Source organism: Rattus norvegicus, chromosome 17 (genome assembly GCF_036323735.1).
Source record: "Rattus norvegicus strain BN/NHsdMcwi chromosome 17, GRCr8, whole genome shotgun sequence".
In the NCBI taxonomy this organism is placed as follows: Eukaryota; Metazoa; Chordata; class Mammalia; order Rodentia; family Muridae; genus Rattus; species Rattus norvegicus.
The window spans coordinates 23,272,501-23,332,264 of NC_086035.1; the positions used below are offsets into that span (position 1 = coordinate 23,272,501).

At 44.8% G+C, this 59,764-nt stretch overlaps 1 long non-coding RNA gene across 2 annotated transcripts; it reads right to left on the reverse strand.

Annotated features, from left to right (window-relative positions):
• Window positions 1-14,398: 14,398 nt before the first annotated feature.
• LOC120097814 (uncharacterized) lies at window positions 14,399-33,119 on the reverse strand. Of its 2 annotated transcripts, none has more exons than XR_010059436.1 (5): window positions 32,796-33,119; window positions 25,497-25,532; window positions 18,905-22,389; window positions 15,411-15,572; window positions 14,399-15,011 (listed from the first exon to the last, which is right to left on the reverse strand). It is a non-coding gene; the product is annotated as an uncharacterized LOC120097814 (long non-coding RNA). The 2 variants fall into 2 exon arrangements; XR_005495593.2 differs by having other exon boundaries at window positions 22,274-22,389; window positions 32,796-33,117.
• Window positions 33,120-59,764: the final 26,645 nt, after the last annotated feature.

The window sequence follows — 59,764 nt, forward strand, 5'->3', positions numbered from 1 at the left end:
CATTGAGGCAGTGTTAATGGGGCTGTAAACGCAGCAATGGCAGCTCTAGAAATCTGAGTGGCCATTCCCAAACAGGTTAGAAAGAGGGTCACCACATAACCAACTATTCCTGCTGTTAGGTGTGTACTCTGGAGAAATGGAAATATATGCCCCCCACAAAACCTGCCCATGAATGTTCACAGCAGTACTATTCACCACACACTGATATTAAAAGCAGTGCCCATGACTGATAAATGGCTAATAAAATTATGCTATAGTCACTCAATACATTATTACCCAATAACAAAAGGAAATTAAGGAGTAATGCATGCATGCTACACCTGGGGCAGGCCTGGGATGTTTACTAAGGTAAAGAATCCAGTCATAAAGAATGATGTCATTCTACACAATGCTCAGAACTGGCAGACTATGGAGGCAGAAAGTAGGTTCACTGTTGCCTAGGGCTAAGAGAACAAGCATCCTGAATAGATGTGTCTGCAAAGAGGGGCATAAATGGCCAAGGGAGAGTGCAGGAGGCTGACAGCTAAGGGCTTCAGGCTTTCACGCTAGAATAATACACAACTCTGTATTAAATGCCACTATTCTCATGTACTGTGAATGAGCAAATTTTACATCATACAAACACTGAAACTGACCACTCATTGAATATACCCGATTTATATACACGCTGAGGCTAATTGAATTTGCTGGGAGATTTAATTGAAATAGTACTGGGATTCAAACCAAGACTCTCACAGTCTTGTCCTGACATTGACCCCACTCGAAACAGCTAAGGCAGGTCCCTTCAGACCAGCTGTTGTGTTCCCACTTGTCAAGGGATGAAGGTGGACAGATCCTCTCCGAGGACCTTCTCACCCTTCACTTCTTCAAAAAACCACTGACCTCTGAAACAATTGGGCTGATAAAATGTGCCTGACTGTTCTTTGAACCCTCCAGAAGTTATCATGGCCTTTTTCTTTGGTTTTCAAGATCCCACCAAAGGCTCTGCTGGGTGGCTAAAATAATCAGTTAATTGTGTTTGATTTCAATGAAAGCAATGTGTTTTAAATTAGCCTGATAATAACCTTTTCCGTGTGCAGAGGTGGGGGTGGGGTGGGGACTTTTGTCCACTTGGAAGTGGGGTTCTGTGGGGCCTGTGTTTGGCCTGCAAAGCCTCTTTGTACTCACACTAAGAAGAAGTCCCCTTTGGTCTCCTTTATCACCTGAATCCACGCCAAATCTTGTTCCTTGGTGCCCCTGAGGGCACAGTTGTGTGCCTGCTAACTACACATTATCTATGCCCTGTGAATGAATCTACTAGATTATCTTATATTTTCTGGAGGTTAGCTATATTGTTTCTGACTTTTGTAGGCTTGATGGTGGTGGGTGTAGGGTATTGTATCTCCCAAGTTGCCGTGTATACATAGGCATATGTAATATACAAATTAGCTAAGGTTGTATGGAAGATTACCAGAACTTGTCTACAAGCCTGCATGTTTATGAATGTGAGGAAATATTGTTTTCTCTCTTCTCTAGTGCCCTGCAGCCTTCTGGCTTTATACCAAAGATTCTCTTTTCCCATCAAAACAAATATCTATGACTTAAACTACAGTTTCATCCAAATGCTGTCTTTCCTCAAAAGCTTCATGCCTGCCTACGCCGATTCCCCTTTTTCTAAATCCCATTATAACAGTGACTATTTCAGTCTAATTTTTTGTTGTTGCTTCTATAACAAAGTACTTGAAGCCAAATAAAGAATGAAAATTCACTTGGATCATGGCCTGAAGTGTGGAAAGTCTAGAATAGGGTGCTAGTGTCTGGCCAATGCATCTGTGCAACATGGGGAAGTGAAACACATGACCAAGCCAATTGTACCAGTTGAAATCTCTGTTGTCATAAAGCCGCTAATGCTATCTGGAGAGACCCCCCCATGATGTCATCACATCCTAATTACTCCCCCAAACCCCACCTCCAAGCACCATCGGCAAATGAATTTGAGGATTGGGTGTCTGATACATGAGCATGGGGGATGGGAGTGGGAACATTCAAACTACAGCAATGATTGTAAACATAAGACACTACTGAAAGGAAAAAGCTTAAAATTGCCCCCTAGACAAAAGTTGAAGCCAAAAAGCAGGCCCTGGAGCTGCCTGTTCCAGAAACTAGCTGATCACAGAAAGAGTAATTGCACCAACTGGTTCAGGCACTTTGTTCCAGAAACTAGCTAACCATAATAGCAGCTGACCATAATAGCAGCTGGCTATAGTAGCAGGAACTGGTTAACCATAAAGTTAGATTAAAATCTTAAAGAACAATCATGAGAAACAGGAGGTTCTCTTCCTTGTGATTTGGTATGGTTTTTCCTTTAAATACCCCTTCTCGCAACCATTCGAGGTCGAAATCCTCTACCCCTGCGTGGGATATGAGTCTCGACCCCAGTGCACTGGTTTCTGTCGTCTCTATCAATAAACCTCTTGTTGATTGCATCAAGGTCGGTCTCTCGTGAGTTCTTGGGGGGGGTTTCGTCATTCCGAGACTTGAGTGAGGGTCTCCCCGATCCGGGGGGTCTTTCAACTACCAGTGGTGATTGGTTGTTTAACACTTGGTGCGATGGCTAATTTACACTGTCTGCAAAACTACATCTGTAACCAACTAAGACCTGAAGATTTTCTAGATTAGATCATTTGAGGTGAAAAGACCCACCCTAAGTCTGGGCCACATCTTCTGGTAGCAGCCACCATAGGAGGACAAGAGAGAAGGAAGCTTTCACGTTTTGACTGCTTATCTTTGTTCTCACTGGCAAGTTTGCATGCTCAGGTACGCTGAGGCCATGCTGCTGAGGTACTATGTCCCTGGTATTAAAACTTACTTCTTTGAGATTCCAATAAATACTGGAGACCAGAAACTCTATCTAGGATTTCCCTGAGACTATAGCATCAGACTAGACTACTGAGAAATCCTGTCTCTCCTAGCTTGAGTTCACAGATGGACTTCCCGGACCACAAGCTATATGCCACTTAAAAACAACAACAACAACAACAACAACAACAACAAAATCCATCTGTTTAGCCAGGTGACAGTGATGCAAGCCTTTAATCATAACACATGGGAAGCAGAGGCAGGTGGATCTCTGAGTTTGAGGCAGCCTGGTCTACAGAGTGAGTTCCAGGACAGCCAGGGTTACACAGAGAAACGTTGTCTTAGAAAAAAACCCATCTATCTACTGATGTAGATACATGTGAATATGTGTGAATATATATTCATTCTATCAATATGTTCATTGTCTATCAGTTCTGTTTGTTTGGAGAACCCTGCTTACACAGCTGAGAAACCTTCATCTTCCACTGGTTGCTGAAGTCAGACTGAGGCTCTTGACCCTCTGATATCTCCCTCCATTCCTAGCACAATGACCACAACAGGCATGGCATGAACTTAAGTCACTGGCTTCATCCAAAATGGAGCTTGGGGGGACACCTGCAAAGATGTCATCCACACTAGTGACCCAAGGCAATCCAAACACTGTGATCCTCCAACAGGTTTCTGAAACAGAAGTAGAATGTTCTCCTAAATGTTACGTTCCTCTTCTGCCTATAGTCCAGGCAGAAGATCACTCAGGGTGAGGAGGCATGTCCCAAATGAAGAAGTGACAGTGTCATCACCGTCTTTTTTTTTCAAGTTCTCCCATTGGGAGAAGGGACTTCTTTCCAGAGTTTTTGTTGCTTCCCAGCTGGGGTCTCTTCATCAAGAACTTTGACCAGACCTTCATGTATTGCCTGATCACATCTTGATTATGTTAATTGAAGTGGGAAGATCTACCCTAAGTGTGTGTGGTACCTTTCAGTGGTGGCCCAGACAAAAGGATGTCCAAGGGTACAGTTTTTGCCCTCTGCCTGCTTGTCTTCACACCTTACTGGTAAGCTGATGGTACTGTTCCTACCACCACAGCTGCTGTTGCCATGGCTACGTCAGAACCCAGCCTCTCCAGCCTTTCAACTTGACCTGGGAACCGGTTTCTCTCCAGGAGTCCTCCAGACCTTCAGCGCCTTATTGGGAATACTGAGACATCTGGCCTTACAGACTGAGCAGCTACCATTTCTCATCTTCCTGAATGTGAAGACAGCCATTGTTGACTTCCTATACCATAATGTGTGTAAGCCAATTAAACCACCCCCCTTTACTATCAGGTTACCCCAAGTATTGTGACAGGAGGGAAATCAGCTAAACTCTCGGAGCAGCGGGGACATATCTTCTATGGCTCTCCCTCTCCCTCCAACCCAACATGCCGGGTGATGGGGGACATCCATTAGGTATGCACTCTGGAGACTGTGGGCTCTTACATGAATGCACAGTGGTGCCATTTAATATAGAAATACAGCTCACAATGGCCTGTTGGACTTTTCCTAATTTCCAGCTCACTCATGTCCTTGTCTGTCTTATCAAAACCAGAGAAGTTACACAGTCGCCCAAGGCTGCCCTTCACCACGACAGGAAATCACTACATCTTGTCTTGAGCATTGTTCTCAAATGTTAGGCTTTTTATTCCATCTCCAGACTCATTTGGAGCTGTCCGATAGCCTAAAGTCCCCAGTTAATGAATTAATCCCCCCGGGAATCAGTAGTGATTTAATGTGTCCTTTATCGGCACCAGTATTTCTATTTTGAAAGAAGCCATCTGTGTGGGCTACGGTGGGTGCTTGGGGAATACTCCTCTATGATAGATTTCCAACATCAAGCTCTGTTTCCGGTCTTCTCAAGCAAGGAGTGTAGATGTCCTCAAGCTCCTCAGCATACCAAAGACAGAATTGAAACTTTGAAGGGTCATAGATGATCCTCTGATATCCAGACAATAGTATTTGAAGGAGGGTAGTAAAAATATCTGAAACTGGAAACTGGAGTCTACTTAATGTCTGGAATGTCAGAAGCTCCGTGTCACGTGACGGTGACGCTCATTCCAAGGGTTTCACCTCCGGTCAGTTTGGGATCAAACCCCTGTCCTCATCCTCGCTACTCCAGCTCATGGTACATTGCAGGGATGGACTAGGAGAATTTTCCCTTAAAGCACTACTACCCTGACAAGTTTTGGAAGACACAAAGTCAAGAGCACGACTTGCCTGCCTCGACGCCCCCCTTTTTCCCACTCATCCCCCCACCCCCAAGAGCACGCCAGAAGTGCACCAGCACCCAGGAGCCGCACCTCACCCTTTATTATACCGGACTAATGGCCTGGTTCTCACTGGCCTTGTTTCTTCGCTGCATCTTTCTCACTCACAGCCTCTGTCTAACCAAAATCCCACTTGCCCAACCAAGGCTCATCTGAATGCTAGTTAAGGAGCCAGACTCATGCACCCAGGCAATGCGGAGCCCACCAGAGTCCTTTAGGGAGGAGGCAGAATGTTTCCTGTTTCAGATTGTCCACTCCTTTAAGCATGTGGCCATCTCTGCCAATCCCTCCATCGTGAGCCTACAGTTCAAAGGCGGCATTAACGGGATTGTATGTGTTTTTAAAATTCAGCTGTCCTGGGGTGATAGCACAGAAACTTCATGATATTTAAAAACACCATCATCTGCATGAACCTCATTTTCCATGTAATCTATGGAAGAAAACTAGAGTCTAGGTTTCCTACCCTCTTTCTCTTTCCCACCCCTCCTTCCCTCCCCTCTTCTGTCCAAGTTTTAATGGCTCAGATGGAGTGGAGACCATATTTGCTGTTCGTGTTTGTTTGAACACTTAGGTTCTGTGAAAATATTTGCCTCCCAAATTCCCAATGACAGACAGATGTCCTAACTCGTTGCTGTGATTTAAAAAAAAAAAAAAAAAAAACAACTTTCTTGGCAAAGAGGAAACTGGCTTCACATTTCAAAGAATTCCTTCTTCCATGAGGCACCTTGGTGTCTCTCCCGCAAAGGCCCTTGTGATGTGCACCCAGAATGAAGCCATCAGGATGACCATAGAAAACAGAAGCCCACTCTTCTCTTCCTCTAGGCTCCGCTAATTAACTCAATGACCTTGAGGTTGACCTCTCCACTCTCAGGTTTCCTCATTTGTAAATGAGGGGCTTGTTGGCTTTCTAAGGTTTCTTCCAGCCCTGACCTTCCAGAATCCTATTAAGACAAGCCACAGAAAGGAAACCAGCCTTTTACCCCCAAGTCAGAGCTTTTCCAAGGAGTATTATACGTCTGCAGAGTGTGAGGTCTCCACCAAGCCCACCATCTTTCTTCAGTCCTGCTGTATCTTGACTAGAGAGGGGGGTTTTAGGGGAGATTTGAGCAGCCTCAGCGAGGAGAGCAGATGATCTCACTCTCCTCCCTTGGGACTCCAGTGTAAGCAGAAAAAACACTATGGAATCCGATTCCTTTCAGCAGCCCAGATTGGGTGGTGAGCAAATTGGTTGGTTTACCTTCTTGACATAAAAACAGCTTTCACCTCAAAAAGAATATGATAGTTTATCCTGGAGCCAAAATGAGTGACCACAGTCCGAGAACATGGATTCAAGTTGCTATAAATGCCATGTTCTGACATGGAGATAGTTTCACAAGCTTTTTATAGTTACAGAACAAAAAGAACTCATAAGTCAAGATATTTCTCAAATATATTGCTGGGAGCTGGGGATGTCACTCAGGATAAAGTGCTTGCCACGAAAGTCTGAAGACCTGAGTTCAACTCCAAGCATCCATGTCAAATACCAGGCATGTGGGCACATGCTTCTAACCCCGGTGCTGGGGAGGGGAGACAGGAGTTCCAGGTCCTAGCGAGATCCTGTCTCAAAAAATAAGGTGGGCAGCTCCTGAGGAACAACATCAAAGGGTCACTTCTGTCCTCTATAGGCACGTGTACCTGAATGTACTCAAACACACACACACACACACACACACACACACACACACACACCAGTGAGAACACACAATAGGGAGACGATACAAAACAGGGAACTCTCTTCTGTATTTTTATGATGACATTCTTAGTTATTTGGGGTAGAGGGGTGTTGGTTGGAAGCCAAGCAGTCTGTTCATATATTCCCAAAGGAAGACAGGTCGGTAATGAATGCCTATTGAAGGGGGTTAAAGATGGCCCAAGATAATTTGCATTCAGAGCTGCAACATTCCAACTCCCTGCACTTCCCGAAGTTGGAATCAGCTAACCAGCCTTGTAAAATCTTTCTCACAGGAGCAACTCCCCTCCACCCTTTGGGAACTTCAGTTCGGTTCATTCTGGATCTGAAAGGTAATGAATATAAATATGTTTTCATAGGTGGGATGCATGCAAATTAAGGGAGAGCTGTCTCAACAATTCGGGCCCCTGTTAAGCGTGCCCTGTAGAACCAGGAAATGTAGAAAACGGCCATGATCTACACAGCAGCTGCCCTTGGAAGGCATCTGTGTGGTGCCTCGTGTGTTATGTCAAGGCTCCCCTGGCTCCTTCTTTAAAGTCTTGTCTGTTTTTATTTTATGTGTCTTGTTGAGCAGGAATAAAGGCCACTACCACCATTTCTGGGGCAAATTTGAAGGAAGCTTTATAAAATACTACCCAGGGTGATAGCCGTTGGACAGGTCCATACCTGGAATTCCGTTAGTCAGGGGTTTCTAAAGCAAACCCCATAAGAGGGCTATGTACTTCCTGCCTTCATCGAATCACAAACAAGCATACATCCTGCTGTACGTCCTCCCTACGCACCTCCCACCTCCTTGTGATCAATCCCATCCTGTGCAATTGAGGCAACCAAGCTTGTTTACAGAGGTGAAAACAGGAGGCTTTTTAAATCTTGCATGAACAGCCTCCAGCATTGAAGGAAGTTAAAACATAACTTTAGCCATCATAGTATGTGTGGGGTTTTTTGCATGTATACCTGTGTATCGTGTGTGGATCGTGCTGGATGAGGCCAGGAGAGGGCATCAGATCCCCCTGGAACTGGAGTTAGAGATGGTTGTGAGCAGCAATGTGAGTGCTGGAAATGGAGCTCAGGTCTTCTAGAAAAGCAGCTAGGGCTGGCTCTTAACCCCTGGGCCTTCTCTCCAACCCTGCCCCTCCCTCTGCCTCTTTAACACTGGACTCCAGGAAGTCAGAGGAAGGACGGGGTTGCCAACCCCTGGAGACTGCTCCTGTGTCGGGCTGACAGTTGGTGAACAGAGTTACAGTCCTCACTTTGCTCCCACAGCCAATATGTCTGATCAAAGCCAAGGGAGCAGCTCTGGGGAGTTCGATGCAGAAACCTGGCCTCTGCCTTGGAGGCTGCTTGGCCTTTGCTGCCTGGATGCTGTCTCTGTCTCTTTACTGTCCCCTGGGATGCTTTCCTTATCAGACTTGTGACCAGTGCTTCACACACTGCTCTGCTGGGAGGCACAGCTGACCTTCACGTTGTCCTCTTCCAGAGCTATCACCACAGAGGAATCCAATAAAAACCTTGTTTTTTGGTGCACAATTCCACTCTTCACCCTCGGTCCTCTGCATGTCCATTTCCAGTGAAAAGCAAACCGGAGTGACAAAACCCACCACCTCCCCTCCCTCGTTTCCTGAGACCAAGGCACCATTTCTCATTTACACCTACTAAGTGGATGGCTGTGCCCAGAGAACCGGAGTGACAAAACCCACCACCTCCCCTCCCTCGTTTCCTGAGACCAAGGCACCATTTCTCATTTACACCTACTAAGTGGATGGCTGTGCCCAGAGGGAATGGTCTGAGCTGTGGAATGCTGGGGGCTGTGGTTCTTCTGCGATAACAAGCGCCGTGGTTTTGCTCCCCTAAATAAGTTTATTTGACCCAACTAAATAGGATGTGCGTGGTCACACGTCGGTGGGAGATACGTAGGCAAGAAATACATTAGGATGTAAGAAGCTGACCCCTGATCGGACCTGATTGGAAATTACATACAGTGGCTTTATGGGTTTGCCCTTTAAGCCTCTGCTAAGTGTGATTCATTCGTCACAGTTTTCTGGGAACCTTTAAATGGTGCTGGCCAGAGTCCCTCAGTCTGGCCAACATTTAATTAAAGCTTGCTTCAAATTTGGTTTAAAATTTGTAGCACTCCCCTCTCGTGTGTAATTTCCAGGGTTAACAGAGGACTCAAGAGTCCATATTTTAAAGTATGAGGGTGGAATTTAGAATTCTTTATACCCAGCTGTGAGTTCAAATTGGATAGGAAAATCTCACGAGCAATGACCTGGTTTATAATGGTTTGGAGGACAGTCCACGTGGGAAAGGGAAGGTCAATCCTCGAAGAAATAGAAGTTGCTTCTGCTGGGGACGGAGCTGGGAGGAGACAAGTTTTAATGCATTTTTTTTGAGAATTTCATACTCTTACACAATATATTATGACTACATTCATATCCAGCTCCATTTCCTTCCAGCTTCCCCCAAATACCCCCAAAATGCCCCCTCCAAACCACATGTACTATGAAGTTCTCTGCCTTTCCTCTCTCTTTCCACAGGCTCCTCTCCTTTCCTCCTCCTTTCTGTCTTTGTAAGCAAACAACATTGTCAACTGTGGGTGATAGGCTTGCTTTCTCCCACTTTTTGTGTGACTTTAGTCACAGTGATGAGATGGGGCTGGAGTCAAGGGAGGCAGAAAAGTCAATGAGGGGACTGGGGCCATCTTTCTTCTAGAAGCTGATGGAAAAAGCCCTGTCTTAGGTCATAACCATAGAAAGGAAAGGTTGCAGATTAAGGCCCAGTGAGCCAGTTGGTTGGGGCTGGTCTGGTGCTGCTATGTATTCAAATGCTAAACTCTGTACCCCAAGACCTGAATGCTCAACCCAAGATGAGTGAATTCTCGACTATACCAGCTTTAGTTGTGCAAACCTTGCTATCCAAGTTAATTGGTCAATAATAGGGTAAAGCCTGTGATTGGGCAGTAGAGAGAGAGAGGCGGGACTTGAGGATCAAGTGAGAGGTCTCAGGAGAGACAAGAGAGGGAGGAGAGAGGAGACAGGAAGGGGAGGAGACAACAGTGAGAGAAGACAGACCGTGAGCATGTGATCAGGAGAAATAACAAGAAACAAGGGACGTAGGGCTGGGGTTTAAGTTAGAATAGCTCAAAAGTTGCTCAATCTAAGCTTACAATTTGTGAATACAGTATCAGGATTGTGTGTCTTTTATATGGGCTAGATAGAATATGTAATTCCTACTACACCAGACCACCCTGATCCACGGACTACTAAATAATTCCTTTTGTGGTCATTTATCTCCTTCATGGCCCAGTGTGTTAGTTAAGGTTTTACTGCTGTGAACAGACACCATGACCAAGGCAACTCTTATAAAGACAATGTTTATTTGAGGCTGGCTTATAGGTTCAGAGATTCAGTCCATTATCATCAAGGCGGGAACATGGCAGTATCCAGGCAGGCATGGTGCAGGAGGAGCTGAGAATTCTACGTCTTCATCTGAAGGCTGCTAGCAGAATACTGGCTTCCAGGTAGTTAGAGTGAGGGTCTTAAGCCCAAGCCGATAGTGACACACCTACTCCAACAAGGCCACACCTTCTAATAGTGCCACTCCCTGGGCCAAGCATATAAAAACCATAACACCCCAGGGTCTGCAGCAAGTTCAGTGGACCCTTCTGGAAACATCTGTCACACTCCAATGACAGGCGCTCAAAGGACATCCAACTCTTCATTTCTCTCAGGCTCCTGCTTGGGGTCTCTGTACACTTAGCCATGAGAATTCATGACAGGCTCAGAGCCTAGGAAACCTGGAAGACCTTTCCAGAAACAGCATCTTTCTACTTGGCTCAGCTTGACAGAGAAGCAGGCTGCCTGACTCAGCTTAGAAACCAATCTAGAAAGCAGAGCTTCTGACGATAGGGGATGTCCAGTTATGAGCAGATGAGAAAATGCATAGAGTGTGATGGTAGTAAGGACTAGAGGCATGTGGGAATATGAGGTTCACAGTGCCTCTGGAGGCAGCAGCCATAGATATCAGCAAGTGGAGCTGTAAAGACAAACCACCTGCTTCTGCCTTCATCTACCAGGGGCCACCATCCGGCACCGCTGCCTTCAGACACGCTCTCACAGCTAAATGTGAATGAAGACAAAAGGAATGGCTGGTCCTCTATACTTAGTTTTCTTTTAGGTTCTAAATACAGCATGCTATCGGTGCTTGATACATGCTCTTGACTGAGAGTGTTGGACTACATGAGCAGTTTTCAAAATCAAACCTTATCAAAGCCAAATGTTTTCCAAGAGATGCAGTGGGCCTTGGTCTAGGGGAAATATATGCCAGGCAGGCTAATACAGCGGCTGCTTCTCTGTTCTTGTGGCCACACAAAACTTGTTTCATGAAAAAAATAAATTCAACGACTATGTAATTGTTCAAATCTTCTCATTCTTAAAATAGTTCCTTGGTTGGTGAGTCGGATCTGTTCAGTCTGGAAAGTGCTTGCCACATAGCCATGAGTCTAATCAGCACCCACATACAAATCTAGGCACAGCATCTCATACCTATGACCCCAGCATAAGGGAGGAAGGCAGAGAAGAATCACTGGGCTGGCTGGCCAGCTAGTGTAGCCAAGTTGGACAGCTCCAGGTTTAGTAAGAGACCATGCCTCAAAAGTAAGATGGAGGGAGATTGGGGAAGACATCGGAGGTCTGGCTTACACACACACACACACACACACACACACACACACACACACACAAACACACACACATACACACACATACACACACATACACACACACATACACACATACACACACATACACACACACATACACACACACAAACACACACACATACACACACATACACACACATACACACACACATACACACACACATACACACACACATACACACACACATACACACACATACACACACATACACACACAAACACACACACATACACACACATACACACACACATACACACACACACACACACACACACACACACACACACACACACCAAAATAAGTCTTTGAAAGAAGGACTTCAGCGAACTGATCATATTGATATGCTCCAGTAGGCCATATTGGATGTAATTTTAATTCACTTATGACTGGAATAAAACCCAGCTGCCTCGCTTACTCCATACAGCGGAGAACCCTACAAGTAGCCATGGTATAGGAGAAAAGAGGCACCATAATGGACTTTGCTTAGCTGGCTTTATAAATATTTTTCTACCATGGTCCTCCATCCTCCAAACAGTTGATAATTAGCCTTCTGCTCCCTGACCCCAACTTCCCTGGTCACCTCCCAACTTCTCTAGGGAACTTGGACTTTAAGCCAGGATGAACTTCACCCGTCAGGCAACGGGGGCTACATTTTTCTCCTCTTACTGTATCTTTCCAACTTCTTTCCATAATTAGCTTTAATTACTTTCTTCTTCCTCCTCTCTCTCTCTCTTTCCAAACAACACCCTATTTTTCATTCTTTGTGGGGGAGCAGACCTCCAAGTTTCTTGGCTACTCTCCCTTTCCCTGTGGTTTCAGGGAGGAATTTCAGGGGGGTCAATCGAGGGTGCAAGAAAACTCACTGGTGTGCAGAGGTGGACAAGAGGATGGGCAGGGGGAGGGGAACCTTGCAGGCCTCAGAGAAAAATTATTGCAAGCCTTACCACTTGACGAGAGAATTGATATGTAACAGGCTGAAACTCCACAGTGGCCACTGTAGCCTTCCTGGCTCTTGATGGGCTATGATACTTTCAAAGTTAGGAGTGGTAGTGGGATTGAGATTTAGCATCCACTGTGGGGAGCAGAGGATGCCTGAGTGGGTAATGTCCTGAATGAGTGTGTGCTGTTGTCATGGACAGCCACATCTAGGACCCCGGTGCCTCCGCCCCAAGGCAAAGCATTCATCTGGTCCAGGTGCAGGTGTTGACAGTGTATTCCGAAAATATTTACTGTAGCCCTCTCCTCAGCGCCCACAGGATCACAGCCTGAGGACTGTTCACCTACAGACTGCTCCTACCAAGGTTAACTAAACCTGCCTCCTTGTTTGGGTGCTTATCATAAGCCCTGCCTCCTTGTTCAGCTGTTGGCAGTGAGCCCACCTCCTTGCTCTGCTGTTTGAGGTGACAGTGACTCTGCCTCCCTGGTCAACTGTGTATAATAAACTTGCGGAGCTTCTAGGACGCTGAGGTTTCTCTATCAGAGAGCCCAGACCATGCAATCTCGGCTTTTCTGTGTGTTTACGTGTTTGTCTTTTCTTCATTCCTTTGCCATCTTGGTTAATTCAGTTCATGCACATTAGTTAAAAGCCACCATGCATGTCATGGTGGTAGCACATGCCTTTAATCCCAGATTCAGGAGGCAGAGATGTGGACATTAAGGCCTACAGAGGCCTACGGAGCAAGTTCTATTTCATCTGGAACTACACAGAAAAACCCTGAAAACCTTTTAAAAGAAAAAAAAAAGCCAACATACAAATACTTCTTGTCTTAGGGTTTTACTGCTGTGAACAGACAACATGACCAAGGCAACTCTTATAAGGACATTTAATTGGACCTGGCTTACAGGTTTATAGTTCAGTCCATCATCAAGGTGGGAGCATGGCAGTGACCAGGCAGGCAGACATGGTACAGGAGGAGCCGAGAGTTCTACATCTTCATCTGAAGGCTGCTGGAATAATACTGGCTTCCAGGCAGCAAAGATGAGTATTTTAAAGCCCACACCTACAGGACGCATCTACCCTCAAAAGGCTACAGCTTCTAATAGTACCCACTCCCTGGGACAAGCATACACAAACCACAACACATATGCATTCTCACATTCAAATGTGTGTGTGTGTGTGTGTGTGTGTGTGTGTGTGTGTGTGTGTATGTACAAAAGACTTAAATTGTTGTTTTGTGTACAAAGATTCAAATTTTCCTGAGCTATCCCAGCCACCAGGAAGAAACGGGGTCACTTTAATGATAGGAAATATAATTTCTGCCTGGATTTCCTGCTAATATGAGATCTGCATCTCTCTGGCGATCTCCAAATAGTCCTGGTGTGTTTGCAGACTCCTTCCATGTTGCTCTTCAGCAGAATACTGATTCTAATTGTTCCACTGAGGACCATCAGCGTGAAGCCAGTGGCTAAGAGGCAGGGAGTTACTGCAGCAGTGGAGGACCCTAGACCCAAAGCCGCCAGCCTCACCACAGCCAACAAGCCCTTGGCAGGCCAAATGCGAACTTGAATATGCCTTCTTTATTCAACATGAGTTCCCAGCATGGCTCTCTCTGTCCCTAGTACAATCAGGCTTCAGCCACCTCTGTCAGCTGAACATGGCTAAGTATGTCTGAGGCAGTGGAAGAACGCCTCGCCCCAAATGAGCACATAGGCTCTCAGGTCTAGATACAAACTTGCAAATGCAGGAATGGGTCACAGGAAAACAGTAGAGAGGGCATTTAATGTTTTTTCTGCTCAATGCCCATCTATCCTTCTGAAAAATTGACACAGTTAATTTGAATAGCTAATTCAACATGAATAAAAACAAGCATGTCATCTTGAAAAAAATTGTTACATTCACTTTTATTGGAGTATGAATGGGTGGAGGTCAGAGAACAATTTTCAGAAGTCGATTCTCATCTTTCACGTTTTGGGTCCTGGGGAATCTGTCAAAGGTCGTCATGCTTATCAACAAGAACCTTTACCTGCTGAGACACCTCACCTGCTGCATGTCATTTCCAAAGCTATGAAAAGTTAGTTACGCAGGCAGCAACCTTGCCTCTGAGTATACTTCATGCATTCACTGGACAGAAATATTGGTCCCTCATTTGTAGACACTACATTCAGTACTCAGCATATGAATAAGACTAGGGAGTTGTTTGCGTTTTGATCCCTCCCAATTCAAGAAAAAAAGAGAATACATTGAAGACAGTTCAATGAATTAAGTAGACTCCTGATGTTAAAAATATTACCACCATGTAAAGATGGCAAAAATGGATTGGCACCTGTCAAGAAGCAGCACATTACAGACTGACACATGGTCTCACAAAAGGATCCTGTGGCCCAGCAAAGGAACCTGTCAGACATGCAGGGACCTGGACTAAGCGTGCTTTCAGGTTGCTCATTCACAAAGACACTGGGATGCCTGTTTCCAGCAAAGGGCTTGCTACAAAGAGAAAAAAAAAAAAAGTCCACTCAGAAGTCTATAGGCTTAGATTGCTTTCAGAACTGTTCTTGGAGAAGTTTATTTGATTGGTTTTTCAATGTCTCACTGTATACCCCATGTTTGCCCCCAGATGCTCAATTCTCTTGCTTCAGCTTCCCAGCTACTAGGATATTGGCATGGTAAAAAACATACCCAGCTTTGGAGACATATCTTTGTGACTATCTTAACAACCACATAGGAAACCAATCCCTTATTTCATAGCATCTTCAAAATGGAGGTGTAAAAGAAGCAAGGATTAAGGTTCTGGTAGCATCTTTAGGACAGGGGGAACAACTGATCCCAGTCAGTGGACTCCCACTCTCCAAAAGGTCACAAGGCCCAGCACCGCCTGGTACCTACCTCAGTGCCTGGCACACAGTGGGCGATGAATAGGTGCTAGTAGGAAAAATAATGGAGGAACAGACAAAAGGAAGCAACAAGATGTTCTCATCATTAATCCGCATGCCCCACATGGCTGCCCAGAACAGTCAAGGATGCTTGGGTGGGGCTCAGCCGCCATTGCTGTAGTGAGAAAAATAATGTGATATCTTCTCTTTCTATCCTTGTTCCCTATGAAGAAGCAAGTTTAGGCTTTGCCCCACACAACTGCCCATGCCCAAATTCTAGGAAGCTGAATTGCCTTGTATAAAATGGCACCGTGTTTGCATATAACATACTCATAGCCTCTCATGTACTTTAAGTTGTCTCTAGACAGCTCATCGTAACATACTGTACGTGGTGTGCAAACTGTTGTCAGTGTTGTTTAGCAAGTAATGAATTATTGAAAAAAAATTCTGTATATGCTTATTCCAGAGGTGGCTGTTTTCCAAATACTTTTAATCCACAGTTGATTGGATTTGCATGGGTTAGGGAGAGGGTCAGGCCACACTTGACCTAAATCATTGGCATAGCCAAAGTCATGGCAGGTTCAAAAGCAATATCTTCGCCACACCAGCTTCAACACCTCCAGTCCAGACAGGTTCTCTTCTGGCTACAGATGTGCTTGCTCGGGGTCAGATCTGTGTGGGGGCATCAGCCATGAGAGACCCGGTCATCACTGATAGCTCTGCCCAAGGGCAGGTCAGCATCTGTTGACAGCATGACTCTGTTTGTACTTGTCTGAGCTGCCCTCAGATTCCTTTGGTCAAGGCTCCAGACATCCTGATACCCCATCAGCCGGGAGGCTGGAATTCCTATTCTCCAGACTAGAGGGTGGTTCTTAGCTTTTCTCTAAAAGAAAAGAGGCCTCAGAGGTCACCCCAACCCCAGGAGGTGCCAAAGGATGCGGGGGAGGGAGAAGAGCTCGAATTGTGTTCAACCCATTCTGCAGCCTAGTTTCCAGGAAAATGGGAAAGAGAGAAATGCTCCCTCTGGAGTTCAAATGGCAACACCCTAAGACAAAACAATAGGCAGCGAGATGCCTCAGGGTAAAGGCGCCGGCTGCCAAACCTGTCACCTGCAATTAGTCCTTGGAACCTCACGACAGAGGAGAAAACCAGTTCCTTCCAGTTGTCTTCTGACCTCCTCACATACATACGAACACATAAAGACATAGACTCGTAAACATAATGATAAACAAGCAAATGACACAGAGGCCTGCATGCATGTCCTTCTATAGCCAGCAACCTCTGAAATGGGCAAGCCAAGTCTGTGGCTCTGTCAGGAAAATCGCCCTCCATTCAGAAATTCCCCCAGGTGGCCTTCTGCTGCTTATCCCCTCCTTGGGCATGTTGAAGTTTGTATTGTAATGATACGAAACGGAACCCTTAATTCCATTATCAACAGTGTCACATCAAGAGCTAGCCATGGGCCAAACCCTCCACCAAAAGCCAACTGTTGCCTCAAATCCCTGCAAAAGTCCTGCAGAAGAGCGTTAATTCCAATTTTACAAAGACAAAAGTAGAATGTGTTGGTGGCACCCAAAATGGACTAGCAGCCCCACAGTCTGATGGAAACACTGGTAGGATTAAGGTAGGTGTTACAGGTTATTTACAATGGAATTGTCTCTGTTCTGAGTATTAAAAGATGATATTGATACACATACACCTACACCTACACATACACATGTACATGTACATAGAGTCATACATATACATATAGTCATTCATGGATTACAGTGAATGTGGAAACAGGTTAACCTGACACCTGCCAGGGCCAAGCATGGCCAGAAAGTGGCCGGAAGGTAATTATAGGCATGGTCTATGTGATGGTTTGCATATGCTTGGCCCAGGGAGTAGCACTATTAGAAGGTGTGGCCTTGTTGGAGGAAGTGTGTCACTGTGGAGGTGGGCTTGGAAAACCCTCTTCCTAGCTGCCTGAGGATGATCAGTCTGCTTCTGACTCCCTTTGATGAAGATGTTGATCTCTCAGCTCCTCCTGCACCGTGCCTGCCTAGATGCTGCCATGCTCCCTCCTTGATTATAATGGACTGAACCTCTGAACCTGTAAGCCAGCCCCAACTAAATGTCATCCTTTATAAAACTTATATTGGTCATGGTGTCTGTTTACAGCAATAAGACCCTAACTAAGACAGACTATGTGGGAAGTGAGCAGACCAGATGTATATTTTCTCTATGTGAAGTTTAGTTCTCTGTGGAAAGAGTCTTACTTTCCATTATTTTACCAGCTTTCTGGTATGGTTAAGCATGCCTTGGGCACTCCAATGATTTAGGAAGGTTTAAGAGTCAGAGAAAATAATACTAGTCATCTGATTATTAGTGATTGGTATCTCCTTAGCAAACAATTGATTCTCTACCAATAAATAGTGACTAACTGGCTCCCTGACAGAGCTGTTTCTTGGATGGAAGAGAGGCCACTCTTCCCAGCCTGTGGTGCTCTGTCTGGACTAGGCTTTCTGGAAAGGCATGACCTGTGGGTATCAGGTGTTCTCTTCATCTTCTTCTGGGCCCAACAACAAAGAAACAAAAATCAAGCTGAACTCAAGATCTCTGTGTTGACCTGCTGTGCGTGACTCCCCAACCCAAAGAGCCTGTTGTCAGGCAGCTCTGAAGGCTGTATCTAATAGGGCTGAAAGCTGTGAGAGTGTAGTCCTGAGCCTACGTGCCTAGCTCTGGAACTAGAGCTAGAGAAGATTATCAGCAGCCAGGCGAGTGCCGGAAAATTAACCTAGGTCCTCTGCAAGAGCAGTGAGGGTTCTTCATCATGGAGCCATCTCTCAAGATTAAAAAAAAAAAAACAACTTACTTTTTATTTTATAAAAGTATTCACTTTTATGTGGATATTAGCTCTTGAGTCAACAACAAGGAAACTACAAGTCACAGAACCACAGAGGCTAGGTACAGAGTAAGGGACTAGGAGGAGCAAATGGCTCTCCCTAGGGAAGATAAATAGAGTAGCTAGTTATGGATGGACAAGGATGTGTGTGACTGGAACAGGAAGGGTAAATGGGGAGGGGAGGGAATACGGGGAGACACAGCTAAAAAGAAAGGAGGGGAAAAAAAGAGGAAGGAGGAAGAAAATGAGGAAGAAAGGAAGGAAGGAAAGAAGGAAGGCAGGCAGGCAGGCTGGCAGGCAGGCAGGCAGGCAGGCAGGCAGGAAGGAAGGAAGGAAGGAAGGAAGGAAGGAAGGAAGGCAGGCAGGCAGGCAGGCAGGCAGGCAGGCAGGCAGGCAGGCAGGCAGGAAAGAAGGACATGGCATTAGCTGAACCAGGGTCAGGGAAAGAAGAACACTGAAGCTGCAGGTCTCTACAGCTTTTCAGTTCCACACCCTGTCCAGGAGACCTTCCCTGACAGACCCTAATTTGGAGCTTCTTTCATGGTATTTAGCCCAATACTTGGAAGAGGGCAGAGACAATATGGCTTACCAGCCTCCCCCATCCACCACCCTCTTCTTACCTTCGCTCCTCTCAGAACCAATGCACATGAGACACAATCCCAGGTGGTGACACACAGAGCCCCTGGGATGAGTTCCTTTATGACTCAGAGGACAGAGTCCTGTTAGAAGGAAGCACTTATCTCTGTTGCCTCCTGGACCTTTCTTTCTTTCCTGTTTCTCACTCTCCTTTGGCTCTCTCTCTCTCTCTCTCTCTCTCTCTCTCTCTCTCTCTCTCTCTCTCTAGCTCAGCACCCAGACTACAGCCAGACTTTCAGTGTGAGTCAAGCCTGACACAGAGGGAAGGCATCAGGTCGCCATCCCCGGCATATGGACACACTTCAGCATAATGAAGGCACTTTACGGCAAGCCCATAGCCAACATCAACTTACATGGAGAGAAACTCAAGTTCCATTAAAATCAGGAGCAAAACAAGGCTGGCCACTCTCTCCATATCTATTCAATATGGCACTTGAAGCCTTAGCTAGAGCAATAAGACAACTGAAGGGATCGTCTACAAATTTGGAAAAGAAGAAGACAAAGGATCTTTATTTTCAGATAACATGATAGTATATATAAGTGACCTTAAAAGCTCCACCAGGAAACTCCTGCTGAGAAATAGTTTTAGCAAAGTTGTTGGCTATAACATTAATTCACACCAAGAAATCAGTAGACCTCCTATGTACAAACAGCAATTGGACTGAGAAAGAACTCAGAGAGACTAGGCCTTTCATAGTAGCCTCAAAAATATGACACCGTGGGTTAATAACTCTAACCAAGCAAGTCAAAGACTTACAAAATTATATTATAAATTAATAACGATAAATTTATAAATTAATACTGATAAATTTGAAAATTAATTATAAATTTATAAAATTTATTAAAACACAAAGAAAGTGTAAAAGATAACAGAAAATGGAAAATTGAATGAAAACGGACTAGGAAGGATAAGTGGGTAAGGGGAGGGAATACAGGGAAAGAGTGCTAAGATTAAGTCACGTGACAGGTAGCATGGAAACCTAATACTATGGAAGCTTTCTAAAGTATATTCATATATGTAGGCCATCTAAATGAAGTCTCCATGTAACAGGGGAGACAGCGTCCAACTGGCCATCCCTTGTCACCAAATGAAACTTCCAGAATGGGAATAGGTTACATCTAATTGAGTTGTTGGCGGAAGGAGTCCCATGGGAATCCCCAAACAATGTAGGCCATTGCCAAGGCTATAGGTTGCTCTCCACAAACTGACAGCAAGGGTCCATTGCTGAAAACCACACCTACACAACCATTGAACACAGAAAGGCTGAGCTGGTGCCTACATAGAGCCCTCACCACTCTGGGCTAGTTCTCTCAGTACCCAACAGCTCTCTGTATGCTCCCAAAGAAGTGTAAACACAAACCCGCTAAACCCCTTTGACCTACAACGGTGTCTGCCACCCTATACTAGTTCAAAGGTGGCACAAAACATGTGTGAGAGTAACGGGCCAATATCTGATTTAAATATGGCCTACTCCACAAGATGGAGCCCATACCCAATGCTGCTTGGGTGACTGAAAACCTACTATATGTCCCCGTGGAGACCTTGGGTAAAACCAAATGCTACTGACTTACTAAAGGAACATATCGATAAAGTGACTCCTAATGACATTCTGCTGTACTCTTAGATCAGAGCCTCGTTCAGCTACATCCTCAGGGAAGCTTCCTCCTGCAGCAGATGAAACAAATACAGAGACCCACCGCCAGGCAACAAGCAGAGCGTGAGACCGCGGAACCCTCCGCCCTAAATGGGATGTCTGCATCAAATCCCTCCCCTCTGGACTCAGGGAACCCTGTGAAGAGGAGACGGAAAAGAGCCGAAAGAACCAAAGAGGATGGAGGATACCATGGAAACAAGGCCTTCTGAATAGAACAGAGCGTCATAGGTGCGTTATAGGTGATGCCCACATGAACTCACGGAGACGGAGGCAGCACGTATGGGGCTCTCGTGGGCACACAACAGAAGGATTCCGAGAGCTAAAAGGAGAAGTGGACACTTGGCCTTATCCCTAGCACAGACACTTTCTCCCATTGATAAGCACTTGCAAATGAAATTTTAGCTTCCTCCAAAGGGGAGTCTCATTGGGGAAACAAACTATTCTTAGGGGTAGACCGCGTGCCAAGCGGTAGATGCCAACAGAAAACAGACTCAACGGCATCTTTGGGGGTTCCCAATCTCATAATGGCATGTCAGGGATTCTCTCTCTCTCTCTCTCTCTCTCTCTCTCTCTCTCTCTCTCTCTCTCTCTCTCTCCTTCCCTCCCTCCCTCCCCCCATGGGTTCTTTGTTTTTATATTATGGTTTCCAGTTTTGTGTTTTTATGGTACTCCTGAGTATGGGAAGGGATGAACCTCTGTATCTGTTGGTTGTCCCTTCTCCTGGGCTCTTTTCCTTCCGTTCGTTCTATTCTGATGTATTTTGTTTTGTTTCGTTATGTCATATTATACTATTTTATTTTTATCCTTTAGAAGCCTGCTTGTTTCCTAATGAAAGACAGAAAGGTGGGGGGGGGGGTTTCCGGATGAATGAGGAGGGGAGAGGGGACGAGTAAAAGGAGAGAAAGCTTTTAATAAGGATATATCATGTAAGAAAAAAGTCTGTTTTCAGTAAAATAGGATAAAACTTAAAAGTGCACAGGATAACCTATATGTGTTACATATAAATGCACTTAACAGCAGTCCTCCACCACTGGCAGGAATAGACAACTACACTTTACCATTCATATTCACATCTACAAACCTCTCCCTCACCATCCCCTGGTGAAGGATTTGATACCCAAAGCTGTCTGTTCCCCTGAGAATTTGCTTTGCTAATGAGAATGGCTTGCTGAAGTCCCTCTCCCTCCTGGGGCAGCACACACCCACGAGTTGGTCAGCACAGACATCCACCCTTGCTTCAAATGTTGAGCACCTGGGGTCACCTGAGGCCAGGAGGTGTCTCCATAATGAGCCCAGCTTCTCCCCCACTGAGATTTCAACCCAACCTGTTTCCAGGAGAGCTGGCCTATAAAGCTTTGCCTTTATTTTTCTTTCAAATGTGTTTTTAATTAAAATATAATTTTGTCATAATTAAAAGCTTAGCGAAGCCTAGCATGTTCACATTGTAGCACCCTTAACTTTACAAGGGAATGACTCTTAAGTAAGCAAGTTGTAAAACAGTTGAAAGAAAGAAAGAGAGAGAGAGAGAGAGAGAGAGAGAGAGAGAGAAAGAAAGAAAGAAAGAAAGAAAGAAAGAAAGAAAGAAAGAAAGAAAGAAAGAACCTTGACACCAAGTCTGAGCTTACACAGTGTCCCGGCTTGACAGCCAGGGGCCAAGTGACTTATTAATCTCTACCATGGGGTCTTTCAACATTTTACCATTTGGCTTAAGTGTCAGTGGTCCATTGTCTGATTGTTAAACGTTGTTAAATATTGTTGCCAATTTTCCCGGAAAAGATCTGTTTTGCCAGCAATTCAAGCATGAATATTGGAGCCTGAAAATGAAGAAAAAGACGTAGTAAGCCCCTGGGACTTATCCCTCCAAAGAACACCATTCCCAGTGTACGCATGATCTACAGCATGCCGCCCGGCCCTCCACAGGCAGAGGTGTATTCACAACCAGCCGTGTTGTACTTAGTCATCCTGAATAATTGAGCTTTGGCAAAAACGACTTTGGATCAATATTTATCTGAGTCATGGAACCACAAATTGATCTTGGATTCTATGTCACCTGTCCAGTCTAAGAACTCTGGGAAAGGGTTAGGGAGACCAATATTAGAGAGAGCTTTGTAGAGATTGAATAACATTGCAAAGAAGTATGACTTCTGAGAAACCTTTATATGAAGGAATTGAGCCTAGAAACCATGATCAGGAAAGAGGTGCATTTCAGTCAGGGATTGCAAAGTTGTCCCCCCAGTTTTAGGTCCAGTGACATCAGCAGGGATAATGAAACCAAAGAAAGATCTGGGTCTTAGAGTGGCGTCCAGGAGAGTTCTCAGAGAAAGGCTTTGTGGTCATGTTAATGAGAACTGAAAACTAGCTCTTCCAGATGGATAACAGAAAAGTATTAGCTGAAAAAGAGCAAGTGAGGATGAAGCATGTCTGGGATGGGTGCAGGAAGGACTCGACTTGGGGCTGGGCAGAGATGGGGAAACCTTCAGTCCCTGAGAAGAAGTAAGCAGCCTTTTTCTATGTGTCCCATGTGCTAGAAGAAGGCAAGGAGGCAGCTGTATGACTTATCAAAGCCCACAGCTTTTCCCTTTCATACACATGTTCTCTATAGCAACCCATTCATTATATCTGTCTGTCGATAGGTCAATAGAGTCATAGATCAATAGATAAATAGACATCTAGAGAGATAGACACCTAGAGAGAGAAATATTTAGATAGATAGATGGATAGAGATAGATAAATAGATATCACAACCCATTGTGTTAGCACATATATATATGTATCTCACATTCACATGCACACAGCACACACATTTCTCTGTCCATAAAGGTCATTCCTTAACTGATTTGTTGAAGCCCTACCCACCTCACTCAGTACCTAGGAACATAACTATATTTTAGAGATGAAACTTTAAGGAGATACATAACCCTGTAATGTCCCATGGATGGGTCTCAACACAAGAGAATTAGGAGGACATTTGCAGACAAACATGTACAGCTAGAAGGTTATGTGAAGGTGCAGGGGTAAGTCAGCTATCTTCAAGTCAGAGATATCTCAGGAGATATATGGTTTGTATCTGCTTGGCCCAGGGAGTGGCACTATTAGAAGGTGTGGCCTTGTTGGAGTAGGCGTGTCACTGGGTGTGTGCTTTTAAGACCCTCATCCTAGCTGCCTGGAAGCCAGTCTCCTAGCAGCCTTCAGATGAAGATGTAGAACTCTCACTTCTGCCTGCACCACGCCTGCCTGGATGCTGCTGTGTTCCCACCTTGATGACAATGGACTGAACCTCTGAACCTGTGAGCCAGCCCCAATTAAATGTTGTCCTTTATAAGAGTTGCCTTGGTCATGGTGTCTGTTCACAGCAGTAAAACCTTAACTAAGATACCCACCCATACCTTCTTCTTGGACTACTAACTTCAAAAACTGAGGAAATATGTTCCTAACATCTAAAGCTCCTAATCCATTACATTTTGGCATAGTAGCTCAGGGTGACTAACCGTCAATCAACCTGCTGGGTAAAACTAAGGTGACTTTGGCTATCCCCTACCCCAGAACCTAGTTCCATGTCTAGCCTATGGTATACTCAGTGTTTGTGAAATAAGAGAATGACCCAGGACGTACCGAGCTCTTAAAACCTCTGTGTCCTCACTGTGATAGAGAAACTCACTATAGCTATGGATGGTGCTGGCTTCCAAGTGCTGTAAGCATGCAGCGCTTGAAAACTGTCAGTGATTACAAGTCCCCCAGGAGGTAGGAAGCTGGAAGAAAGCACTTTGAATTGTTTGCTTCAGCCCCCAGCACAGCTGTATGAAGCAGGCCAATGCTTAGTGGTTCTAGAGCAGTATCAGACATCACAGTACGTATTGTTCAACACTAATGAAGCCAAGACTATGGTACTAGTTTTTGCAAAAAGAAAGAGCTATATCGTCCATCCACTGATCCAAAGACGGGAGGCTTGCTCACAGCTGTCTCCAGATAAGTCTGTAGTGAAAAAATAATTAAATATCCATGTGAGTTGGAGTCACCCGATCAACTTCCACACTGGCATTATTTGGGTCCACCCTGAAGCTGTCTGTAGGGTCACTCACTCAGAATCTAAGTCTCAAAGCCCTCCTCGCCAGGATCTCTACAGATGCTTGGGTCCGCTGGGATCTAAAGGTCTTTTAGTTTGGATTCCAGGGTTCTCTGCCCGAGTCCTAAGCAGCCGTGTGACCGCCATAGCAGGCTTCAGAGACACACAAGTTGCCGTTTTATGGCCAATTTCAGTCCCCTTCTTCCACAACTCAGACCCAAAGCCTTGGGTCTGAGAATATGTCCGCAGGGATCTTGGACAAATCCCTCGCAGATGCTGGAACTTATTTCTCCCATATTATTCTCCCACACTTATTTCTTCCAGATGCGTGAGCCTCTCTGTCAGCACCCCCACCCCCTTTCCAGGTTCCTTCCCACATGATCCTCCTCCGTCTCCATCTTTTGGTCTTCAGCACTCCACCCAGGTCATGGCCTTAAGGGGCAGAGATCCTCCAGGCCTCTAACCTTTCTACCCCACTGTTTGGTCTATTCTACCAACAAACTCTCAAGTCTCAGGAAGTATTTCCTGGGTTCCCGTATCAAAACAAAGGAGGCTTATCTTTTCTGGTTTCCGCCTGAAAGTCATGGATGGGAAGCTTACAGAAGGAGCAAGAGTGAAACTCATAAAACAAAAATCACGTTAGAAATAGCTCCCAATACTCACCCGTGGCCACCGCTGTTGGTTCTACTAAAGTCAGAACCCCCAGTTGCAGTTTCTAGTATTAAATGTGTAGTCTGCCAGCCCTTTGAGCCTTCAGGCTCCGCATTCTCAAACCCAATTAACCATAGCTCAAACACTTCCCCCAAGAAACATTGTACCTCTAGGCTCCATATTGTAGCTTGGTGGTAAAACCCTTACCTAGATATACAAGGTACCGTGCTTCGTCTCCAGAACCTACAAAAAGAATTCGCAATTATAATTGCACATTCAAAGACATGTCATGAGTATGATTCCCTGAATAACAGTTATAACAATGACTTATATAATACTCATAAAATATTAAGAAGTATAAGTAGATATGATTTTAAATGTCACTTAGAGAGGATGCGTGTGCAGACTTTATACAAATTCTGTGCCATTTTCCATAGGAGACTTGAGCATCTATGGACTTGCTATCCACAGGGATCTTGCAGATGCTGAGGAATATATATATATATATATATATATATATATATATATATATATATATAATTATCTGATTCACCTTAGGTAGTTGGACAGGAGAAATCAGCTTCTAGAACATACCAGAGTCCATATGCAAACTGATCAAATGATCTTACTTGCTGGTTTATTTTAGAAAGAATTGTTTTAAAACAGGCTGGAGTGGGAGGTACCATGTGCAAGCCAGGGGGATATGGAGAGAAAAGACTGTTCCAAGGGATACAGAGGAACAGCCAAGAACCATAATTCTAACCTTTGCCCTCCACGGTTCAGTGGCTTGTAGGCTGGAAGAAGGAAAGCGATATCTGTGATTTAGTCCATATGAGACGCTCGACCTCCCCAGCTTCATGCTTCAACAGGCTCAGTGTGGGGCTGAGGCCAGCAGAGCCATGCAGGAAGGACTGGGGTTGGGGAAGAAGAAGCAACCCGTATGCTAGTCTCTGATGCTAATTACAAAAAGCCTAGCCCTCCTTCAGGCTGTTTCGTGGTAGATTTTCTGCTTATGTTAATTTTTACAACAAATTAGTCTGTTTGGTTTGGTTAGTCATGGAAGGGTGGTTTCCTGAACAACACTGGCACAAATAGAAACACCCTTTCTTGCCCTGAGTTTTTCGTGGAACACCACACCCAGGCATAGCTCAAAGCCACCTCGTAGCCTATGATGGCGAGAGGCTGAACCCATCTCTACAGCTAGGAATTCCATGCTTGAAGTAGAAAGGTAATGCAGAAGGAACAAAGGGCTTGTGGACACCAATCACTTCCTTGTTAATTGTTGTAAGGTTCAGGTAGAGGCAAGGTTAGCCTGATCACCAGAACCCTAGAGTTCTAGACTTAGTCCCTTACTCTGCCCCTGCCTCAAGTCTACCACAATGCAGATTGAACACCCTGACCTAGGACAGCCCTACCTTTGAATCCCAAGAATTAAGATATTAGGAAAACAGCAAAGGATCCACCCTTAGGGTGGACTAGATCCCAAAGAGATAGGTGTAGAACTCTTTAGACTAGGATCTGCTTCCTTGTCCAATGTCTCTTCCAATGCCTGTATCTGTAGAGTTAGCCATAAATGCTAACACAAGGTAGCATCTTTCTAATTACTCATTTTAACGAAGTCATGCTAACACCCATATAAAATACATGTCAAAGGCAACTGGATATTGACAAATTGACTTATTTAGAGGAAAAACGTTCATACTTTGTAACGTTTGCAAATTTTTCTGGCATCAGTAGTCCCATGACTACATGTGATCTATGACCCTGATGCCACTAATATTGAGACACACAGACACATGCAACTGGCTCTCATGGCCCTGGTTGCACACATCACTGGTGAGGTACAAGTTGAGCAATGTTAAGATCAGTTGAAGCCTTTGTGAATTATTTTTTATTTTTTCTTTTTTTTTTTTCTGTTCTTTTTAGTCTGTTTGTGGCCAAGACACTGGTCATACCCAAAATGTAATTTGAAGTTGAACTTTCACTGGAATAGACAGTGAAGAGTTGAAATTCCTAAAACCAGGGTGGGCTTAGCTAGGTAAAAGGAAAATGGGTAGAGCCAGGCCTTTTTCCCATCACCTTGTATAGCTTCACATCCTGACTGCTGGAGGAGCCTGGGCTGATAGCAGCTCCATTTCTACTGGACCCTTATTGAGCTATCTACCCGGAACCAAGCTCAGCCCAGAGCCCATGACAAGTATTCAATACATGTTAATCAAATATGAATGCATTTGCTAAGCGGGTCTGGGATGCCACCATTAAGACAATCTATGGTTTCTATTCAGATCTAAGCAAACCCATTTAACAGACCAGTGGCTCATTAAATGGGGAGAGATGGTGGTGCTCCAAAAACCAGGAGAAGCACCATTCTCCTCAGTGATGGCTGCCCTCATGCCACTGGTGCCATGGGGGTGAGATCAAGATCACGGCAGTAGAAGGGTTCCTGGAAGGCCATATATATTTTCTTCAGGGAAGGTAACTCCAGGTATTAAAAGCTACGCTCAGGAAACACTATTACCTATACTGACAAGTGGTCGTAATTGAGTGCCCATGTAGACTAGAAGGTCTACAGAGGGCCTATTATACTTGTATCATTCAGTCTCTCTGTTTTTAAAACAAGAACACCAGTGACTGTTCTGTCAGCTTGTGCCTAGTAAAGGAAATACCACGTGCAGGGTCTTACCAGAGGGGTCACGAGGGACCCTAGAGCATGGGACTTCAGTAAGGGACAGATGTCATGATGGCCAGTGTACTGCTGTTTCCATATTGCTTCATGCCAACTCCACATTAGAGCACATCTGTAAGTCCCATGCCTGCCTTCCCTCCTCTGACCATCCTGGGCATCATTCTATGGTAGAAACCTAAGCAGCTCAACCTTCAGGCAGCAAATAAAACCTACTTTAGTTGGTGGAATATCCCTAAGGGCCACAGCCTTAGTAATTTCTGTATTTCAGGCTGAGATACATAGAAGATGTCCACACCCTCATCTTCCGAGCCTGAGTCTGTTACCTCACACAGCCAAAGCGACTTTGTGTAAGTGACTGAGTTAAGAACCCAGCGTGTGGAAATGGCCCTGATGTGAGCCCGGTGCCAACACTGGAGTCTTTAAGAGATATGGGCAGGAAGATCAGAACCAGAAAAGGCGATGGGCTGAGGAGATGCAGGCCTTGAGTGAGGCAGCTATGAACGAAGGAAGGCAGGACCTCGCCTACACCAGCCTCTAGAGTGGTGGGTCTCAACCTTCCTGATGCCGAGACCCTTAATATAGTTCCTCATGGCATGGCGATCCCAACCATAAACTTATTTGGTTGCTACTTCATAACTGTAATCCTGCTATTGTTATGAATCCTAACATAAATATCTGTTATGTAGGATATCTGATATGTGACCCCCTTCAGGGGTTACAACCCACAAGCTGAGAACTGCTGGTCTAGCGGTACCAGCCTTGCTAACAACTGAACGTTAGTGCCATGATGTCTGGCTTCCAGAACAAATAGTTTTAAACCACTTCATCATTTTTCATAGTCATAGGAAACGGATACAAAAGGTAAACAATGAGACCTAGGTCCTGAGTCCAAAAAGGGACAAATCCTTTTCCTCCAGAGCCCTTACATGAGGAAGGCTATTACCTTACATGAGTCTTCCTTGGCCTCTGACTGTGTCACTTCCTCAGATGATGTCTTTCAGAGCAGACAAGTAGTGGACACCACCAGGCTCTAAATCTCCCAAGACTATACACAGCTTTGGTCAGGGGACATACAAGGCAGAAGTCAGAAAGGAGGGAGCTAAATGAACAAAACACTTGTAAGCTCTTGGCACTCTGGCCTTTGAGAAACGTGTGTTGTTGTTACTGTTGTCTTGTTTTTAGAAAACCTCAGAGTGGTCACATACGTAGAGTGAAGAAGCGAAGTAGAAAGTTTATCAAATCCCGGAGAAAAATGAGAAGACAAGGACTTCAAATGAATTATGGGAAAGTTGTCCAAGAGGAAATAAGAGATATAGCTCAGGCTGCATGAAGAATTTGATGGGGCTTTGTTTTGTTTTGTTTTGTTTTGTTTTGTTTTGAGACAAGGTCTCCCTAGGCAGCAATGGTTGGCCTAGAATTTGCCATGCTGATTAGACTGGCTTTAAACTCACAGAGAGTCCAGCTTCCTCTGTTTCCTGAGTGAGGTAGAGTTTTTTAAGACACTAGGACACCTTAGGTAAGATATTACCCTAGGAGGGGTGTGAGAGCCTCTTCCTGACCTCACTGGGAACACAGCCTCAGATCCCCTGCTCTCTTCCAGCCTGCCTGAATTATATTTGTAAACTCCAGAGGCCACGGGTCCCCAGAGAGGGAGTAGTGTGTAGCCTGTTGTGAAGAGAGCAGACAGGAGGGTAGAGAGTGCAGGCTGTCTGGATGACACCCCAAGTTTCCATTTGGTTTATGTCATCTTTGTGTGAGGCTCTCAACTCCCTTTTTTTTTTTTTTTTAAAGCAAAATGCTTTTCAAACAGGGCTGTTACTAGGCTGTGGTGGAGGCCTCTCAGAAGGGTGCATCAAATACCATTCATTATGCTAGCTTGGAAAACACATAGAGACAATTACTGAGAACAAACTCATGTTGTTTATGTACAGATATAAATCCAAACATACAAGCATAGGGGTATTTAGGATAAAATACAATGCAATCAGTTCACTGGTTATTTTGTGAGTGAGAGCAGAAATTGTCTAGGAGCTCTGAACTCATGTTTCTGTGTCTAGTCTTGTGTTTTTAAGTGGTGGTATTAAAGATCCTTTTTCTTCTTTTGTGGATTGTCTCAGCTTTTTTTTTTCCTTCAAAATAGTTTTTAAAGAAAAGAAATCTGAGGCTAGGGCTATAGTCCCATCAGTATAGTGATTACCTGGTGTGAACAAAGTCTTTGGTTCTAGACCCACGACCATGTAAACTAACTGGGGTTAGTCCCAGAACTTGGAAAGTGGAGGCAGGAGGATCAGGAGTTCAAAATCATTCTCAACTATACAAAGAGTTCAAGGCCAACTTGGGCTACATGAAGGCCTGTCTCTCAAAAAGAGAAAATAAATAAATAGAAAAGGGAAAAAAAATGAACGAGAAGAAAAAATTAATCTTCCATTTTGACCTTTGAAAAAGATTAGTCATAGATCATAAGGTAGAAAGATTGTACCCACAGAGTGTAGGAATTTGAATTCTGTCTTCTGTGTGGTCTTCTGCTGTAAGTCAAGGGCAACACTGCTTCCTTTCATGTTCTTCCACAGGAAACACCACATTTTTTTTTTGAGAACTAATTTTTAAGAATGATTTTTGAGAACGAATCACTTTATTATCTTGTCAAATATAGGTTCTTATTTTTATATCAAGCGAGTGGTTTCTAACAAACTCTCATCAAATGGTCCATGGTCTGCATGGGCAGCAAGGGCCCAGAACGTCTTAGACCCAGGGCATCAAGTCACGAGTCACAGTTTCTGTGTTAGTTATTGTTCTATCACTGAAACAAACTGCCTGACCACAGTCAAATGGAAAGCAGGAAGGTTTTATTCTGACTCGGAGCTTACAATCCATGATTATTTGGGTATGATGCTTTGGGCTGTGGTGATGTCGCATTTGACATAGGTTGGTAGCATGCTGTAGAGAAGGCTGTTCAACTGTAGCTGGAAGGAGAGTTAGAGGAGGAAGGGGAGGTAATCCAGGTCCAACATCCCCTTCAAGACATGGCTCCAATAACATAACTTCCTTCCACAAGTGTCCATCCCCTAAAGGTTCAAGCACTTCCCTACAGCGCTGTGGGCTGTAGACTCAACCTTGAATACATGGAAACTAATAAAAACAGTCACGAGCCAAACCGTAGCACATTAGATCTAAGAACCAAACTCCACAATGATGTGAACTTCAAGCCAGCAAGTCAAAAGCTTCTCAAAACTACATACAAGGTCAGCCAAGGTCACCTAGTTAACTCCGAAACCAGGCTGGCTATGATCCCAGGGCCTCCAAGACCAAAGGTAGCCCCTCTCTGAGGTCTAGGAAGTGTTCCTTTAAGCAAAGGCTATCTAGGTATCAGCACCAAATTCCTGCTTCTTCCAACTCTTTTCCCATAAATGGAAAAGGCCTCCCCTGGGAGATCCCCAGGGACCTTCCCCTGGCTTTTGTTGTGGTCACTGCTGTTATCACTGACATTACAGCAATGGTTATGATCCCAGTCAGCTGGAATGTTTGTCCCACATACCAGGATATATTTGCTCCTATACGATTACACCTCAACGAGACTCGCTGGTATTTAAAAGCAGCACTCGTATTTAAAAAAAAAAAACAAAAAAAAAACAAAAAAACAAAACAAAAACTAAACACTGGGTGATCAGCCAGAACTCAAGGGCACTTCCCACCCTGAATTGTACATGCCAAAACTAACCAAATCACTAGCTTGTGTCTTCCTGTTTAATTACTGGCAAGCAAACAACACAAGCCCCACAGTCCACGCTGCATACTTGGTATCACCCTCCATCAAGACAAAGGATCAAAACAGGCTTTGTTCTGGGACTCTCTGTTCTGGGGCCAGGGAGTTCTTGTGGGGTTTGTACTTGTTGAACCTGTGAATGCCTACTAGGTTCTCTTAAGTCTCCAGCAGACTCATTCCTGTAACCAACTCTTCAATGAGGTCCTGCCCTCCGTCGCTGATGTTTTCTCTGACATAGTTTCCCTATGATGCCAACCATTAAAAGGCATCGTCTCCAGCCAGGCAGAGGCCACAGGGGCAGTCTTGACCTCCACATGGCTCTGGGTGTCTTACTAGTTTCAGAGAGCTAAGCAGAGGTCCCGTTTTATAGAATCAATTTCTAAGAGGTTTGGGAAATCATTAGGCACAATTACTGTGATTCACAATTGAGAAGCCCAGGGCCAAGAGCAATCAAGTAGTCAAGGTCATTCATGCAGTTTAGAGCAGAGACAGAGAGGCTGTCTTAGCTGATGAAATCCACATCCCATCCGTACAGGAAAAGTAGCATTTGAAAGCATCCTTCAGAGTGTAGAGAAGTCTGTGGGGAAGAACACTGCAGAGGCACACACATGGTATACATACATACATGTAAACAAAATCATACATATAAAATAAAAACAAAATTTTAAAGGGTTTGTTTTAATGTTATTTATGTGCATGAGTGCTTATCATGCATTCGTGCATGTATACCTCATGTGTGCCTGGTGCCTACAGAGGCCAGAAGAAGTCACTGGATCCCCTAGAACTGTTATGCATGGTTGTAAGTCACTGTGTACGTGGTGCTGGGAAATGAACCCAGGTCCTCTGCAAGAACAGCAAGTGCTCTTAACCATTGAAGTGTCCCTAATTTTTGTTCAACTATTCCTGAAAGTAAAATCTATCCACAGCGCATAGACTACCACCACCAGAGTCACTCAGTGAGGATCTGATTAGCTAAAGAATATTGTGTTAGTTTCTTTTCTACTACTGTGATCAAACAGCACGACCAAGGCAACAACTTATAGGAGAAAAAGTTTACCTGCTGCATGCTTCCAGAGGGTTAAGCATCCATCATGGTAGGGGAACATGGTGGAGGGCAGCAGGGAAGGCAAGTGGAGCAGAAGCTAAAGGTTCACATCTTGAACTGCAAGCAGAAAGCAGAAGGAACAAACTGGGAATGGGACAGGGCATTTAATCTTCAAAGCCCATCCCCAAGCGACATACTTCTTACAACAAGGCCACACTTCCTAAATCCCAAACAATAACACCAGCTGTCGACCAAATGTCCAACACTATTGGTGTTATTTCTCATTCAAATTCACTACAGTAGCTATCTAAATAATGACAGACTAGCAGGGTAGGGGGGAAACCCTCTTTGGATTCGAGAACTGACTGCATCTAAAATTAGATGTGTGCTTGCATGACTCAGTATTCCCCTGGTCATGTTTTGCTAATCCATGACGTAGGATCAGCAAGAGGTTTTTAACTGCTGCACGAGACTATCAGGATAGAAAACTAGAATAAGACTCTAGCCTGGTAGTTATCACATAAATGGATTTGGAGTCAACACATGTGGGATTGATTCCAGCTCCATAGATTGGTGCTTCCGCCCTTTGGGAAAAATCCTTTGAGTGCTCTGGACAGGTTTTCACACCCTCGAAAGTCAGGTAAAGACCTTGTAACTGGGTAGAGGGGTAAAATGATAGCTACTACAGCAAGCTTAGAACACAAGAGGCATCTAACCATGAAAGACCCTTAGGGTTCTCCTGGCGGACCCGATTTTTCCCACCTAGATCTCATTTCCCCCTACAATTGGATCCTTGAGGTAAAAAGCTGACAAGTGCTACTGTTTATTTGAAGGGCAGAGAAGAACATGTCGCAGGCCCTTGAGGAATTTTACTATTGGTGGGAAACAAGCAGTTACCACATATTAAGGATTCTGCTTGCATTATCTCCCTTCGGCCTTGATAAGCATCTCTAATGCAATGGCTATTCGAAGCTCATTTTAGAATTGAGTTTATGTTGACATCAGAACATTGAGCCCAAAGGTCTACTAAGAGGATGAACTCTACCAAGCTGGACTTCCAAGTTATTCCCACTACTGAGTTACAACTGCCTGTAACTCCAACTCCTGGGGATCCAATGATTGTTCTGGCCTTCACAGGTATCTGTGTGTACATCCATGTGCATGCATACACACACGTGTATTTGTGTATGTGTATGTCTATGTGTATGTATATAAAGAAGTTCGTCCTCCTCTGTTCTGAAGGCTGAGGGTCTGACATGAAGAGGGCAGAACTCTGGCTTCTCTTTGGCTGTCTCCAAATACAGTCACATCCTGGGGTATGAAGTGTCCAGGTTTCATTGCAGGAATTTCGGAGACAATTCTGGCCCTAATACTGTGGTTCCTACTACAAATATGTCCTAAACAAATTCTGAGATCCCAGAGTCTAGAAAACTAATGTGCATAGGGATGAAGAGGGCAGAGTCTGCCTGGGAAGACCCCTGCATTCTCTTGGAGCCCCTCCATGTGGTCTCCTTTGTCCTCAGGTGTTTTTCTACATCCTCCATCCTCAAACTTCCCAGTAAGCACTGCTCACTGGCTGTTGTTTCTCAGGGCCAGCAATTCTCAATCTGCCTTCTGCCAGTGCTCTCTGCCCAGATGTGTCAGGGTTGGGACTAAAGATGACTGAATCTGGCTCTGACTCCACCTGCCAGGGCAGAGAGCCCAGGACTTCCATTTCCTCTGAGTGGCCTATAGTTTTGACATATAGAGTATGTTTTCCAATTAGTTGTCCCAATGGTGTTATTTACCTAATTTGCTCAATCTTTATTTTAGTCTTTCTTGACCTCGCCTCCGTTCCCTTGTGACTGTCAGCCCACACACTGCCTGGTTTTCAGGCCCTGTTTCAAAACATTACTTTGTCTGCCTTCCCAAACTTAACGACACCCATCCCCATCACACACACACACACACACACACACACACACACACACACACACGCACACCATTTACATTTGTCTATCAGCTTACTCATGCTCCCTCCATCTGCTTTTTGTTATTGATATGTTTCTTTGTGAAAAGTGTCCATTGATGACACTTCCAGTTCATTGTCTGCGTTTTCCTACAAGGTCTAATCTGCCATCCGTTGCAGCCTTATCACAGACATTGCATCTTTCTATCTCAATAGTTAATCTGCATCTAATTATCAATGCTTTCTTTTCTCTTCTTAAAAATATAGGTTGTTTGGACAACACATGCTTTAGTGTCCCTGGACTTCCTGCTTAGCGCGTCAGTACAGCGAGGCCCACCGGTTCTTCACAGGTCACCCAAAGAAATGCAGCCTTGATTGATTCTTTGTGAACAAACCCTAGGTTCGCTTATGACTTGTTAAGAAAACACTAGTGTCCCAATACTGCTTTAGCTGCAATGGAAAGCCACTGAGGGAGTGACAATCCACAGAGACATCCAGACTATGTTGCTTGGGCAGGAGGTAACAGGCTTGTTCTGACTTAGTTAACAGAGGCATTTCTCTCTGACCAAGGAGTCTCATGGCTTCTGCCAGCATCCAGGAAACAGTAAGAGATTCATTTGCTGACCACTATGTATGGTGAATCCAAGCTTCACTAAATGCAATACAATATTGTATAATACAACAGTAACAAATGAATAAAAATAGTATGTATGTGCCTGAGCTTTCAAAAGTAACAGATGAAGTTCAGGTGAGTATCACACACACACACACACACACACACACACACACACTCATGCATAAACACACATATTCACACTCCAACTTTATATTTATATTTAACATAAACTTTAAAACAAAGGGACATAGAGTAATGCTCACCTCTAAATACCATTGTGTAAGCCAACAAAATTTTATAAACATGACAGTTTACAAGTGTACATACAATGATGTAAATTATTATGTATGTGATTTACAAAAAAACAGATTATGAGGTTTGTCAAAACCCCATACTTTTCCTGTGTTGACTGGTCAAAATTGATCTTGTGTTAAATAAGTTTCTATTTATCTACTATTAGTTAGCACTTCACATCCGTGGTATAAGGCTTCCCATCCCAGGTTAGAAGACTAAACACATGGGTTTGAGCATGTGTTGGCCCATGGCCACTTGTTTTGTGCACCAGTGGGGCTGTGGCGGAGAGTAGGCAGTAGATTTATGGTTCCTAGATACCTTGAAAGAATCAGAAATGAACAGCTAGGTCAGAGTCATTAAAGGCTAGATGGATTCTGAGGTCTGAAGCTGGTCTTTGACAAGCCCCACCGGTTTTCTTTCTAGGCCTCCTGATCAACCACAAGTTCCCCGCAGCTGTCTGCAGACTTCTCAGTTTCCTGCATTTCTCCACACTACTAGAAGCTTCTTAGCTGGTACTCGCACAAACTGACTTGGCACCAACATTCTAGCTGGATATATAAAAGATCTGACAGTTGGGCCTCTCTGAGGCATTTTCTGTGCTATGGAGTCTCTTATCTGGCAGGCATCTCTTGTCTTTTACTAATTGACTAGTGTGATGGGTGTTGATAATACCTTGTCTACACTTGCAACTGTCTTCCTTAGGGCTGTTTTTCTTTTTCTTTCCGCGGTCATCCTAGACAGGAGCAGAACAAGTCAGAAATGATGGAGGACTAACACCTCCAGGAATAAATTCCCACCAGGCGTAGACAGATATTCTGTCTTCCTTGCTCTTCCTCTAGGCTGATTGGGAGAGATAACACTGCCTCCCAGGAATTGCAGGAGGAATGAGCTGGGGTGGCCACAGTGAACCGCCTTCTCCATACCTTGCTTACCGCCTCTCCCACCATCCAAAGCTTGCTGCCTTCGCTCCTGGTTGGTGTTTGTAAGGAGCGTCTTAAATTTGGTTCTGAGTCTCAAGGTGTGCTTCAGGAAAACTCAAATATAACCACGTACATGGAACCCAAATCCATGCCAAGTGAACACTGGTCAATGAGCTATCCCCAAATCTGGCCAAGAGTGACCATGTGCTTCCACAGAAACTCGGACCTATCGCCAGCAGTGCCAGCTACATACATACATACATACATACATGTATATATATATGTATATATATTTTTGTGGTACTCATAGAAAGATGAAAATTGTTTAAAGGCAAGCAGCACTGTCGAAGGCTCTGTAGTGTGAAGCATTTTCCTTTATTTTGCAACCTGTCAACTTTTTTCTTCCTACCGATTCGTTATTGACTTAAACCAGTATATATTAATTATACCTAATGATGGGCTCCGGCGTGATATTTTTACACATAAATAAAGCATTTTGATCATATTCACCTCTGAAGCTTTTACTTTGCTACTTGATGTCATTCTAAGTTAAGAAAATTAAATCTAAAAGTGTCTGGGATGAGTTTTATTGCTGACCTTTCTGTTGTAAAGTGTTGGTTTAAAAATGCAAACACAAAGGTGTTTAACATGCATGTAATCATTGAAATTACATTGTTCATAACCCTGTGGCTTCTGCATACACATGTGGATGTAGAATAGCAAAATGTTAAGAACCAAAGACAAAGTGTACTGTTCATCTCCTCCCCCCCCCCCTCTTAACCTGTATCATCACTTTACCTAAGTCAGGGAAGTAAGATTAACCAGAAAGGACATGGTGGGGTGTCCGGTTGTGTTTCTCAGATTCTCAAGGTCTTTGTTCTTTATTCAAGACAAGTTCTGGCAAAAATGAGACTAAGTCAGCGTCCTTCCTTTCTCACTCAGTCCTAGACACCCTTCAATCATATTCTCTTTCAGTAGAATCTGTGTTCATGTGACATCACAAATTCTAAATGTGAGCCAGCGCCAAGGACCAGGAGATGCATTTTCTGTCTTAACTCAGCTCACCTGTGTTATATTGAAATCTTCAAGTTAGATAAAAACTATTAAGGGCTTCAAGATGGCCACAGCTGTGTGTGAAACTGGATTAGGAACTCTTTTGAGTCCAGGGCTGTGTCAATGTCATACACCTATAACACTGGCTTTGATGGTCATGCTATATTGAGCATCTGGAAGCCCGAATCATGATTCTACAAGGCATTCAGTTTCTTGGTGCTTGGAATCCTTAAAGGCTGAATATCTTTTTTTTTTTTTTTGGTTCTTTTTTTCGGAGTTGGGGACCGAACCCAGGGCCTTGCGCTTCCTAGGCAAGCGCTCTACTGCTGAGCTAAATCCCCAACCCCCAAGGTTGAATATCTTAAGCATGATAATAATACAGGTGTTATTTCTAAAAAGTCTACTATTCTGCCACCTTAGCCTTTTTTTTTTTTTATTCAGGCAGGCTGTCCTGGTGGTGGTGGTGGTGGTGGTGGCAGCGGCAGCGGCGGCAGTGGCGATGATGATGATGGTGATGATGATGGTGGTGATGGTGGTGGTGATGATGATGATGATTTTGTCAACTTGCTACAAGCTAGGCCACTCAGGAAGAAGGGACTTCAGTTTAGAGAATGCTTCCATAAGACCGTCGTGTAGTCTTATGTGGTGGGGCATTTTCTAGATTAGTGATTGATCGGGGGAGACTACATTGTTGTGAGTGGTGTCACCCCTGGACAGATGGTTCTGGGTGCTGTAAGAAAGAATTCTGAGCAAGTCACTGGGGAGCAAGCCAGTAAGCAGCACCTCTCCCTGGCCTCTGCCTCAGGGTCTGCTTCCGGGGTCCTACCTTGAGCTCCTACCCTGGAGTCTCTTGATGGTGGTCTCGAACCTGTCAGCTGAGATAAAGCCTTTCCCCACCATATTGCTTTCAGTCATGGCGTTTTGTCAGCAAACCAATCTAAGGCATGGGGTGTTTCAGAGATGGAGAGTAAATTTAAAGGACATACCTGCCCCTTACGTTCGCTCTCCCCATTCTCTCCAGTAACCCATTAAAACAGTGGCTCTCAACCTTCCTAATGCTGCAACCCTTGACACAGTTCCTTATGTTGTGACGACCTCACCATAAAGTTCTGTTACTTCATAACTGGAATGGTGCTACTGTTATGAATTGCAAAATGAGTATCGGTGTTTTCCATTGGTCTTAGGCCACTCCTACGAAATAGTCATTCGACACCTGCCCCCAGGGTGATGGCAACCCACAGGTTGAGAATCACTGTTTTAAAATGTGAAAAGACCCTCGGATCCCGGCCCGCAGCAGCTCTCTGCTCCCAAACCCCGTGGGAGAGAGACCTCACCGCCTGGTCAGGTGGGCACTCCCGAGGCTGCAGAGCGGAAGAGACCACCAACACTGCCCACCCCTGCCCACATCCCTGGCCCAAGAGGCAACTGTATAAGGCCTCTGGGTTCCCGTAGGGGAGGGCCCAGGAGCGGCAGGATCCCTGCGCCTGAGACACCGCCGGAACCTGAAGGAAACAGACCGGATAAACAGTTCTCTGCACCCAAATCCCGTGGGAGGGAGAGCTGAACCTTCAGAGAGGCGGACACGCCTGGGAAACCAGAAGAGACTGCACTCTGTGCACATCCAGGCGCCAGAGGAAAACACCAAACGCCATCTGGAACCCTGGTGCACGGAGGCTCCCGGAAAGAGTGGCGCAGATCTTCCCGGTTGCTGCCACAGTGGAGAGGACTTAGGCAGTACCCCACGAGCAAACTTGAGCCTTGGAACCGCAGGTAGGACCAACTTTTCCCCTGCAGGAAACCTGCCTGGTGAACTCAAGACACAGGCCCACAGGAACAGCTGAAGACCTGTAGAGAGGAAAAACTACACGCCCGAAAGCAGAACACTCTGTCCCCATAACTGACTGAAAGAGAGGAAAACAGGTCTACAGCACTCCTGACACACAGGCTTATAGGACAGTCTAGCCACTGTCAGAAATAGCAGAACAAAGTAACACTAGAGATAATCTGATGGCGAGAGGCAAGCGCAGGAACCCAAACAACAGAAACCAAGACTACATGGCACGATCGGAGCCCAATTCTCCCATCAAAACAAACATGGAATATCCAAACACACCAGAAAAGCAAGATCTAGTTCCAAAATCATATTTGATCATGATGCTGGAGGACTTCAAGAAAGACATAAAGAACTCCCTTAGAGAACAAGTAGAAGCCTACAGAGAGGAATCACAAAAATCCCTGAAAGAATTCCAGGAAAACACAATCAAACAGTTGAAGGAATTAAAAATGGAAATAGAAGCAATCAAGAAAGAACACATGGAAACAACCCTGGACATAGAAAATCAAAAGAAAAGACAAGGAGCTGTAGATACAAGCTTCACCAACAGAATACAAGAGATGGAAGAGAGAATCTCGGGAGCAGAAGACTCCATAGAAATCATTGACTCAACTGTCAAAGATAATGTAAAGCAGAAAAAGCTACTGGTCCAAAACATACAGGAAATCCAGGACTCAATGAGAAGATCAAACCTAAGGATAATAGGTATAGAAGAGAGTGAAGACTCCCAGCTCAAAGGACCAGTAAATATCTTCAACAAAATCATAGAAGAAAACTTCCCTAACCTAAAAAAAGAGATACCCATAGGCATACAAGAAGCCTACAGAACTCCAAATAGATTGGACCAGAAAAGAAACACCTCCCGTCACATAATTGTCAAAACACCAAACGCACAAAATAAAGAAAGAATATTAAAAGCAGTAAGGGAAAAAGGTCAAGTAACATATAAAGGCAGACCTATCAGAATCACACCAGACTTTTCGCCAGAAACTATGAAGGCCAGAAGATCCTGGACAGATGTCATACAGACCCTAAGAGAACACAAATGCCAGCCCAGGTTACTGTATCCTGCAAAACTCTCAATTAACATAGATGGAGAAACCAAGATATTCCATGACAAAACCAAATTTACACAATACCTTTCTACAAATCCAGCACTACAAAGGATAATAAAGGGTAAAGCCCAACATAAGGAGGCAAGCTATACCCTAGAAGAAGCAAGAAACTAATCATCTTGGCAACAAAACAAAGAGAAGAAAAGCACACAAACATAACCTCACATCCAAATATGAATATAACAGGAAGCAATAATCACTATTCCTTAATATCTCTCAACATCAATGGCCTCAACTCCCCAATAAAAAGACATAGATTAACAAACTGGATACGCAATGAGGACCCTGCATTCTGCTGCCTACAGGAAACACACCTCAGAGACAAAGACAGACACTACCTCAGAGTGAAAGGCTGGAAAACAACTTTCCAAGAAAATGGTCAGAAGAATCAAGCTGGAGTAGCCATTCTAATATCAAATAAAATCAATTTTCAATTAAAAGTCATCAAAAAAGATAAGGAAGGACACTTCATATTCATCAAAGGAAAAATCCACCAAGATGAACTCTCAATCCTCATCTTCGGTTGGTTTATATACAAGTGTGCAATTTCTAGGCTTGAAAGTAAAATGATGCTATCTGGTGCTGGATAGAGGAGCCTTATTTTTTATTATGACAGCTTGCTATTTTTGTAACATGGTGATTTGGTTGAACACAATAAAGTACAGTAGTAACTGATCTCCCCTTCTTCCTGGATGAGTGAGAAGATGATTAAATGTTGATGTCAGCATCCTTGAGCATATTCAGATGAGCTTCTGCTTCTGTTGAAAAGGATGCTGTGTTTGATTGTGGTCCGAAGCTTTGAAGCATTACTTGGCATCTCCTTCCTTGGAGGTCTCACTGTTTAAACATAACAGATTTGATAGCTTGTTGGTAAGGTGAGGTCCAGCTTGTCTCCACTAGGTCATCTTCATGTGAATCCGGTGGTTATACGGTTTTGTTCTAGGGATATTTCATTTTTTTAATAACGGTTTTAGCTGACATTCATGGAGAGAATGAATCCTTAGAACTGTGCCACTAGTGAAAGGAAATCCTGTCTAGAGTATGTTTCTTTACAAAGCTGTGTCACACCATCCTTTGGGCCCTCTGCTGGAAAAGTAGAATCAAGTCTCAAATAATGCCTTTTAAATTGTATCCTCTAGTATTATAGATGTAGGACAGTACTGTATCATACCTCTGTGGATGTAAAATAGCTTGTACCTGCTTTATGATACATAGTAGTGACCGTGCTTTATCAGAGCTGTTTTTAATGATGTTGCTCAGAATGTTTTCTTTCCAGATGATGATTGAGAAGCTAATTAAAAAAAAAAAATGGTGCCAGGTACCACAAGAGTAACAGAACTGTGCTGTTTTCTTGGGTTTTGTTTTTTTACTTTTTTTTTTTTTAATGGAGTGTGCTGGATGTCTCTACAGTTTTGTTCAGATGACTGCAGAACCTGGAAAAGCTGTTGCTGCTGTTGATGCATAACACACTGCTATTATTGGTCTTTTTATATAAATATAAATATATATATACAGATATATAATTTGAATTTTTTGAAACTTTAGCTGTGCTGTCAACTTTGGAAAAAATTATCCCCGTTTACTGTGTTGAGTTGGCACTGTACAGAAATTAACAGCCATATTGGTCTAGAAATGTTGAACTTAAGTTTTTTCCATTTGTACAGGGGTAACACACTGTATTAAATATGTAAGGTCTTATCTACGTGGGTTTGATTACAAAAACTAATAAAGTATTCTCTAAATTTAAAAAAAAATAAATAAAATGTGAAAAGAATCGCAATAGCTTTAGAACATGCTTGGGGTGAGCAACATTCTTTTTAGATGAATTTCTGCTGTTAGTTTTCTCTTAAATGCTGCTGGCTTTGAACATGTCTCAGTAAGTTTTACACTTGAATGCACGTATGATCATACGTATACTTCACATACACACACTCACACACACACTTCACACGTACAACACTCCACATATACATACTCCACACACACAATCTCACACACATACACTCCACACACACACTATCACACACACACTCCACACAACACTCCACAAACATACAAACACACACACACACATACTCCACACACACTACACATATACAACACACACATACTTCACACATACACTCCATACAACACACACACACACACACATACACTCTACACACATACATACACATATACACTCCACACACACACACACAAACATACAACCACACACAGACAATCACACATACACAACCACACACACGGTGTTCTCTTATGCCCATGGAAAATCCCCATGCCACCTCAACTTGCCTTAGTCACCAGGGCTGCCGCTTGTGGTTCTGGCTGACTTCCACATGTGTGCCCTGCCCCTGACTTGGCCTGTTTTAGATGTTGCTGTAACACCTGCTGGTTCCCCTGTCAGGAAAGTTCCTTAGGAAGAACATTCTGGCTTTTCAGAACAAGACTTCCAGCATGCTCACGCACGCACATTTGTGTGTGTGTGTGTGTGTGTGTGTGTGTGTGTGTGTGTGTGTCTTCCTAGAAACCATGGTTACTTCCAGCCAGGCGCCACAGCAGCCCTTCCTGGGCAGGAGGCCATTTCAATAAGGACCACTGGGGCTTAGTAAGCAGAGAAAAGCAGCTCGTTCCCAGACAGGATGTTGGGAAGACGCCCTGAATGAGCCTTGCTGGGCAAGAGACGCCAAGGAGACAGAGAATGTGGGCCAGTACCCCAGGAAGTTATTCATGAGCCTGCGCTGTTTGATAAACACTGAAGCAAAGCCTTTCCTAAACAACTAACTTCGAAATTCCAGAAACTCCGCAAACAATGACTGGACATTCCTCGCCTCTTATTTGCTTATTTGTGCACTAAAACCTTCAAAGACAACAGAAGCCAGGACTCTGACTTGGGTATGAGACTGGGAGTGATGTATGTGGCATGAGGCACTGGCGGAGCCCTGCTCCAACAGCCGTCCTCCTTCAGGCATCAGCGGCATCCCAGGAGCCCTTGCTGCTTCCGGTAGCACCTCACCTCAAGCTAAAGTCTATACACAGTAGTATGAATCCTGATCGAAGTAACAGATCAAAACCACAGACTTCCACGTTCACACTTCCGAGAGATGTAACTGGGTCACGTTAGGAAGGAATCTAGATAGAGATTTCTCATGCAGCTAGCTAGCTACCTGACTTGAATGAGATATTCAAATGTCTGAGGGCACATTCTTTTTAGAAATGTTATTAAAATTATGAAATGTATATGTACACACATACAGCGTACATAATTACATAGGCATCTAATTACAAAATAAATATTAATATTATTGCATACATAAATATCTTTAGAGTATTAACCGACAAATATTAGGATGATGGATATGTGTGTATATATACACATTGGGACGGGACATATATAAGAATATATTTCCTACGTTTGTCGTTGACTGGTAAGATCAATTTTTCATGACAAGAAATAGAAAGCCTCAGTTGTTCCTCTTCTCCCTGCCTCATTAAAATTACACTCAAAGCTTCTATTGAGATGCTCCCTCTGCCGTTGCAACTGCCCTCTGCGTTTTTCATTCCTCTTCTGTTTTTTTCAGTTGCATTTGTAACTTTCAGTGCATATGCAATATATCTGCTCCTTGTTGTTGATATTTTTTGACCCTTCCTCCCCTTTCTCCTTTGTGAAGTAAGTTTATACTACAGGATAGCTAATTGTAAACGTCAAAATGAATGGCTTAAGAAACATCAGGGCTTTAGTGAGGTATGCCTTTGGCTGTGTGTGCGCATGCGCAGGCACAAGAGTGCGTCTAGAGATGATTGGCCTGAGGTCGCTCTGAATGTCAGTGGCACTGTCCCATGGACTGGGGTTCAGACAGAATAAAATTATATTCCCATAGAGCAAACAAAGGAACTTCAACCATCTACAACGAAACAGAGACACGAGTCTCTGTATACCGTCAAAACGCTCTAAGCTCAGACATTTCTAAAAGTACCCAGCTCTACAAAGCCGGCTGAAAGAGACCAGCTAGCTGCATAGAGCCCTTCGGAGAGCCTGGTGACTTCTTCTGGAGCTCCTGTGTTTGTCTCTGTCCATCCTTCCTGGGTAGGATTCCCATTACTCTAACCTCCTGATAATGCTCACCACATACTGGTATGAAAATGATTTCAATGGTGGTGGAAGGGAGGAGACAGAGATAAAGGTCCCAGAGCATCCTGGGAGTGCTTTCACTCACAGTGACACGGGCTCCTATCAGCACTCCTGTGCTGCTGTAGACAGGTACAGAAAAGCACATGTTCAGATGACCCCATCCCTGCCCCATCCCCAATAAACACAATTCATCTTGCGGTTGGTTCCCTTCCAAAACTGAGGTAGACAAAGAGGCCTGGGCTAACTGGAGCTGCATTGGAGATGCTCTTCATCTTGAAATTTAATATAAGGCAGAATCGGGTGGCTATGACAAGTGTCTAATAATGAAACCATTTGGTTTGTGACCGGTGCTGATCTCGAACGCCCCAGTGCCCTGAGCTGGAGTCTGTAGCTGAAAGACTTTTGTTCGGAAAGCTAATGGACCAGCCCAAAGACCTTCCAAACAGACATAATGGCTTAATTATTACTTTAATCAGAAGGTCAAAGCTTCTAAAGGGCAGCTTCCTTCCCTTAAGGTTTTGCACGCCTCCTGGCTTTATCCACAGCTGACCCGATCTTCCCACAGTTCAGCGGGCTCTGGGTTTACAAAAGGGAAAATGGCCAGCTGGATCTCCGAACAGCTTGGTACCTTGTAAATAAGATGTACCCGGATGAAATGAGGTGCACTGGAGAGCCTGCGCGGGGGAGGAAACTGAACCTGGATTCTGAAACAGTTGACTCACAGGTTAACTACCCATTAAAGTGGAATCTAAAACAAGAAATAACCTTTCCCCAGCATGGTTTGTATTAGATACTTAACGTGCACAGGAAGAGATAGCGCGCAAGATAAAACCCGCTTGTGGCTAACCGGTGGGCTGGATTTGCTTGATTGGGTCTTAGCAAGCTTGCCAAAGAGATGTCCAAAGGACTTAGGGAGAACACCTGCTTTGGAAGAAGATTCTTAAGTGTAACGTGAGTGTCCCAAGCCGTGTCTTAGAAACACACAGCCTCTCCAGGCATCCTCCTGTTGTCTTTCTCTTGAAAAGGTCAGAGTAGCTTCTTCTAGCACAATTCCCCACTCCCACCCTGCCCCAGCAACACTGCAACACACCATTAAATTAAAAGCAGTTCTTTGGAGAGAAAAATAATAATATGCCGGGTTTAAATGCCTTCTTAGTACTGGGGCCTTTTCAGTGATCTTAGAGATGAAAAAGAAAAGGAAAAAACGAAACAGAACAAAACAAACCCCAAACATTGTAGATCAGAAAGCCTACTGTGCTAAGCCAGTTTTGTGTTTTGCAAATTGCTCTAATTAGGATGCCCCCAAGAGCTGCCAGCCTCTCCACCTGATAGCAGTGTCCCAAGACGGACCTTTGAGACTCAATTCCACCAGGCTGAACTCAGCTCGTTTTCCTGGGAGGTTGGGTTTTTCTTTGGAGATTGTTTCTGGGAGTCGGCCCCTGCTCCCCCAGCTCTGATAGCTTCGGATGCTATTTTCAACTTCTCCACAGCATAACCCCTTTGTTCTCCCCATAGCCTCCCGCTGACATTGCGTCCTTCCTCCTTTACACTCGAGTGTCTTTCCGTATATTTATCTCTCAGGGATGGAGCACCTAAGGGAGAATAACCATTTACAGAGTTCATGCTTTGCGGTCCAGACTGCTTGCTTCTACTAGACATTTGCCCTAGAAAAGGAAAAGAAAAGAAACATACAAAAACAACAACAACAACAAAAATAACAACAACAAAAACCCACATAGTGAACCAGCCCCATGTCAAGTTCCTGAGTCAGTAGGGAACTCATAACAGATATATTATTTCCTTTGTTTTAGAACAAATGGTGCTTATGAGTGCCTAAGCTAAGGGCTGAGGAAGAGGAGGGTACCAGGACAAAACAAGTGCTGTTACAGTCCTGTTTTCTTCCTTTCCCAGAGTTCCCAGGGCGTCCCTGTACCCCACCCTGGGCCAGCCAGGTCAAGGGCAGGAGCTGACTCCTGACTGGAATGCCCGCCAATGGCTCCTGTTTTGTTCAGCTACAGGCTTCCCTTGAGGGGCTGGGCCAGTGTAGTTCCAAGTGTGACTGCCCTGTGACATTCTTTGTCCTCTATCACCACTTTGAAGTCCCTAAAAACAGGTGGTGCCTTGCATTGCAAAATATACACCATGGAAGGTTCTAGAAACTGACAAATTGTTGCATTTTAGCCTCCAAGACAGAACAGGATTCAAAACTACTATACACTTACAGGTATATCCATTTGTACTCATGTGAGAGAAAGTATCAAAACACTGCTAGGGAGCATACAGTGACCAGAGGCCTAAAATGCTGCTTCTGACTGTGGTGATGGGGATGAAGTGGGGCACCCAAAGCGCAGACGTTAAGGCACTGTCCTCCCTTGTCACCATCTCAGGAAATCCCCTCTTGACTTGGACCCATCCTGGGCTGTTGTTCTCCCCAGGAAGTTCAGTGTCTAACCACAGATAAAAAGCTCCTTGGCTTCCCCCATGAAGCTACCTGCCTCACCTGCATGGGCTGACTGCTACCATGGAGTAATGTTTCAGAGTACACTCACTCGTTATCCCGTACCTGACCGTGCCCTTCCAACTTCCGGCATCGTAAATTCTCCCTCGACACCCTCCCTCGATCATTTAGCCTCAGTACTGCTTCAATACCAGAGGGCAACTTCCTGGTTGGGGGGGAGGAGGGAGAAGAGGGCGTGGTCAACAGGATGATATCAAGAAGAGGAGGAGAAAATGAGTGCAGAGAACTGCCGCCACCAACATTTGGGAAACAGGAAGCTTCTAGAAGGGGATGCTGTGGAGGAACGGGGCTGTAATCCAGAGAACATGTTTTGGCTTGGTCATCCAAGGCAGCTGAGGTGGTCAGAGCTAAAGGGAGTCATCCAAATGTGGACTCTAAGTGGACAGTCTGCTTCTGAAATAGTGGAGGGAAGAGGACTTGGTAACAGCTCAAAGGAAGAACGGGGTTAGACTTCCCTTTCCAGTCTAGGAATTTGGAGGGCCGTGAGACCGTTATTAGGTGAGATTCACAGTCTAAGTGGTCCTAATTTGCAATGGTTTGATTTAATTTCTGACCTTACAATAACATGAGGACAAGGACGTTGAGTGAGAATTGTACGATGGGTTTCGAATTTGGATCCATATTTCCCTTACATTATGGAGTATGGTCTTCTTTATTTCGGGCGATGGTGGCAAACCACAGCTCACTGGCAGCTGTGTGATCACGAGGAGGAACTGGCTGGCACTCTACGGTGTACCGTGCTGCCAGACAGGAAGGTGGTAGCTCTTGTATTTTTGACTTTGCAACATTTCCAGTTTACAGGGGATCTATTCAGGCATGCACCCCGTCACAAGACAAGGGGCGTGCATTCGAGAAAGAGTGTGAGATTGGTAGGACAAGTTCAGTGGAGATAAACAGGGGATTCAGAACGAAAGTCAGAGGCCAAGGAGTCACCTGTCCCCTAGGGGGACTGTTCCTGGATGAGTACAGGAGGAAATCAGCTAAAGGCAGCAGATGCTTGAGATGGAGAGAGAAGTTCCTCACACCCTTGGGTGTTCTAGGTAATTTGCCAAGTGGGGACTCAGGGTGTTGAGAGCCAGGAGAGATATTGAGCAAGCCCGAAAAAGGCTTGGAAAGCAGTTTCTGGGTGAGCAGGAAAGACATCGCTATACACAGGACACCTGGGAGACTGCTATAACGTGGGGTATCTGGACCCCTGCAGGTCCCTTAAGTCTGTGAGGGTTACTGTTTTTAAAAATCTATCCTTGAGTGTCCAGGGTTGAGTAAATTCAACAGGATCCTCCAAGACAGAGGAACATTTTATGTCCAGGATAAACATTGGGCCACTGCTCCCTGCAGGGGACAGCCACCTGCTTCCTCATCTCTCCTTTGTGACCTAACAGACCTGCTTCTATCTGATATTTAATACTCTAGTGCACCCACCATACATTGTGTTAGGCAAGATTCACTAGTGGAGAAGAACTAGATAGGCAGGCAGGTAGATAGACGAGACAGACAGGCAGATGATAAATATAGATAATATTTAGATAGATGGTAAATATGGATAATATATAGAAAAATAGCCAATACAGTATAGATTGTATAGGTAATAAAGGCAATTGTTAGATTGTTTTACATCATAGGTGTTGGATAATCCAACAATGACTATCTGCATGTAGAAGAAGAAAATAACTCAATAATTTTGTAGTCCACAAAGCTGGATGTCTCTATTGTTCCAGTCTAGCACTGAAAACCTGGAAATTCCTAGAGTCACAGGTATTGAGTTCACCTTGAAAGTCTGGAGACCTTGGAGCGTAACATGAACGCGCTACGGCTGCAGCAGGGGTAGACGCTCATGCTCGAAAGGAAGTGAGGTCAGGTGTGTGCACACTGATCTTACCTTGAACTTCATTTCTATCAGCTCCCAACCCTAGAAGATGTCACCTACCTTGAGGACAGGTCTTTCCCTCCCAGTCCCTGTTTAACAAGTCAGTCTTCTCTAGAAATGCCCGCACGGTCATACAGGAACAATTAGCATCCTGAAGATCTCTTAGTGCAGTCAACTTGACAGCCAGGATCAACCATTCCTACCTTCTAGCCATGAGTCTCTTAAGGGGTCACAAGCCTGAGGCATGACTGGAGCTAGTCCCATGAAAGGGACAGTGTGTTGGATGTGGCAGCGAGCAGAAGCTTAACAACCAAAGGGCTCTTGATTAGTATAACTGTGCCTTCAGAATCCAAACGGAGGGAAATGAACCGCAGATAGGGGAACTTTTTGAAATCATTATTTCACAGTCTGTTTGTATTTATAACTTCGTGCTAAGTATATTCAACCTTTATTTGCTGGTCGTTCCTCAGTCATGCTTGCGGATGACTAGGAAAGTGAGATCAGCTATCGGGGTCATCTGTGGACTGGCTTCACCTCTGCTCACTCCTAAGAAAATAGCCAATAGTCGAGACGCCAAGGAATGAAAGCCAGAAAAGGTCACTGGAAAATGGTGACTTTGGAAAATGAAGAAAGCAAGGCCATGAGAACTACATTTTTACACTGTGAGCTTTGCCGCAGGTCATGAGATCCTTTAGTTCTTGGGATTTTAGAATGCCTGGGAGAAGGAATAGAACTGAGAAGTCTACAAAACAAACAAACAAACAAAACAGTGGAGGTAGAGAGGCTGCAAACCAGAGCCAAACCCTGTCCACCCTATAATGTTATCGGGAATTGACTTGATGTGGCAGGCAGACAGCAGAGGATTTGAAAACAAATATCAATGAATTTTGCAGAACGCAGTATGCAGACAATTCAGACATTATTGTGGCAAAGGAAGTCACCCAAGTCCAGAGGAAGACAAAGAGGCATGAAAGGGAACAGGAAAAGAGAGCTGGGGAGAGAGACGGGGAGAGAAGGAAGAAGGGAGAAAGGGGAGGAAGACGTCATGGGAACCCAGAATTTACACACACATTCTCTACCTAGTGAGACGTGGTTACCCAAGAACAAAGGCCATGTCTCGCTCAAGTGGAAAGACAAGCCACTGGCACCTCAGCCCCACAAAGGGCAGCACAGGCTGGAGTGTTTCCACATCTGGCTTGTCCCCCACCTCCCGCCTCTGTGAGTAGCAGAGCATTCTTTTGATAATTTTTCCTTTTCAAGAAGATAATACTCTCACTAAAAGGTCAGCCAGCTAAAAATATTCTTGCTCGGATTTTCCATGTGCTTTTCTGCATGAGCTCTCTGCTTTCGGTCTCGCCTCGGAGAAATGGAGGAAGGGTTTTCCACCCACAGGAAATCGTTTTCCAGGCACTGGTGCCAATGTTTGTCTTCGCAATCTTCTTCCTTCGTTTCCCCCACTCCGGACTCACCGGTCAGAGTCAAAAGAACCAAAGGAACAATTTTATTGCAAAAGAGAAAAGAGAATCAAAACAATCCTGGGGTGGGGGCAGAATTTTCCCCCCGGGGGTAGCCCTGGCTGTCCTGGAACTCTGTAGACCAGTCTGGTCTGGAACTCACAGAGATCTGCCTGCTTCTGCCTCCCATGTTCTGGGATTAAAGGTGTGCACCTACCATTGCCTGACATTCCTCTGACATTTTAAACTCTAAAGCCAAGGCTCCTTTTTTGGCAATTCCCTTTACACCAGCAAAGCTATTGACTAATTAATGCACTTTACATGTGCAGAATTAAAATGCTCTATCTTTGAAATGGGGTCCCCAGTTGCAGTGAAGCACCCGGCTGCCTGAAAGTGGGCACGACAGTGGTCTATTGACCATAGCACACACATAGATGGCTGACCCCAGATGATACTACTCCTACACGTAAGAGCCAAAGGACCAGGAAATCTGTGAAACTGCGTCTCCTAGCCATGACAGGGAAGCTACACTCACGTTCCTTCAATAATATTGCTAACAGCACTAAGTAACACTAATCGACATACACTACAGAGAGAATCTCACAGGGCTCCCACCCATAGACAAAGAACTATATACGACTAAAAGACGTTAAGAGCAGATGTAGTCTTTCGCAGGAAGGCGCCCTCTAACTGGTATCTGACACCAAGCAGTCAGCCCTGAAATCACGTCCACGCCAGCCACACTGAACAGATTCTCAAGGTTGTAATTTACATGTAACATATATGTAAGACAGTTAAATAAGAAGAGGCCAGGACTGTGAGATAATAAGGGGAGAAGGTGGAAGAAGACAAGGAAATGGAAGGAAATTATATAATTGTATCTTGAGAGAGAGAGAGAGAGAGAGAGAGAGAGAGAGAAAACGAACTCATAATCACCCGACCTGAAATCTCTTCTCAAGAGGTCTTGAGTTTGGGGTCAGTGTTCTGCGTGTCACTTAACTTTAGCAAAAATTCTGCTTCATTACTCAATTGAGAATCTCCCACTGTCTTAGTTAGGGTTTCCTTCTGTGTACAGACACCATGACCAAGGCAACTCTTATAAGGACATTTAATTGGGGCTGGCTTACAGGGTCAGAAGTTCAGTCCATTATCATTAAATCAGGAACATGGTAGCTTCCAGGCAGGCATAGTGCAGGAGGAGCTGACAGTTCTACATTTTCATCTGAAGGAAGCTAGGATGAGGGTCTTAAAGCCCAAGCCCACAAGGCCACACCTACTCCAACAGGGCCACACCTTCTAATAGAGCCACTCCCTGGGCCAAGCACATACAAGCCATGATACCTACATAACTTTCATAAACTTTCAACCTATTTCCCAGCTAAACGGAATTATTCCCTTTTCTCCCTCCCTCCCTCCCTCCCTTCCTCTTCCCCTCCCTTCTCCTCCCCCTCCCTCCCTTTTTGTCCCCCTCCCTCCCTTCCTCTCCCCCCTCCCTTCCTCCCTTCCTTCCTCTCCCCCTCCCTTCCTCTCCCCCCTCCCTTCCTCCTCCTTCCCATTCCTCCATCCTTTCCTTGTAGGTTTTGCTTTTACCATTGAAAACTTTCTCTTCAAATATAAAATATCAACGGGTTCTTTTTATTTTGAAGTCTTTCATGCTTGAAGAACATCTTTCAGTCCCGAAGTAGTACCCAGGGATGCCTTTTAGGATTATAGAATACAAGAGGCCAGGAATGAAATGGTCTAAAGTGGACATGCCCAAGACAGGGAGTAAAAGATGACTTCTGATTGTTTTAAATCTGCTTTTCTCAGAATCAGCTCTTCCCTGGGGTGCTTCCCGTTAGCAAAGGTGACTGTGTAGAGATTTGGAATGCTCTCATTAGTCCCTGTCTGCCAAAGTTAGGGGAGAAAAGAAATTTTAAAAAGAGGGAGAAAGCAAAGGTAAGGGGTGGTGAGGGACAGGAAGAGAAGGGATGCCAGGGAGGAGGGAAATGTGTCACTGAGGTTCTGCCTTCTCCAGGGAAGGGTCAGTGTAGGCATCTCCAAGTCATGGAAGGGAGCCTCCCATTGTGTTACTGGGAAGGTAACTTGGGGCAGTCACTATGGAAGACAGTATAGTAGGTCCTCAAGAAATTCAACAGAGAACTGTCACATGACCCAGCCACCCCACCGTAGGAAAGATACTCTAAGGAAACAAGAGTGGTATCACATATCTTCAAGCCTGTGTTTACTCCAGCACCACTTATGACAGCTAAGATATGGAGTCAACCTGAGCATCCACTGATGGCTGGATGTATAAAGCAAGTGTAGATGATACTGTATGGGCAGAAGAAGAAAGAAGAAGGAGAAGGAGGAGGAGGAGGAGGAAGAGTAGGAGGAAGAGGAGAGGAAGAAGAAAAAGAAAGAAGGAGGAGGAAGAGGAGGAGGAGAGGAAGAAGAAAAAGAAAGAAAGAAAGAAAGAAAGAAAGAAAGAAAGAAAGAAAGGAGGAAGAAGAAGAAGAAGAAGAAGAAGAAGAAGAAGAAGAAGAAGAAGAAGAAGAAGAAGAAGAAGAAGAAGTGGTGGAGGAGGAGGAGGAAACTCATTTGTAGCAATATGGATATCATGTGAAGTGAAACAAAGGAAGCATAGAAATGAAACACCTCATGATCTATAGATGTGTGTCTGTAGAAAGGACCCTGAGAAGCAGAGAGCAGAAGAGTGTTTAGGGCTGGGCTGTGGAGCAGTATTAGGAAGATAATGGGTCAAAGGATAAGGAGTGAGTGTAATTATACAGGAGAGTAAGGGTAAGGGTCCTGCTGAGTAACACACATGACAGTTGGCAGAAATGTTCTGAGTGCTAGGGGAAGAGTAGATCTTAAATATTCTCGCCATGAGTGAATATTGAATACCACTTATGCTACTCTACATGATTTCACCATTTCATGATGTAAATGTATATCAAAGCATCATGAGGCATAACTGAAATCCACATTGCTTTTACTCACCACTTTTCTATGGAAATGACAGATGATGACTGGATATATGGATAGATAGGTTATAAATTATATATATATATCACCGGATACACCAGAGTTTGCATGCATATATGGTTACCCTTGTATGTAAGTACAATATAGTTATAAAATTCAGGAACTTTAACACTGATATGACCTTATAATCTATACTTGTATGGGATGATGGCTCAGTTGGTAAAGTGCTTGCCTGGCAAGTACAAGGACCTGAATTTAGACTTCAGTGCCCCACCTCAACCCCAAAAGAAGTCAGGTGTGAGTGTGAGTGTGGTGACAAGTATTTGTGGTCCCAGCACCAGCCTTGTGTGCTCGTGTGCACGTGTGTGAATGTAACAGAACAAAGAAGGCAAAACAAAACAAAAACCAAAGCCGGTTTCAAATACAGTGGTGGAAACATTAAGAGGGCGGCTTCAGCAAGACACAGCCAGCCACAGACCTCAGATGCTACCTGAGAACACTCTTAGCTTCTTGGTTGGTGCAGACTAAGGTTTTGTGAACACATTCCAAAGGTGTTTTGTTTTGTTTGGTTTGTTTTGTTCTGTCAGCCAGAGACTGTTAGGTCAGTCATCTGGGTGGTGGGCAAGGAAAGACTACTTAGGAGACTGAAGTTAGGTTAAGATAATTGTACCTGGGCTCTGACCCTCAACGTTTCAACCTCCACCAGAACCACTGATGTTTTCATTGTTAGCATTCTGTCTAAGCTCCACCCTCACAGTTACCTGGCAACAGCCAGGTATGCCTGACACTATAAAAGGGGCCGCTTGCCCCCTCCTCACTCTCTTGCTCTTGTTCTTTCTCCTTCTTGCTCTTCCCTTCTTCCCCCCTTTGTCCCTTCTCTCCCCATTCCCCTTCCCCCTTCTCTTCACGTGCTCATGGCTGGCTTCTACTATTCTTTTCCCCCTCCTCCTCCTCTTCTTCCTCCTCCTCTTCCTCCTCCTCCTCCTCCTCTTCTTCCTCCTCCTTCTTCTCTCTCTCTCTCTCTCTCTCTCTCTCTCTCTCTCCCTCCCTCCCTCCCTCCCTCCCTCTCACCTCTCTTCCCTCTCCCTTGTCTCATCCTTTCATTAAACCTCTCCACGAGGAACCGTGTTGGCCTGGTGTGGTTTGTACGGACCTGAGCCGAGATTTCTACCCCAACACTCATCAGTCAATCAGCCTTGTAGAAGAGCCCGTAGGAGGGGCCGTGTCTTCCTGGGAACAGATAGTTTTCCATGTGCAGATATGAGAGTGTGCGCATGTGAAGGTCAGAGGACAAATTCGGGTGGGTCCTTACCTGCACCTTGTTGATGTTAAGGTCTGTGTAAGGCAGGTAGCTGATCCTTGAGCTCCCAGGCATTCTCCTGCCTCCACGGATCTCACATCTCACGGGAAGGCACTGAGATTGAAGACACCACACCGCAGGGCGAGGATGGGTATTCAGGCTTTGAAATGTTTCACCATACTTGCATGGCAAGGGCTTTACCCACTGAGCCATTCTCCCCAGCCCCTCCTCGAATTCAGTTTTGTCTCCCTTTGTTCTTTGGTGCTGGAAAAGATGTCCTGTGGGACAGTTGTGTTTGTCACTTTTCCCATCACTGTGATCAAATCCCTGATAGAAATGCCTAAAGGGAGGGAAGACTTATTTTGGTGTAAAGCATTCATTCCACAGTTACTTGGCCCCATGAGTTCTGGCTGAGCATCCGGGTATACGGAGGCTTTTCCTCAACCTTAGAGACCAGGAAGAAGAGAGGACAATAGGAAGGAGCCCAGGAGAATATGACTCAAAGACCTGCCTCACTACTCCAGTGGCCTACTTCTTCAGGCAAACCTCACCCTGAAAGGCTTCACAAGCTCCCAAAATAGTGACAGCAGATAGGGACCAAATGTCACACTCCACAGGACAGCGTTCCTCTTCCTTTAGGGGGCTCCTTGTCTCTCTTCTGAGATTTTACTCCAAATTATCAGCCTACCAATGCCTCCTCTTCTTTCTTCCTTCTCCCCTGGCCTCTTTCCTCCTGGCTGAGGCCTTTGCTGAGGCCCAGCCTCATCTGCAGGAGGCCTTGATGCTAGGGGAGTCCCAGGAACTGTGGCTTATGGGAAATGTGGTGGACATGCTGCAAAGGGTGATCGATCACGTGAAGACCATGCCTTCCCCCCAGAAAGGCTTCCGTTTTTAGAGAAGGTGAAGATGGAGTCCATAGACCAGGGTCATAAATACCCTTGACATGTACTAACTGCTTGCTTTGTGTCTCCCGACTAAACTCTCATTTTATGTGAGTTTACTTCTGCACCTTTGCAAACATTTTTGGCCCCACACAGTTTCCGGAGGAGGAAAGCCTTGGAGAGAACCCCCACCGGGCCGGCCTGCTCCAAGGAACTACTTTAGAAGAGGAGAAAAAGAGAAACTACAAAAGCAAATTTTGTTTTGGAGTTGTAGGCTTGCCTTGACAGACTGGGGTCAATTGGTTTCACCTCCTGTGATCTGCTGCTTTGCAAGGAGGTCCCTGGGCAGATTAAGTTTCAGGACAACATCTTCTTGAGACAGCCCAGGTGGCTGTCTGCTGATGGCAACTGGTGCTAATAAAGGTGGGGGGAGGTGAGGGTCTCTTACCAACCCAAACAACACAGGTTAATTTAATTATCATGCAAAACATACCTCGTTCTCCAAAGGGTTACTAAAAGATAGTGTATTCCCATCCAAATACTGCTACCTCAAATGACATTTACTGTCAATTAATGAACATCACCTGTCAACCCATTTACTAAATACACCTGGCCCAGGTGCGGGGTGGGGGTGGGGGTGGGGGTTGGGGTAGGGGTGGGGGTGGGGGTTGGGGGTGAGGGTGGGAAGACATCAGACAGGCAGGTTTTAACAAAGTGAGGAAATCTTTGGTCCCAGACATTGGCTGATGGCCTGCTTAACTGATAGGTCAGCAGGAGCTAGTGGCCCAGAGAGCTGACATATTCCATAGGTTTAAAGGTTCCTCCTGATAGTTAAAGGCTATCAGGTCAGATACGGAGGTAGGTGATAAAAATGCCCGTGATGCTTTTGGCTCTTGATCTGCAACATCCCAATCCTCCACAGTCGTGGAAGCTTTAATTTGGTCTCTAGTCTTCACCATAGCCACGGCGCTGGGGGGCTTGGGTGGCATTGCAGCCTAGGCAAGATAGAAAGAAAAAAACCACTTGCTCATTGCCACACCGTTCTCTGTTGTGGGTGACCAGTGCAGTGTGGGCTCAGGAAGGCGGGTAACAGCAGAGCAGACAGCAGTGTGGCTGGGAAACTGAACTGTCAATAGTGTGGAACGCCTCCTCAGCCCCATGCACAGGAAAGCTCTCAGCTACAGTACATTTGCACGTGAGTTTTGCTCCACCGCTAGTTTTTCTTTTTACTTCTCTATTTATTTTATGTGTGCATTTGCCTGAGTGTGCACATGTGGACCACGTGTGTGAAGCACCTGGGGAGGTCAGAAGAGGCATTGGATCCCCTGAGACTGGAGTTCCAGATGACTGTGAATTACCCTGTGGGTGCTAGGTGATCAAACCCAGGTCCTCTGCAAGAGCAGCCAGTGCTCTTAACGGCTGAGCCATCTCCCCTACCCCCAAGCTCCATGGGGCTCTTTTTCAGGCTTATTCACCCTTCCAGTAAATTGTTGGAGTAGCTTTTGAAATTATTCCATGTCAGAAGCTTTCTAGGCTCAAAAAAACTATGAAGTTTCTGAGGCTCAAAGAAACAATGTAACATCCCCAGCAGCCAGTAAAGTAACAAGTCAAGGTGCGATCTGATGGGAATTCTGAAGGGGAAACCTTTGATCTTTCCTACTCTCAAGAAAGAAGCCGCTAGAAGATGGAGGGGCAGACAGCAGACTCTGCTGTGGTCTGGATGTCCATCCAGTATTGTTTATTGGTATTTGAAGGGAGGGCTTTGGGCAGTAATCAGGGATAGCTACAGTCACCAGAATGAGACCTCCTTGTGGTATCACTGGCTTTAAGAGAAGAAGAGAGGGCCAGGTTGGTCCCTTGCCTTGTCTTACCATGACGGGATACCCTCCACTTTGCCAATGATGCAGCCAGAAGACCATCACTAGATTCCAGTGCCATGGTTTGGGATTTCCCAGGACCCAGAACCATCGGCTAAATAAACCTACTCATTCGAAATGATTCGTTCTCGGGTATTCTGTCATAGCAAGGGCAAGCAGACTAAGACAGCAATCCGTCACTTATCTTATAGTTTTAGATGGAGGTGTATTATTTTTTTTCACAGAAAGTAGGTTGGACAAAGCAGTATTGTTCTGCCTGCAGTGGTGAAGTCCAAACTCATTGTTCTGGTAGTCTTGGCAGAACCATCCTGGTAAAAGCAAGGCTATTCTGCCGAGAGATATTTGGGCCCCTCCCTTCGGCTAGCAGACTACCGAACAATGGTCTCCAAGAAATTGGAATTTCCCCAGGAATCTCTTGCTGGGAAACGGAGAAGGCTGAAGCCCTGAAGCTGCTGGTGCCAGCCAAAGGAGAGACTTGTTTCCCAGGAAGAGAGGTCACATCATTCTGACCTGTCCGATGACCTCAACGGAGAGATCGGGAGCCTAGACAACGATGGGTCAGTGATGACTGGGGCTACATCTAAACGCAATCCGTACTAAACCTCATGTCCGTACTCCGAACTTGGGGTGCTACTGAGCTTCTTTATCTTCCCCATGTGGCCCCAAGGCATAAATCTCCTCTCTCTGCTTATCAGTAGTGTTTGTTTCACTGTTCATTGTTCGTGAACAAATGGCCAAGCCAAGCTCTTAGGGGATCAGGGTCCAGGTTCTGGCCCTAAGAACTCTGGTGACATTGACTCTTGTATCCAATGCCTATTCACTTTCGAGGCTCACCCAGTACCATCTCCCTGTGAGTTTCAGTCACTTACACTCATACCAAGTCTACAGGCTCCATCCTTGGGTTCCTGCTCTTCCACCACCCTGGGTGTTCACATCTGTTATTTTCTTGGCGAAAGATCTCACATCTACTTTCAGAAACTCATACTTCAGGTCAGTCACCAGGAAAGCCACTCCTGCCCGTGTCAGCCCTCAGGAACTCCTCCAGTTCCCTAAGTGCTAGCTACGATGCTCCCCAGCATGTACCTCTCGTTTGACACGGACTGGATGCAACTTTGGATGTCTGAGCACCCCCTCATTTACAGGCTATTGAGTTAGGACATGGATAACCAGAGCCAGCCAACAGGCTTGTTTCTAGAAATGCAGGGTACGGCATTCCAGGCATAGATATGCCAGGCATGACATCACAGGGCTGGGAAGGTGTTAATGTCCTCACCGAGAGCAGAGGAGGTCAGCCAACACTGGAGGATAAGAAAGGGGTAACACTGAGTGAGGGGTCTGGGTGAAAATGGATGGCTGAAGCTCTGGCTATGGTTTAGGTGGGAGGGCTGGTATCTTTTTGAGATGGGGAGACCATGTTGAACCTTAAAAATATGCTCACAATGCTTTCAGAAAGCCAGAGGGCGAGCTGGGGAGATGTCTGATGCTTTTCTGACTATTCATGGAAATTAAACAAAACCGGAAAGGGTCTTAAGCAATTTCTACCAACTTAAATATACATATTTAAGTTATGAATCTCTAAGATAGGAATATAGAGGCCAGCCTTATCAATTTTGGGCAGATAATTGTGTGCAAAAGCCTCTCGTTGGATGCCCTTTGGAACATGTTTAATAAATGCTATTTACATTTGTTCTCATCCATGTTTACTTGTGTGTTAAAAAATAGGGAAACATTGGAGAATTTTAGAAATGTACATTTATTTTGCCAAACTTTACTGTGTTAAAAGCTAGCATTTTTTGGCAAATTTTGAACAAAAGAATGAGACCAGCCCAGATTAGGCGTAGCCAAGATAACCAAAGAATTCTTTGAGGTATGTATGCATTATAAAATTGGAATCCCACCACGTGACTTTTTCAAATTGCTTTCCTTTTTTAAAAAAAATTTCCTTATCTTCCAGAAATTAAAGCACTGAATGGATATTGAAGAATAAACAAATTCTTACTTATTTTCTTCTGCATTGTTCAGATTTTCAATTATAAGAAAAGCCCCACTTCCGCATTGGGGCTTCCCTCAAGAGTTCTTTTGGTTTGTTTTAGGGATAGTTCATTTTGGAAAGTTTGTTTCTCTTTGCCTTAACTCTCTTCTACACTGCAAAGTGACAAGACCCCGCCCACTTCTGTTGTCACCGAAATGGTGACTGAAGTCAGA